Source organism: Aedes albopictus, chromosome 3 (genome assembly GCF_035046485.1).
Source record: "Aedes albopictus strain Foshan chromosome 3, AalbF5, whole genome shotgun sequence".
NCBI lineage: Eukaryota > Metazoa > Arthropoda > Insecta > Diptera > Culicidae > Aedes > Aedes albopictus.
Window position 1 is genome coordinate 25,925,108 of NC_085138.1, and position 72,089 is coordinate 25,997,196.

The 72,089-nt window shown below is 42.5% G+C and overlaps 1 protein-coding gene across 1 annotated transcript; it reads right to left on the reverse strand.

Moving 5' to 3' along the window:
* Window positions 1-1,662: 1,662 nt before the first annotated feature.
* On the reverse strand, window positions 1,663-16,271 carry LOC109418408 (putative ATP-dependent RNA helicase DHX57). Its single transcript, XM_019692594.3, has 4 exons — window positions 16,073-16,271; window positions 13,955-15,999; window positions 13,104-13,886; window positions 1,663-2,747 (listed from the first exon to the last, which is right to left on the reverse strand). Exons 1-4 carry the CDS (start codon window positions 16,138-16,140, stop codon window positions 1,801-1,803), a joined length of 3,843 nt encoding a protein of 1,280 aa, XP_019548139.3. The 5' UTR covers window positions 16,141-16,271; the 3' UTR covers window positions 1,663-1,800.
* Window positions 16,272-72,089: the final 55,818 nt, after the last annotated feature.

Consider the following 72,089-nt stretch of genomic DNA (forward strand, 5'->3'; position numbering starts at 1 on the left):
AGCCAAGGGCTGAAAGTCTCTTTAATAAAGACAAATCAAGGTGATGGACTTTCCTGCCTACTACATATTCAACATCGCCCTGGAAGGTGTTATGCGACGAGCCGGGCTCAACAGCCGGGGTACGATCTTCACGAAATCCGGCCAATTTGTCTGTTTTGCGGATGACATAGGTATTATTGCTACAGCATTTGGAACGGTGGCAGAACTGTTCACTCGCCTGAAACGTGAAGCAGCAAAGGTCGGACTGGTGGTGAATGCGGCTAAGACAAAGTACATGCTGGTAGGTGGGACTGAGCGAGACAGGACAAGCCTTGGCAGCAATGTTACGATAGACGGGGATACTTTCGAGGTGGCAGAAGAATTCGTCTACCTCGGTTCCTTGCTAACGGCTGACAATAACGTGTTGACTATTTTCGACTGTCGAATTTTTACTCTCGGAGGATGGCTTGCCAGTCTTTTTTGTCAAGACTGGCAAGCCATCTTCCGAGTGACAATATTTAACGTGAGCCGTGAAATTCGGAGGCGCATCATCAGCGGAAGTCGTACCTACTACGGGCTCCAGGAGAAACTGCGGTCAAAAAAGATTCACCCCCGCACCAAATGTACCATGTACAAGACGTTAATAAGACCGGTGGTTCTCTACGGACACGAGACATGGGCGATGCTCGAGGAGGACCTGCAAAGCACTCGGAGTTTTCGAGCGACGCGTGCTAAGGACGATCTTCGGCGGCGTGCAGGAGAACGGTGTGTGGCGGAGAAGGATGAACCACGAGCTCGCTGCACTCTACGGTGAACCCAACATCCTGAAATTGGCTAAAGCTGGACGGATACGGTGGGCAGGGCATGTTGCAAGAATGGCGGATAACAACCCTGCCATGTTGGTGTTTGCTAACCATTCGGTTGGTACAAGAAGGCGTGGAGCGCAGAGAGCACGATGGGCGGACCAGGTGGAGCGTGATCTGGCGAGCGTTGGGCGTGACCGACGTTGCAGAGCTGCAGCTGCAAATCGAGTATTATGGCGGAAAATTGTTGATTCAGTGTTTTCATGAATTTGATGTTGAACTAAATAAATCAAAAATGGTGGTGGCAGTGAACAACCAACTGGAAATCGCGGTCAGCGTATCGATCCTTGGCCGATCAGTGAGCAATTCGTCGCAGAAGAGTTGAATGTATGCGAAACGAATCCTTTAGGTATCTTAAGCTCACCCAGAATCACGAGCTTGTTCTGGGGCCAGGACTGGCGAGCACAGAGGTCTATGTCGACGTCGACTGAGCCGGTGATGTAAAACCCCGGAAGAATTCCGGATTCGTGATGACGTTTGGTGGTGGGCCAATCCACCGGACATCCCGGAAGCAAACATGGGTTGCGTTGAGCAGCATCGAAGTGGAATTCGGATCGTTTGCTGAGCGATTCCGACGTAAAGGTAGCGTAGCTGTTTCGTTTGTATCGTTTATGAAGCAGCTGGAATCCGGTAAGGCGCTATCTATAAACTACGCAGACTATTTTTTTTGTTCACCGACCCCACCCCCCACGTATAGTTTTATCCATACAAAATGCTCAAAATTTGTATAAAGCGTAAACCCTCATTCTACGAAGAAATAAGGATAGGAGATTCTGAGAAGTGGGAAGAAGTAAATGAATGATAAAACGGAAATGCTTTGATATAATAATAAATATAATTCAATATACATTTACAGCTTATGTTTCATTAGCACAACAATTTGTATACAAAGTACAAGTAACTGGGATACAATAATTACACTAACAGTACGTTATAGTCACATATCCAAAAATCAACCCTACTCCTTCGTTATCAACTGCACAATCGTCCCGATCACTTTGCGTCCTTGTTCGTGATTCGCCAAATTCAGCAACGGGTCGCTAATCTTCAACTCCAGCATTTTGGCCAACTCGAGCCGCAGGAACTTCATCATCTCCGCCACCTGGTGCGTTTCGGCCTGCAACGCAATCCAACCATCTTCCAGCAAAATGACGAAATCTCCTCCGTGCAGTTCTATCCGTAGGTCACTGCCGGAAAAGAGGACCAAGGGAAGCAGGGGGACCATCGTCGTTTCCCGGATGTAGATCCGCGAGGTTTTGACCTTTTCCTGGTAGACTAGGAAGGGAGAGTTGAAGTGGCCGAATTTGGAGTTGATGGATGAGGGGTGTAGGAATACGTATCCATCCTGTTGGGTTTTGAACCGCAGGTCGGACGGTTGCGGAAGTCGAGGGACGGCACCGCCGGCTCCGCTGATGAAGGACTTTTCCGGGGTGAGGACCTTGATCACATTGGGGTAGAGGGCGGCGCAGAGGATAGCGGCCAGCAGGCGGTTGTTTTCTCCGTTGGAGTTGATGTCGGATCCGGTGAGCTCCAGGAGTTCGTCTTTGACGAACTTCCCCCGGCGACCGCTGAGATCGATCGGGACGAAGCCGATGGAGACCAGGAGTTCCAAGAATTGATACTTCATTTCACCTATCGTTTGGAGGGTTTTCGTGGACAAGTAGTTCTCCTCGGCGTAGCAATGGGCGGCGTATCGACTTCGCTTGGTAGTTTCCTTCCACTTCCGGTAGGCGTTGAGCATCGTCAAATGGTCACTGTTGGCGATGCCGAATTGGCGTTTCCGGCTGTCCGCTTCGTCTCTTTTCGTGAACGGGGACACGAAGGGGCTCTTGTAGCTGAGGCAAGCGGCGATGGTTAGGACGCTGTCTAGGCACTGGAAGATGGCTCCGAAAAGCATGAGTTTACCTGTAAAGAGAAATGAAATGGTATTCCATATACTGCCGTGAATCGCAAGTCAGTCCCATCTGCATTTTGGACAAAAATGAGTTAATGACTGTTTTCGATCTTTCTTGAGATGATCTTTCAGCTGCGTGAATAAAAATATATAGTTTGTTCAGTAAAATTAAAAAACAACACCAAGTCAGATTGTCCCATAATGAAATGTAATCGCAAGTCAGTCCCATTACGAACTTGTGTACCTTCCAGTACAAAACTGAACACTATTTTAGCCAGTTTTATATTTTTCACTGTTACGTTTTCACGTTTGAAATAATGTGTGAAAGTTTCATGATAATCGCTGAAGTTTTCAATTCATGGCGATTTTTTAAAGTTTCACATAGAAATCGAATTTGAAAACTTCAGAGTCCATTTTCTCAATGCCTGCTTTTTACAGATGGGACTGACTTGCGATTCACGGCAGTATATGTATATTAAATTACTACGTGGGCTTCGTGGTCGTAAGGTTAACAATCCAATGAACAATGCTTAACATGTTTTGATTGTTATTGTTTCGAAACAAATTATTGAATTGATAATCTCATGCTCAAAACAACTTATCATTAAGCTACATTGCAAGTTTCAAGAGAAGTTTTAAAAGTATGGGAAATGTCATGTAAATGTTATTTGCTAATAAACTCCAGACGGATTTTCCGGAGGAATCCCGCAAAGAAGTCTTGAAGCAATCCCGAAAGTAGTTTCTGAAAGAATCTCGGACAAGGATGGAAGAAAATCACTTCTAGGGATAAATAATACAGGATACGAGCAATCCAAGATTGCCTTTGCTCTTGCAGTAGCATGATGCCGGAACCCACGCCCCGTGCTTGTATCATGGGATCACAGGCAATCAAAGCATCTGATGCACTCTTTATCATGGGATCACAGGTTACACAGCGTAACAAAAATTAACTTTTTGTCTGTCTCAAGAGCAAATCTATGTGTCTCCGAAGGATTTTGGGCCGCTGAATCCGAATCTGGGCTCAGATTTGCTCTAACACGTCACAATTTTGAGCTATACCTCAATTTATAGGGCAAAATATGCGATTTTAGGCTTTTTTGACTGCAAGCCATTAAGCAAGGAAATATTTTTTTAAGCAATCAAAAGGTTAATTGGTCAATGAACATCTAAATTAACGACTCATGCAAAATATTTCGTTTTACCAAATCGAATTTGATAGTTTTAAGGTGAAACGGGACGCCGTGTTATTTTTCCTATCTTGCCTCTCTTTCTAACAATTTGCCTCGCGATTTTGAAGATGGTAATCTCGAGTTCTATCGCACTGAAGATGTTGAAAACCAATCAGCATATGCACTGCAAGTGAGCATACACAATGATAGGTTTTTGTTGCAAAATATGAAGTAGAATCTGAGATTACCATCTTAGTAGCCACAGAGCAATGGCGGATATTTCCTCGACCGTCCCGTCCGCCCTTAAGCGATTTATGTTACACTCTGAAAAATTTTCACGTCCGATTTACGTGAAAAGATAGGTAGTTTTCGTCCACAATATTTTTCACGTAACCTTCGCCGGAATGTCAGGTAGCTAGACAAATTTCAGCTTTGCTAATCGACGTGATGAATCAGGTAAATCTGACAGGCATTTTACGTATCGTTTACGTGAAATGTGGATGAGTGATACTGATATTTCAGGTAACTTTTACGTGAAAACTTTATATGTTCTACATGAATTTCACTTAATTTGTTCATGATTTTTGAATGAAAATAAAGCAGCCGCACCAGCTTCTAACGTATTTGAAGAGGCGAGAGATTTTAAATCCTTCCAAAATGTAATGAAGAAGCATTAAAAGCTTACCTTCAAATAAATATTTAATTTCGTTGCATTTGTATAGGGATTTAAAAACTCTTTCCTTTTCAAATACGCTATAAGCTGGCACCAATATGTAACAAAGAAAAATCTTATCAGTTTGTTTTATTATTGAATAAATCTACACCTTCGTCCAAAGCCCATCTACATAAGTTTATGATCCTTTGAGATGGGATAATACAAAACAAATCTCGGGGTTTTGACGGAAAATCTTCGAAGCCCAGCCCAAGGTCCAGGAGCAAACACTCGTTGAACTAAACTTCCGTCAGATACTTATTTCAGCTCCTAAAATTATTGAAAATACAACTGCTTATAATTAATAACAATAAATTGCCCTAAACAATTAATTTACCTCAATATTTGCAGCAACTTGCACAGAAACTCTTAATCAGCATGCAGTTCTTGCGTCAATCTACTTCTCGACGCCATATTGAATTGTTTTTGCACACCTGAAATTCACGTAACTTTCGTTTCGCGGAAACTTCCAAGTAGGAAGTACACCAACACAAACGCATTGAAATCATTTACGTGAAAATAAGGTGGGTTTAACTCAACATGGCGGTACATACGACGTGGTTTTCGAGTGACAGTTACTGACATCACGTAACTTTTGAGGTTTTGAGAATAAGGATGAGCTACGTGATATTTCACGTAAATCGGACGTGAAAATTCTTTAGAGTGTAGGTACGATATTTCCCATACAAGTCACCCTCCAAAAGTTGTATGCAAGTTTTCATACTAACATAAAATGCTTGAATCTATCAAATTTGATTAGGTAAAACGAAATATTTTGCATGAGTCGTGTTATTTAGATGTTAATTGACCAATTAACCTTTTGATTGCTTAAAAAAATATTTCCTTGCTTAATGGCTTGCAATCAAAAAAGTCCAAAATCGCATATTTTGCCCTATAAATTGAGGTATAGCTCAAAAATGTGACGTGTTGGAGCAAATCTGAGTCCAGATTCGGATTCAGCGGCCCAAAATCCTTCGGAGACACATAAGTTTGCTCTTGAGACAAAAAAATGTTGCGCTGTGTTATCGGATCATGTTACAAGTCGCGATAAATTTTATTCATTACGATTCAAACCATTTATGGACCAATAAACGGAATTCATGATGGAAAACAATACATTCTTCATTGGCATATCTTGATATTGGAGCACCAAGAATGCACAAAAAGTGTATGATTTTCGACATTTATCATTTCGATTTCATGATAACGATCACATCATGGCCGCACATGCCTCGCGATTCAATTTTCGCGGAGCGTGGTTTGTTATAATACTTGACGACAAGGTTCTATCGTTGTTGCTATGATCGCGCGATGCGCTTCAACCGCGACACATTCAGGATCTTATCATGATCACTAGATTTCCATCCTTGATCTCGGATGAAGTTTACGGAGGAATACTGGAATGAGTTTAAAAGAATTCCGGAAAAAGTTCTTGTAAGAATTTCAGAAGACATTCCCGGAAGAATTCCGAAAATAGTTCCTGAAAGAATCGTTGAAGGAATTCCTGGAGGAATCCCGGAAGATGTTCCTGAAGGGATTTCATAAGTGAAACTCAGAATTCCTAAACAAATTTCTGAAGAAATCTTAGAATGAGCTCCTGGATGTATCTCTCATGGAATTTCTGGAGTAATCTTGAAAGAATCCCTGCATGAATTTTGTAAGCAGTTCCTGAAAAATTCCTCCTTGAGAAATCCCAGAACAAATCTCTGAAGGAACAAATGGAGGAAGACTTTCTCGAGAATCCCCAGATGGAACCTACAAAGGAAACTCAGAAGAAATTCTCTGGAGTGTCCCAGAGGGATCTTCTGATAGTAGATAGTATCCCAGAAGAAACTTCCGGAACAGTCTTGGAAAAAGTGTATGGAGAATCCGCGGAAGGAATTCCGGTGCAATTTCAAAAGGGGTGCCACCAGCAAGTTATAAATCAGCACACTTTTTCCACGCACGTGAGCCCCACATTTTGAACTCAATCAAACTCTACATGGAAAGCTGACGAAGTCAGGGCACGAATTGTTAAAGACTTAGGGCCGATTTCTTCATCTCGGCTTAACCGGTAAGCCACACTGAAATAAATTTTGTTGTCGTTCCCACCGAATCCATGGTAGAATTAAGAACTGTACCAACAATTTTCAACCGAATGCAAAATTCTGTTAATTGTACTGAAACATTGTCAATATTACCATGCGTGTATTACTGTTGACTAAAAACACACTTGGTTCTACTATTTGGGCATTGTAATTTCGACCATGTAGACTTGAATGTTGCGCGTCTTAGATAAACATAGTCAAAAATACAATGTCAAAATAGTAACATCAAGAATGTTTTTAGTCAATGGTACTTCACGCATGGTAATATTGACAATGTTTCAGTACAATTAACAGAATTTTGCATTCGGTTGAAAATTGTTGGTACAGTTCTTAATTTTACCATGGATTCGGTGGAAACAACAACAAAATTTATTTCAGTGCAGGCTTACCCATACAGGTAAACCTTGCATAACGCTTAATTGGCTCACTAGGTGGAGAAACGTTTGTTTTCCTTGATATCTTCATCATGGTTTAAAATTTGAAATTGGTGTCTTCGGCGAAGTTGTTCATACGGATGTGTGAATCTTCTAATCAAATGATCCTTATTTAGATTTTTTCTCTTTAGATGGTAGTATAATTGGTTTGGGTAATATCTTGAATTATTGATAATATCTCAACCCTACAAAAAGATACAAATTTGGTGTTTACTGTAAATATGTTTATCTGGACAAACTTAACCCGGTAATGTAATTATATGTAAGAAATCCTTCGAACAGGTGGCACTGAGGTGGAAAACATTATAATGATGGGATCTTGAGCAAAACCGTTCAAATGTATAAGAGCCATAGGCCGAAAAAATTTCCAGTTAAAAATTAACGCACTTGATGTAATTTATATCACAGATAGGTATCTACATAGGTCTATATACAGGATCTCCCGCACAAATTTAGCTATGAAAATACATATTTAGCAATTCCCGAAAATTCTCCATGGGTTTCACCTAGGATTCTAGGTTTCATCTTGTAATTCCTTTAAAGAATCCTGTAGGGATTCCTTCCAATAGTTCTCCTGATATTCCTTCTGAGATTCTTTCACGAGTTTCTACAGAATACTATCAGGGATTTCTCCAAAGATTCCTTCAAATCTTTGTCCGGGATTCTCCCGGGGATTCCGCCCTGGCTTTCATTGATTTCTCACGGTATTCGTGGGGTGTGAGCAACGATAGTGTCATTCCCCTTGCCTGCCCTTCCCCTACCTAGCATCAGTGACAGCAATTGCTTAAGCATCATGCCGACGTTGTCAGTCAGTGCTATACCGCCTCATTGAGGAAAGGAGCTTTGGCGGAGTAAGTCGCCTTGATCGTGAGTCCTGTATAATGCCAAGTGATTCTACTGTAGGCTGGGAACGGATTGTTCCGGTGAGTTTCGCAATATTTATAGTATTCCTTTAAAAAGGTCTCTTGAGTCTTCATCAGAGATTCCTCCCGAGGTATTTCAGGGTTTTTTTTCAGCATTTTTCCCGGGATACTTTTAACGATTTCCCCGAGATAACTTCCGGGATTGGTTCATTGATCGTTCCCGGGTTTAATGTGATTCTTTTCAGGGGTTCCTCCAAGATTTTGCCAAGTTTTTCTCCAGTTTTTTTTTTTATGAAGTTCCGTTTGGAACTTTTCTCTTTCATTGATTCCTCCTAGGATTCTTTCAGAGATTCTTCCTCCCGGGATTCTTTCGATGATTTCCCTCAGGATATCTTCCGGGATCTAAGATTAGTCCTGAAACTGCATAAAAGACTTCTCCAGGACTCTTCGTGGGTATTCTTTCGGCATTCCTTTAGATATTTCTCCCGCGATTTCCACAGCTATTTCTTCTGTGGTCACAATTAGAGATTCATACCAAGAATTATTCAAGGATCATTCCGAGATTCCTTTGAGAATTTCCTTTAAAGTTCTTTTACAGATTATTCCTGAGATTTCAACAGGAATTCTTCCTGAGTTTTCTTCCGGATTTCCTCCAGGAATTTCTTCTGGCCTCCTTTTATGAATTCCTCCGTTCATATCTCCTGCGATTTTGTCATTCATTTTTATCGGATTTCTACCGAGATTTACTTAGGGATTAATTTGGAGATTTGTTATGCGACTACTTCTAGCATTTTTAAAATATTCCTTCCGAGATTCTCTGATTCCTTCACTGATTTCTCATAGGGTTATCTGAGGATTTTTCCTGGGTTTTCGTTAGAAATTTCTTCTGAGTTTGTATCAAGGATTTCCCCCCAGGATTTCTTCAATGAATTCTCTTGCGATTCTTTTGCCATTTTTCCTGGGATTCATTCATTAATTGCCGGGGTTTTCTTTATCGGTTATTCCAAATTTCTGTCAAAAGATCTTTCTGAAATTCTTTTTGGATTTCCGTTAGCAATTCCTTCCGGAATTTCTTCATTGATTACTCTCCCTCCCCTCCCCGTATTCCCTTCATCATAAAATCCTGCCGGTATTACATACTTCACGGATCATGATTTATTTGATTTATCTTTATCATAGAGACTTTCAGCCCTTGGCTTTTCACGGATCATTCTCGATTTCTTCTACTTATTTTTCAGGTATTATTCTCTAAATTTATTTAAATTCCTATAAAGAATTCTCCTGAATCTTTTCATGGATTGCTTCCAAAATTTCTATCGTGATTCCTTCTTTGATGCTCCCGGGTTTTCTTTCACCCTGGTCGTACATTGGGGTCATTATGACCCCTAAACTTGCACTACGTCAGCGGGGTGAGCGTCAGCTAATGCACGAAGAAGGTTAAGGTTAAGGTTAAGGAGATAGTCCAAGTATTCCTTCGAAGCTCCTCTTCAGAATCTTTCAATTATGCCATCACGAATGTAGTGTATAGGCTTAGCCCATTGTAGATGAACTAATCTTGAAATCAAACATCTATTGTACAAGTATCTTGAAATTGTATTATGATGTAGAGATGAACACCATTCATTGTAATAGAATGAACTTCCGGTTGTAAATATATATAAGCACGGTGCGCACTAGAGAAGCTCTCTTTTGCGTCCCGACCATCTATCAATAAAGTAGACTTAACAATAGTCCTACAGTGTCTTAAGTAAGTATCGATCCGAACATATCAACGAATTCTTTCAGGATTTTTCCTGGGATTCCTTCAGATAATTCTCCAGGGGGTTTCTCTACGATTCTTACGATTTTTTAAAGATTCCTCTGTGGATTCCTTCAATGATTTCAGAAATCTTGCAGAGATTTTTCTAGGATATTCAAAAGGATTCCTTTTGCACTTTTTTCAAGGATTGCTTCCGAATTTTATAGGGATTCCTTCGGGGAATTCTGCCAGGCTTCCAGGATTGCTTCATTAAGTCCTTTCGGGATTCTTCTCAAGCTTATTTTTTCAGGGAGTCTTTTAAGGATTCTTCCCGAGATTCCTCTATGGATTTTTCACAGGACTCCTTCTAGCATTCTTTCAGGTATTCATCCCGATATTTGTAGGGATTTCTTTACAGATTTTTCTGTGAAGTTTTTAAGTTCTTACTTGCTAGACATGTGTGTAGCTAGAGACTTCACTCAGAATTCTTTTAGATTTTTTCCGCGAGATTCTTTCAGGAAGTGCTTCTAGGATTGTTTTAATGATTTCTTCGGGAATTCTTCCGGGATTTCCATCAAAGATTAATTTCTCAGAGACTCCTTTTAAGTTGTTTTTTTTTTCAGGGATTTCTTCAAGTTTCATAGATTGCTACCAGCATTCCTCCCGATAATTGTACTCCGATTCATCCTGGATTCTTTCAGGAGAATCTTTCAGAAAACCATCCATGGATTCCAGACATTCTAACAGCATTTTATTTTTAGAAAATGAAGAGTCCAGAATTCTTCCATAAATTTTTCAAAGGACTCCTTAAAAAAATAGAATGTTCCTTGAGAAATACTTTTTAGAGATGCCTTAAGTTCCTCCATAAATTTTCCAATGAATTTCTATGGAGAACATCCTGAAATGGTTCGATTGGTTTATTAGAAATTCCATAAATTAAATCACGCAAAAAATGCCCATTTTCAAACCCCGTTCCCCCTATGGCATACTTTTTGTATAGGACCTCCTCTGGAATAATCACACTTTTCGGAATCCCTCCCTTCTCGAAACGTGGCGTAACTTATGGACATTTCCTCTTCAGAAATAACTCCAGGAATTATATTTACATAGTAATCCCAGGGTTCTTTCAGGAATTCCTCCGAAAATTCTTTCTTCTTCTATAAATTTGTACATGGAGTGTCGTCAGGAAACTTTTCAGAACTTCCATGATTCTGCTTAGTGATTCCAGTAGATATTATTTCAGTGGTTTCTGCAAAAATTCATATAGATATTCCTTTATTAGTTTCTCCGTGTATTCCTCCATGTATTTTACCAGAAATTCTTCCTGAAATTCTTCCAAGCATACTATTAGCAATTTTCACGCGGATTCCTTGAGAATTTTAGGAATAACTCCAGTAACAATTTCTAGAAAGTTTTACAAATATTCCCTTTGAGATTTCTAGAAACCTTTACAGATGTTAAAGTATTTTTGCAGACATTATTTCAGGGATTCCTTAAAAAAATTTCATTAATTCCCCTGGGAAATCTTTCAGAACATCCTTAATAAATTTTGATACGAGATTTCTCTTGGAATTTTTCTAAATATTTATCAATAAATCATTGTAGAAATTTCACCAAGGGTTTCTGAGGGAGAGTTTCCAGAAATTTCTTTAGCAACTCTTTCTAGAATAATTCCAGAAAATTCCCTGGGATTTTTTCAAATAATTCTGCAGGGATTCGTTCAAGAATATCTAAGGAATTCCTTCAAGATTCTTCCAGAAATTCCTTTATAGATTCCATCTAAAATTTACTAAGAAATTCCTTCTGAAATATCACTTCAATATTTTAAGATTTTTCCTTTAATGTCAGTAAGAGATTACCTTAAACTCCATGGATTTTTTTTGGTTTTCATAATTTTCAGGAAATCGTTTAGAAAATTTCGTCAGGGATTGCCGGAGAAATGACATTTCCTTTGCTAACCGAAAAAATCCGCATTTATCCGTTGCTAACCATCATTATTCGCGTCTAACTGCTGCTCGGTTAGCAGGAACGGATAAATGCGGATTTCCCGAATAGAAAAAGAAATGTCAATCCCCCTGGGAATTACCGAAAAAAATGCCAACAAACTTCCTTTTTGGAATTCCTTCTACGATTCTTTCAGAAATATTTTCTGGGATTCCTTTAGAGATTCCTCCGGCAATTTTTTGAAATATTCCTCCACAGATATTCACAGAAGTGTTTTATGAAATTACATAAAACATGTTGTAGTTATTCTTTGAGAATTTCTGAAGGAATTTCTATGCAAATGTTTAAAAATTTCCTGATGAGATTTAATTTTATTGAAAGAATTTCAGAAACAATCGTTGGAAGAGCTCCTGGAGAAGTCCTTGGGAAATACCTGGAAGGACTCCTGAGATTCGCCACAAAGGTTCAGTTAATTGGACGCTGTAGCTTAATTTCCCCAACAGAGGGGTAGAAAAAAAAAACTCCTGAGATGGCTTTGGAGAAATTCTAGAAGAATTTTTTTGGCAATGTCAAGTACTAAATCCTGCAGTGATTTTTAAAGGAACTCTTGAAAGAATCTCTGAAGGGCTTTTTTACGGGTCATCAGGAAAAAATCAAGAATCCCCGAAGGAAAGTTTTTATAAATACCTAGAGAAGTTTACGATCCCACCCGTGGAGGAATATCTGAGAATCTTCTGGGAAGCCCTTGGAGGAATTTTCAGAAGAATCTATTTAAGAATTTTCTGGAGGAATTCCTGAAGAAACGCCTGAAAGAATCCCTGGAAAAGTTCTTGAAAAGAATCCTAACAAACCTGCAGCAATTTTTTTAGATTTCACCATGACAGCACTGATCTAAAAGGAGTTTTAGAAAAGAATATACTTAGAAGACACGAGCGACGTTGTAAATTTCTATCTTGAGGAATCCTTTATAAATTTTCTGGTAAATGTCCTTAAGGATTCTCTCTGAAATGTATACATAACGCTTATGAGGATAGTTTTTATTGAAACCTCTGCTGCTCCCACTCGCATAATACTCCCATCTTTGCTGGGTTTCCTGTTCATATAAGACTGGAAACAAATTACTCAGTATTGACGTTTTTAATGACTGGAAGTAGCACTTCACTAAAAACAAAAATAAGGTCACGCAAAATTCAACAAAATATTGTTGAAAGCAGTCTGGTCTGGTCTAGTCTAGAGATTCCTGAAATTTTACCAGAAACTTTGTTTGATGCTTCTTTTTAGAAATTGCTCCCAAATAATGCCAAAGGAACTATTATAGAAGCTATAGAGCGTCATATGTGTATGAAAAAGATATACATGACCAGTAAGCGAATACCCAAAAGAGGAACACATTGCATATGAAACGGAAATGTTACATTACCTATCCGAACGTCCACCGGAAGCGTGGCCAAATGATGCCCCAGCGAAGTCAGGTTCTCGCCCAAATCGAAAGCTCCCACGTCGATCAACCGTTTCTTGGCCGCCTCGATGTTCTCCTCCGAAGGTGGCTCGATCGTTCCCATCAGAACATCCTTCAGCGAACTGCCCTGCAAAGTTTCCAGCGTTTTGATCCGCAACAGCAGCGGTTCCAGAGGTATCCGGTGGATTTCCGGTACGGGCTGTCCGAGAATATGATTCGTGAAGCGAGGTCTCGTGAACAGATGGATGCAGACTCCGGGCATGACACGTCCGGCACGACCCTTCCGCTGGAGGGCATTCGCTCGGGAGACCCACACAACGTCCAGCGATTCCATGTTTCGGTTCGAGTCGAAGCGTTTTTCCTTCATCTGGCCACAGTCGATCACAAACACACAATCGTCGATGGTGACCGACGTTTCGGCAATGTTGGTGCTGAGGACGATTTTCCGCTTGCCCTTGGGGGCTTTTCGGAAAACTAGGGCCTGTTCTTCGTTGGTTAGGGTGGAGTGTAGCGGAACCAGGATGAATTTGTTTTCGCGAGGACCGAACAGTTTGCTGTCGCTGAGGGCTTCGTGGATGGTTTGGATTTCTGCCAGACCCGGGAGGAAAATGACGATGGAACCCTCCTGGGGCCAACCATGATCGGTGCCTTCGACGATGTACCGCAGAACGTGTTCGATCAGTTCCGGGTTGATGCGGAGCGGGTCCATCAGATAGAGGGTTTTGCACGTTGCTTTGGAGTAATCTGAAAATGGGAGGGGGATTTGATTATTGAAACTGTTGAAAATCAACTTATTAACAGTGCAAACTTACCGGAGTACCTCGCAAACATGTCGGCCATCTTGAGGTTCTCGTCCTTGATTGTTTTGGCCGGAGCGGCATTCGCAGCTTTTACGTCCGCGTATTCCAACTCCTGCAGTAGCTGTTCCTCCTCGCCTTTCCGCAGCTTGCGACAAAACTGCGAATCGGCTTCCAGTACAAAGCCGCTTTTCTCGAGGATATCCTCCAGGAAGAGTTGCTCTACGGGGAAGGTCCGACCGGGAATGTCCAGTACGGGGACGTCACCGAAGTACGACGAGAACAGATTCGAGTTGAGAGTGGCCGACATGAGGATCACTTTAAGGTCGGAACGCTTTTCTAGGAGTTGCTTAAGGATCAGGAGCAGGAAGTCGGATTCCTCGGACCGTTCGTGGACTTCGTCCACCAGGATGTGGGTGACGTTGGACAGCATGGGCTCGGATTGAAGCCGCCGCAGGAGAATTCCGGTGGTGCAGAAGGTGAGACGGGTGGAAGAGGAGATTTTGTTTTCCAGTCGGATTTGGTAACCGACGGTGTTTCCGACCTTCTCGACCCGTTCCTCCGCCACTCGTTCCGCGACTCCGATGGCGGAGATTCGCCTTGGTTGGGTGCAGATGATTTCCACGTGGGGGACTTTTCCGTCCAGCTTGGACGACTGGAAGAGCCAATTGTCCAGGATAAACTGAGGCACTTGGGTGGACTTACCGCAACCGGTTTCTCCGCTGATCACCAGGACCGAGTGGGACTCCATGGCCTCAATGATGTCGCTCATTTTGCTCCACGCCGGAAGTTGTTTCCGGTGTCGTAGCATGTCTTTGTAAGCACCATTATTCTGTTTGTCCATGAATTTCCGGATGATGTTCAAATCCTCCTTCCGAAGCTGTTCTGGATTTGTCTTGGGACCGGATGTTCGGCTTGTGATGCCCATCTGATTGTGACTGGGAAGGTCTTCGATCTTGAGATTGTTCATTTCGTCCACTTCCGGTTGGTAGAATAAGGACCGGCGAGGATCCGGAAACTGGTACCGATCCAGCTCGATAAACCGATCAATTTCCTCGTCGTTCTGAAGCAGTTCCGCTATGGAATACACACAAGGCATGCCATCCTGGGTGATGGACAGCGATTCTTGAACCAATCTCCTACAAATTCTCAACATCAACTGCTGAGGAATGTCCGCGCAGGTCGTTTTCAGGAACACCAACGGCGCTTCATAAGGATACTTGCTCTGCTTTGGAAACCGAATCTCCAAAAAGAACCAATTTGGGTCCTCTTCCGGTTTGTCCTTCTTCTCCTTGGACGAAGACTCCTCTCCCTCGGAATCGGAACCATGCGAAAAGTAGCACTTATTCCCATACCTGCACTTCCCTTTGGCAAAGTTCCAGCAGGGCTCCTTCTTCGGTTTCTTCTTCCTCCCGGCCAACTGCCGCTTCCGTTCCTCCTCCTCCGCTTCCTTCTTCCGCTGCTGTTCCATCTTCCTCACCTCCGACGGACTGTGCGCCATCAAGTGGTCAATCTTGAACTTCAGCTGCCACACCCGCTTCCGCTCCTTCTCCACAAACAACCGATCGTAGATCGATTCCAGAGCTTCCTTCTCATCCGCTCGCATCTGCTCCAACTCTTCCTCCCCAAAGTCACACTCCCGCTCCAACAAATCCACCGGCGGCGGAAAATACTTCTCGAACAGCAACGCCAACGCATCGTCCACATCACCCTTGCAGTGATCCAGCGCTTCCTCGCAGTGTCCCTTCGCAAATCCATAGCTCCCCAGCTTGATCAGCGCGTACATCCGGAACTTATCCTCGCTCGAGTTCCCCGTCTTCTTCACGTCCGAAAAGTCACAACCCCCCTGGATCACCAGGTTCCCTCGATCCTTCCAGTACGCTTTCTTCATCCGTCCGCCCTGGTCCTCGTACAACGATATATCCCCCAGCTGAAACGAGTCGCCGTGGATCGCCCGCAGCGTATCCATCACCATCTCCTGTGAGTCGTGCTTCAGCCGAAGCACCTGCAGTTCCACCTTGACCGGGGCCTTCGTCGGCGGAGGTTCGATCGGGGCATTCCTATAGAGACGACACGAGAAATGTTAATTTCACAACATTGCGTGACTTCGTCGGAATAAGCGAAAATACTCACGTCGACCGGGCGTCCACGATGGTCCGCAGGAAGCAGTCGCCGATTAATTGTTTGCTGGTGCCGTCCATTGCGGTTTTCCGGAGGAATATCAACTAAATTTATTGCAATCGTTTACACTTTTCTGGCGAAACAGAACTGAAACGTTCGTCACCAACCGAACACGCAAAAGAATGCGAAAAAAGAACGCAACGCGCGACGTGGAGAACCGTCAAAGTCAGCTGTTTTCCTTTTGATGGTGTGCGGGCGCCAGGTTAACTTCTGTGAATCTAACAACCAGTTTTCATCAACCAGTTTTATTTTTCCGTGTTTTTACTGGTTGGTGGGAATCTAACAACCAGTTTTTGTACCGTACTTGAACAAAGGGGTGACTTTGTACAGTAGACGTTCGATAACTGCAACATGTTTACGTTTCACTTAGCGAACGAAAATCCGATAACTGCAACGCCTGACAGTGTCAATACACCATCAACTGACGTAAAATGAACGCGAACTTCATCCGACTGTTCATTTGGGCTAACATGGCGCATCATTTTGACAGATGGCGGTGCGATAACTGCAAAATTGTTGCACTTACCGGACTTGCAGTTAAAAAGCATTGCAGTTAAACCGTTTGCACCGACCGAACGTCTACTGTACCGATAAAAGATTAATCCTGTTAAACATGTGTCCGATCCATCGCAACAACTGAAAATGTTGCGCAACGTGAAAAAGTTGCATTCCTATGAAAAATATTGCATGCCATGGTTACATAGCAAAAAAAAAATGTTGCATGCTGCAAAACGTTACCTCCATAAGAATACCTATGTAGGCGTCATGCGATGTAGTGTCATGCGATATTAAAAATATTGCACGATATAAAACACGTTGCATGACATTGAGAATGTTGCATCTCATGAAAAATGTTGCATGCCTCCAAAATGTCACCTTCATGAGAGTACTAGTATTGGTTGTATGTCACTTATAACAATAATGTTGCATGATACAAAAGGTGTATGCCATTAAAGTTGTTGCATGACATGAAAAATGTAGCATCACAAGAAAAATGTAGCATGTCCGCAAAAGATCACCTCTGATAGAATACTAATGTGGGTAGGATGTCAAACAATAGAAAGAATGTAGCTGACATGTTGCAGATATGAAAATTGTAGCATCGCATGGAAAATGTTGCATGCTTGTAATGTCACCTTCATGAGAGTACTAGTATTGGTTGTATGTCACTTATAACAATAATGTTGCATCATGATACAAAAAGTGCATGCCATGAAAGTTGTTGCATGACATGAAAAATGTAGCATCACAAGAAAAATGTAGCATTTCCGCAAAAGATCACCTCTGATAGAATACTAATGTGGGTAGGATGTCAAACAATAGAAAGAATGTAGCTGACATGTTGCAGATATGAAAATTGTAGCATCGCATGGAAAATGTTGCATGCCTGTAATGTCACCTTCATGAGAGTACATGTATTGGTTGTATGTCACTTATAACAATAATGTTGCATGATACAAAAAGTGCATGCCATGAAAGTTGTTGCATGACATGAAAAATGTAGCATCACAAGAAAAATGTAGCATATCCGCAAAAGATCACCTCTGATAGAATACTAATGTGATTTGGGGCCAGTTCACTGATTTCATGTAGGAAAAATGTTTGACTTTTAACAACCACTTTCCTTGTATATGGGTAACCCACCCTAAATCGTCATTTGGCAAAAACTGCCCGATAGAAAGTGAACGTCTCCCTCCTAAACCCTAAGTTTAGACCCCAAGTCATCTTCTAAGGGCAAAGACTTGAGGTCAGTTCACTGATTTCATGTAGGAAAAATGTTTGACTTTAAACAACCACTTTTCCTTGTATATGGGTAACCCACCCTAAATCGTCATTTGGAAAAAACTGCCCGATAGAAAGTGAACGTCTCCCTCCCAAACCTTAAGTTTAGACCCCAAGTCATCTACTAAGGGCAAAGACTTGAGGCCAGTTCACTGAATTTGTGTGGTAGAACTGTTTGACTTTTAACAACCACTTTTCCTTGTATATGGGTAACCCACCCTAAATCGTCATTTGGCAAAAACTGCCCGATAGAAAGTGAATGTTTCCCTCCTAAACCTTAAGTTTAGATCCCAAGTCATCTTCTAAGGGCAAAGACTTGAGGCCAGTTTACTGAATTTGTGTGGTAGAACTGTTTGACTTTTAACAACCACTTTTCCTTGTATATGGGTAACCCACCCTAAATCGTCATTTGGCAAAAACTGCCCGATAGAAAGTGAACGTCTCCCTCCTAAACCTTAAGTTTAGACCCCAAGTCATCTACTAAGGGCAAAGACTTGAGGCCAGTTCACTGAATTTGTGTGGTAGAACTGTTTGACTTTTAACAACCACTTTCCTTGTATATGGGTAACCCACCCTAAATCGTCATTTGGCAAAAACTGCCCGATAGAAAGTGAACGTCTCCCTCCTAAACCTTAAGTTTAGACCCCAAGTCATCTTCTAAGGGCAAAGACTTGAGGCCAGTTCACTGAATTTGTGTGGTAGAACTGTTTGACTTTTAACAACCACTTTTCCTTGTATATGGGTAACCCACCCTAAATCGTCATTTGGCAAAAACTGCCCGATAGAAAGTGAACGTCTCCCTCCCAAACCTTAAGTTTAGACCCCAAGGCATCTACTAAGGGCAAAGACTTGAGGCCAGTTCGCTGATTTCATGTAGGAAAAATGTTTGACTTTTAACAACCACTTTCCTTGTATATGGGTACTCACCCTAAATCGTCATTTGGCAAAAACTGCCCGATAGAAAGTGAACGTCTCCCTCCTAAACCTTAAGTTTAGACCCCAAGGCATCTACTAAGGGCAAAGACTTGAGGCCAGTTCGCTGATTTCATGTAGGAAAAATGTTTGACTTTTAACAACCACTTTCCTTGTATATGGGTACTCACCCTAAATCGTCATTTGGCAAAAACTGCCCGATAGAAAGTGAACGTCTCCCTCCTAAACCTTAAGTTTAGACCCCAAGTCATCTTCTCAGGGCAAAAACTTGAGGCCAGTTCGCTGATTTCATGTAGGAAAAATGTTTGACTTTTAACAACCACTTTCCTTGTATATGGGTAACCCACCCTAAATCGTCATTTGGCAAAAACTGCCCGATAGAAAGTGAACGTCTCCCTCCTAAACCTTAAGTTTAGACCCCAAGTCATCTTCTAAGGGCAAAGACTTGAGGCCAGTTCACTGAATTTGTGTGGTAGAACTGTTCGACTTTTAACAACCACTTTTCCTTGTATATGGGTAACCCACCCTAAATCGTCATTTGGCATAAACTGCCCGATAGAAAGTGAACGTCTCCCTCCTAAACCTTAAGTTTAGACCCCAAGTCATCTTCTAAGGGCAAAGACTTGAGGCCAGTTCGCTGATTTCATGTAGGAAAAATGTTTGACTTTTAACAACCACTTTCCTTGTATATGGGTAATCCACCCTAAATCGTCATTTGGCAAAAACTGCCCGATAGAAAGTGAACGTCTCCCTCCCAAACCTTAAGTTTAGACCCCAAGTCATCTTCTTAGGGCAAAGACTTGAGGCCAGTTCGCTGATTTCATGTAGGAAAAATGTTTGACTTTTAACAACCACTTTCCTTGTATATGGGTAACCCACCCTAAATCGTCATTTGGCAAAAACTGCCCGATAGAAAGTGAACGTCTGCCTCCTTAACCTTAAGTTTAGACCCCAAGGCATCTACTAAGGGCAAAGACTTGAGGCCAGTTCACTGGTTTCATGTAGGAAAAATGTTTGACTTTTAACAACCACTTTCCTTGTATATGGGTAACCCACCCTAAATCGTCATTTGGCAAAAACTGCCCGATAGAAAGTGAACGTCTCCCTCCTAAACCTTAAGTTTAGACCCCAAGTCATCTACTAAGGGCAAAGACTTGAGGCCAGTTCACTGAATTTGTGTGGTAGAACTGTTTGACTTTTAACAACCACTTTCCTTGTATATGGGTAACCCACCCTAAATCGTCATTTGGCAAAAACTGCCCGATAGAAAGTGAACGTCTCCCTCCTAAACCTTAAGTTTAGACCCCAAGTCATCTTCTAAGGGCAAAGACTTGAGGCCAGTTCACTGAATTTGTGTGGTAGAACTGTTCGACTTTTAACAACCACTTTTCCTTGTATATGGGTAACCCACCCTAAATCGTCATTTAACAAAAACTGCCCGATAGAAAGTGAACGTCTCCCTCCTAAACCTTAAGTTTAGACCCCAAGGCATCTTCTAAGGGCAAAGACTTGAGGCCCGTTCGCTGATTTCTTGTAGGTGGGTTACCCATATACAAGAAAAGTGGTTGTTAAAAGTCAAACATTTTTCCTACATGAAATCAGCGAACTGGCCTCAAGTCTTTGCCCTTGGTAGATGCCTTGGGGTCTAAACTTAAGGTTAAGGAAGGAGACGTTCACTTTCTATCGGGCAGTTTTTGCCAAATGACGATTTAGGGTGGGTTACCCATATACAAGGAAAAGTGGTTGTTAAAAGTCAAACAGTTCTACCACACAAATTCAGTGAACTGGCCTCAAGTCTTTGCCCTTAGTAGATGACTTGGGGTCTAAACTTAAGGTTTAGGAGGGAGACGTTCACTTTCTATCGGGCAGTTTTTGCCAAATGACGATTTAGGGTGGGTTACCCATATACAAGGAAAGTGGTTGTTAAAAGTCAAACATTTTTCCTACATGAAACCAGTGAACTGGCCTCAAGTCTTTGCCCTTAGTAGATGCCTTGGGGTCTAAACTTAAGGTTAAGGAGGCAGACGTTCACTTTCTATCGGGCAGTTTTTGCCAAATGACGATTTAGGGTGGGTTACCCATATACAAGGAAAGTGGTTGTTAAAAGTCAAACATTTTTCCTACATGAAATCAGCGAACTGGCCTCAAGTCTTTGCCCTAAGAAGATGACTTGGGGTCTAAACTTAAGGTTTGGGAGGGAGACGTTCACTTTCTATCGGGCAGTTTTTGCCAAATGACGATTTAGGGTGGGTTACCCATATACAAGGAAAGTGGTTGTTAAAAGTCAAACATTTTTCCTACATGAAATCAGCGAACTGGCCTCAAGTCTTTGCCCTTAGAAGATGACTTGGGGTCTAAACTTAAGGTTTAGGAGGGAGACGTTCACTTTCTATCGGGCAGTTTATGCCAAATGACGATTTAGGGTGGGTTACCCATATACAAGGAAAGTGGTTGTTAAAAGTCAAACAGTTCTACCACACAAATTCAGTGAACTGGCCTCAAGTCTTTGCCCTTAGTAGATGACTTGGGGTCTAAACTTAAGGTTTAGGAGGGAGACGTTCACTTTCTATCGGGCAGTTTTTGCCAAATGACGATTTAGGGTGGGTTACCCATATACAAGGAAAGTGGTTGTTAAAAGTCAAACATTTTTCCTACATGAAATCAGCGAACTGGCCTCAAGTCTTTGCCCTAAGAAGATGACTTGGGGTCTAAACTTAAGGTTTGGGAGGGAGACGTTCACTTTCTATCGGGCAGTTTTTGCCAAATGACGATTTAGGGTGGATTACCCATATACAAGGAAAAGTGGTTGTTAAAAGTCAAACAGTTCTACCACACAAATTCAGTGAACTGGCCTCAAGTCTTTGCCCTTAGAAGATGACTTGGGGTCTAAACTTAAGGTTTAGGAGGCAGACGTTCACTTTCTATCGGCAGTTTTTGCCAAATGACGATTTAGGGTGGGTTACCCATATACAAGGAAAAGTAGTTGTTAAAAGTCAAACATTTTTCCTACATGAAATCAGTGAACTGGCCTCAAGTCTTTGCCCTTAGAAGATGACTTGGGATCTAAACTTAAGGTTTGGGAGGGAGACGTTCACTTTCTATCGGGCAGTTTTTGCCAAATGACGATTTAGGGTGGGTTACCCATATACAAGGAAAGTGGTTGTTAAAAGTCAAACAGTTCTACCACACAAATTCAGTGAACTGGCCTCAAGTCTTTGCCCTTAGTAGATGACTTGGGGTCTAAACTTAAGGTTTAGGAGGGAGACGTTCACTTTCTATCGGGCAGTTTTTGCCAAATGACGATTTAGGGTGGGTTACCCATATACAAGGAAAGTGGTTGTTAAAAGTCAAACAGTTCTACCACACAAATTCAGTGAACTGGCCTCAAGTCTTTGCCCTTAGTAGATGACTTGGGGTCTAAACTTAAGGTTTAGGAGGGAGACGTTCACTTTCTATCGGGCAGTTTTTGCCAAATGACGATTTAGGGTGGGTTACCCATATACAAGGAAAGTGGTTGTTAAAAGTCAAACATTTTTCCTACATGAAATCAGCGAACTGGCCTCAAGTCTTTGCCCTAAGAAGATGACTTGGGGTCTAAACTTAAGGTTTGGGAGGGAGACGTTCACTTTCTATCGGGCAGTTTTTGCCAAATGACGATTTAGGGTGGGTTACCCATATACAAGGAAAGTGGTTGTTAAATGTTAATTAGTTCTACCTTACAGAATCAGTGAACTGGCCTCAAGTCTTTGCCCTTAGAAGATGACTTGGGGTCTAAACTTAAGGTTTAGGAGGGAGACGTTCACTTTCTATCGGGCAGTTTTTGCCAAATGACGATTTAGGGTGGGTTACCCATATACAAGGAAAGTGGTTGTTAAAAGTCAAACATTTTTCCTACATGAAATCAGCGAACTGGCCTCAAGTCTTTGCCCTTAGAAGATGACTTGGGGTCTAAACTTAAGGTTTAGGAGGGAGACGTTCACTTTCTATCGGGCAGTTTTTGCCAAATGACGATTTAGGGTGGGTTACCCATATACAAGGAAAGTGGTTATTAAAAGTCAAACAGTTCTACCACACAAATTCAGTGAACTGGCCTCAAGTCTTTGCCCTTAGAAGATGACTTGAGGTCTAAACTTAAGGTTAAGGAGGCAGACGTTCACTTTCTATCGGCAGTTTTTGCCAAATGACGATTTAGGGTGGGTTACCCATATACAAGGAAAAGTAGTTGTTAAAAGTCAAACATTTTTCCTACATGAAATCAGTGAACTGGCCTCAAGTCTTTGCCCTTAGAAGATGACTTGGGGTCTAAACTTAAGGTTAAGGAGGGAGACGTTCACTTTCTATCGGGCAGTTTTTGCCAAATGACGATTTAGGGTGGGTTACCCATATACAAGGAAAGTGGTTGTTAAAAGTCAAACAGTTCTACCACACAAATTCAGTGAACTGGCCTCAAGTCTTTGCCCTTAGTAGATGACTTGGGGTCTAAACTTAAGGTTTAGGAGGGAGATGTTCACTTTCTATCGGGCAGTTTTTGCCAAATGACGATTTAGGGTGGGTTACCCATATACAAGGAAAGTGGTTGTTAAAAGTCAAACATTTTTCCTACATGAAATCAGCGAACTGGCCTCAAGTCTTTGCCCTTAGTAGATGCCTTGGGGTCTAAACTTAAGGTTTAGGAGGGAGACGTTCACTTTCTATCGGGCAGTTTTTGCCAAATGACGATTTAGGGTGGGTTACCCATATACAAGGAAAAGTGGTTGTTAAAAGTCAAACAGTTCTACCACACAAATTCAGTGAACTGGCCTCAAGTCTTTGCCCTTAGAAGATGACTTGGGCTCTAAACTTAAGGTTTAGGAGGGAGACGTTCACTTTCTATCGGGCAGTTTTTGCCAAATGACGATTTAGGGTGGGTTACCCATATACAAGGAAAGTGGTTGTTAAAAGTCAAACATTTTTCCTACATGAAACCAGTGAACTGGCCTCAAGTCTTTGCCCTTAGTAGATGCCTTGGGGTCTAAACTTAAGGTTTGGGAGGGAGACGTTCACTTTCTATCGGGCAGTTTTTGCCAAATGATGATTTAGGGTGGGTTACCCATATACAAGGAAAAGTGGTTGTTAAAAGTCAAACAATTCTACCACACAAATTCAGTGAACTGGCCTCAAGTCTTTGCCCTTAGAAGATGACTTGGGGTCTAAACTTAAGGTTTAGGAGGGAGACGTTCACTTTCTATCGGGCAGTTATTGCCAAATGACGATTTAGGGTGGGTTACCCATATACAAGGAAAGTGGTTGTTAAAAGTCAAACATTTTTCCTACATGAAATCAGTGAACTGGCCTCAAGTCTTTGCCCTTAGAAGATGACTTGGGGTCTAAACTTAAGGTTTAGGAGGGAGACGTTCACTTTCTATCGGGCAGTTTTTGCCAAATGACGATTTAGGGTGGGTTACCCATATACAAGGAAAGTGGTTGTTAAAAGTCAAACAGTTCTACCACACAAATTCAGTGAACTGGCCTCAAGTCTTTGCCCTTAGAAGATGACTTGGGGTCTAAACTTAAGGTTTAGGAGGGAGACGTTCACTTTCTATCGGGCAGTTTTTGCCAAATGACGATTTAGGGTGGGTTACCCATATACAAGGAAAGTGGTTGGTAAAAGTCAAACAGTTCTACCACACAAATTCAGTGAACTGGCCTCAAGTCTTTGCCCTTAGAAGATGCCTTGGGGTCTAAACTTAAGGTTTGGGAGGGAGACGTTCACTTTCTATCGGGCAGTTTTTGCCAAATGATGATTTAGGGTGGGTTACCCATATACAAGGAAAGTGGTTGGTAAAAGTCAAACAGTTCTACCACACAAATTCAGTGAACTGGCCTCAAGTCTTTGCCCTTAGAAGATGACTTGAGGTCTAAGCTTAAGGTTAAGGAGGCAGACGTTCACTTTCTATCGGCAGTTTTTGCCAAATGACGATTTAGGGTGGGTTACCCATATACAAGGAAAGTGGTTGTTAAAAGTCAAACATTTTTCCTACATGAAATCAGCGAACTGGCCTCAAGTCTTTGCCCTTAGTAGATGCCTTGGGGTCTAAACTTAAGGTTTAGGAGGGAGACGTTCACTTTCTATCGGGCAGTTTTTGCCAAATGACGATTTAGGGTGGGTTACCCATATACAAGGAAAGTGGTTGTTAAAAGTCAAACATTTTTCCTACATGAAATCAGCGAACTGGCCTCAAGTCTTTGCCCTTAGAAGATGACTTGGGGTCTAAACTTAAGGTTTAGGAGGGAGACGTTCACTTTCTATCGGGCAGTTTTTGCCAAATGACGATTTAGAGTGGGTTACCCATATACAAGGAAAAGTGGTTGTTAAAAGTCAAACAGTTCTACCACACAAATTCAGTGAACTGGCCTCAAGTCTTTGCCCTTAGAAGATGACTTGGGGTCTAAACTTAAGGTTTAGGAGGGAGATGTTCACTTTCTATCGGGCAGTTTTTGTCAAATGACGATTTAGGGTGGGTTACCCATATACAAGGAAAGTGGTTGTTAAAAGTCAAACATTTTTCCTACATGAAATCAGTGAACTGGCCTCAAGTCTTTGCCCTTAGAAGATGACTTGGGGTCTAAACTTAAGGTTTAGGAGGGAGACGTTCACTTTCTATCGGGCAGTTTTTGCCAAATGACGATTTAGGGTGGGTTACCCATATACAAGGAAAGTGGTTGTTAAAAGTCAAACAGTTCTACCACACAAATTCAGTGAACTGGCCTCAAGTCTTTGCCCTTAGAAGATGCCTTGGGATCTAAACTTAAGGTTTAGGAGGGAGACGTTCACTTTCTATCGGGCAGTTTTTGCCAAATGACGATTTAGGGTGGGTTACCCATATACAAGGAAAAGTGGTTGTTAAAAGTCAAACATTTTTCCTACATGAAATCAGTGAACTGGCCTCAAGTCTTTGCCCTTAGAAGATGACTTGGGGTCTAAACTTAAGGTTTAGGAGGGAGATGTTCACTTTCTATCGGGCAGTTTTTGCCAAATGACGATTTAGGGTGGGTTACCCATATACAAGGAAAAGTGGTTGTTAAAAGTCAAACAGTTCTACCACACAAATTCAGTGAACTGGCCACAAGTCTTTGCCCTAAGAAGATGACTTGGGGTCTAAACTTAAGGTTTGGGAGGGAGACGTTCACTTTCTATCGGGCAGTTTTTGCCAAATGATGATTTAGGGTGGGTTACCCATATACAAGGAAAGTGGTTGTTAAAAGTCAAATATTTTTCCTACATGAAATCAGCGAACTGGCCTCAAGTCTTTGCCCTTAGAAGATGACTTGGGGTCTAAACTTAAGGTTTGGGAGGGAGACGTTCACTTTCTATCGGGCAGTTTTTGCCAAATGACGATTTAGGGTGGGTTACCCATATACAAGGAAAGTGGTTGTTAAAAGTCAAACATTTTTCCTACATGAAATCAGCGAACTGGCCTCAAGTCTTTGCCCTTAGAAGATGACTTGGGGTCTAAACTTAAGGTTTAGGAGGGAGACGTTCACTTTCTATCGGGCAGTTTTTGCCAAATGACGATTTAGAGTGGGTTACCCATATACAAGGAAAAGTGGTTGTTAAAAGTCAAACAGTTCTACCACACAAATTCAGTGAACTGGCCTCAAGTCTTTGCCCTTAGTAGATGACTTGGGGTCTAAACTTAAGGTTTAGGAGGGAGACGTTCACTTTCTATCGGGCAGTTTTTGCCAAATGACGATTTAGGGTGGGTTACCCATATACAAGGAAAAGTGGTTGTTAAAAGTCAAACAGTTCTACCACACAAATTCAGTAAACTGGCCTCAAGTCTTTGCCCTTAGAAGATGACTTGGGATCTAAACTTAAGGTTTAGGAGGGAGACATTCACTTTCTATCGGGCAGTTTTTGCCAAATGACGATTTAGGGTGAGTTTCCTGTATACTAGGAAAAGTGGTTGTTAAATGTCAAACAGTTCTACCACACAGAATCAGTGAACTGGCCTCAAGTCTTTGCCCTTAGAAGATGACTTGGGGTCTAAACTTAAGGTTTAGGAGGGAGATGTTCACTTTCTATCGGGCAGTTTTTGCCAAATGACGATTTAGGGTGGGTTACCCATATACAAGGAAAGTGGTTGTTAAAAGTCAAACATTTTTCCTACATGAAATCAGCGAACTGGCCTCAAGTCTTTGCCCTTAGTAGATGCCTTGGGGTCTTAACTTAAGGTTTAGGAGGGAGACGTTCACTTTCTATCGGGCAGTTTTTGCCAAATGACGATTTAGGGTGGGTTACCCATATACAAGGAAAGTGGTTGTTAAAAGTCGAACAGTTCTACCACACAAATTCAGTGAACTGGCCTCAAGTCTTTGCCCTTAGTAGATGACTTGGGGTCTAAACTTAAGGTTTAGGAGGGAGATGTTCACTTTCTATCGGGCAGTTTTTGCCAAATGACGATTTAGGGTGGGTTACCCATATACAAGGAAAGTGGTTGTTAAAAGTCAAACATTTTTCCTACATGAAATCAGCGAACTGGCCTCAAGTCTTTGCCCTTAGTAGATGCCTTGGGGTCTTAACTTAAGGTTTAGGAGGGAGACGTTCACTTTCTATCGGGCAGTTTTTGCCAAATGATGATTTAGGGTGGGTTACCCATATACAAGGAAAAGTGGTTGTTAAAAGTCAAACAGTTCTACCACACAAATTCAGTGAACTGGCCTCAAGTCTTTGCCCTTAGAAGATGACTTGGGGTCTAAACTTAAGGTTTAGGAGGGAGACGTTCACTTTCTATCGGGCAGTTTTTGCCAAATGACGATTTAGGGTGGGTTACCCATATACAAGGAAAGTGGTTGTTAAAAGTCAAACATTTTTCCTACATGAAACCAGTGAACTGGCCTCAAGTCTTTGCCCTTAGTAGATGCCTTGGGGTCTAAACTTAAGGTTTGGGAGGGAGACGTTCACTTTCTATCGGGCAGTTTTTGCCAAATGACGATTTAGGGTGGGTTACCCATATACAAGGAAAAGTGGTTGTTAAAAGTCAAACAGTTCTACCACACAAATTCAGTGAACTGGCCTCAAGTCTTTGCCCTTAGAAGATGACTTGGGGTCTAAACTTAAGGTTTAGGAGGGAGACGTTCACTTTCTATCGGGCAGTTTTTGCCAAATGACGATTTAGGGTGGGTTACCCATATACAAGGAAAGTGGTTGTTAAAAGTCAAACAGTTCTACCACACAAATTCAGTGAACTGGCCTCAAGTCTTTGCCCTTAGTAGATGACTTGGGGTCTAAACTTAAGGTTTAGGAGGGAGATGTTCACTTTCTATCGGGCAGTTTTTGCCAAATGACGATTTAGGGTGGGTTACCCATATACAAGGAAAGTGGTTGTTAAAAGTCAAACATTTTTCCTACATGAAATCAGCGAACTGGCCTCAAGTCTTTGCCCTTAGTAGATGCCTTGGGGTCTAAACTTAAGGTTTAGGAGGGAGGCGTTCACTTTCTATCGGGCAGTTTTTGCCAAATGACGATTTAGGGTGGGTTACCCATATACAAGGAAAAGTGGTTGTTAAAAGTCAAACAGTTCTACCACACAAATTCAGTGAACTGGCCTCAAGTCTTTGCCCTTAGAAGATGACTTGGGGTCTAAACTTAAGGTTTAGGAGGGAGACGTTCACTTTCTATCGGGCAGTTTTTGCCAAATGACGATTTAGGGTGGGTTACCCATATACAAGGAAAGTGGTTGTTAAAAGTCAAACAGTTCTACCACACAAATTCAGTGAACTGGCCTCAAGTCTTTGCCCTTAGTAGATGACTTGGGGTCTAAACTTAAGGTTTAGGAGGGAGATGTTCACTTTCTATCGGGCAGTTTTTGCCAAATGACGATTTAGGGTGGGTTACCCATATACAAGGAAAGTGGTTGTTAAAAGTCAAACAGTTCTACCACACAAATTCAGTGAACTGGCCTCAAGTCTTTGCCCTTAGTAGATGACTTGGGGTCTAAACTTAAGGTTTAGGAGGGAGATGTTCACTTTCTATCGGGCAGTTTTTGCCAAATGACGATTTAGGGTGGGTTACCCATATACAAGGAAAGTGGTTGTTAAAAGTCAAACATTTTTCCTACATGAAATCAGCGAACTGGCCTCAAGTCTTTGCCCTTAGTAGATGCCTTGGGGTCTAAACTTAAGGTTTAGGAGGGAGGCGTTCACTTTCTATCGGGCAGTTTTTGCCAAATGACGATTTAGGGTGGGTTACCCATATACAAGGAAAGTGGTTGTTAAAAGTCAAACATTTTTCCTACATGAAATCAGCGAACTGGCCTCAAGTCTTTGCCCTTAGTAGATGCCTTGGGGTCTAAACTTAAGGTTTAGGAGGGAGACGTTCACTTTCTATCGGGCAGTTTTTGCCAAATGACGATTTAGGGTGGGTTACCCATATACAAGGAAAGTGGTTGTTAAAAGTCAAACAGTTCTACCACACAAATTCAGTGAACTGGCCTCAAGTCTTTGCCCTTAGTAGATGACTTGGGGTCTAAACTTAAGGTTTGGGAGGAAGACGTTCACTTTCTATCGGGCACTTTTTGCCAAATGACGATTTAGGGTGGGTTACCCATATACAAGGAAAAGTGGTTGTTAAAAGTCAAACAGTTCTACCACACAAATTCAGTGAACTGGCCTCAAGTCTTTGCCCTTAGTAGATGACTTGGGGTCTAAACTTAAGGTTTAGGAGGGAGACGTTCACTTTCTATCGGGCAGTTTTTGCCAAATGACGATTTAGGGTGGGTTACCCATATACAAGGAAAGTGGTTGTTAAAAGTCAAACAGTTCTACCACACAAATTCAGTGAACTGGCCTCAAGTCTTTGCCCTTAGTAAATGACTTGGGGTCTAAACTTAAGGTTTAGGAGGGAGATGTTCACTTTCTATCGGGCAGTTTTTGCCAAATGACGATTTAGGGTGGGTTACCCATATACAAGGAAAGTGGTTGTTGAAAGTCAAACATTTTTCCTACATGAAATCAACGAACTGGCCTCAAGTCTTTGCCCTTAGTAGATGCCTTGGGGTCTAAACTTAAGGTTTAGGAGGGAGACGTTCACTTTCTATCGGGCAGTTTTTGCCAAATGACGATTTAGGGTGGGTTACCCATATACAAGGAAAGTGGTTGTTAAAAGTCAAACATTTTTCCTACATGAAACCCGTGAACTGGCCTCAAGTCTTTGCCCTTAGAAGATGACTTGGGGTCTAAACTTAAAGTTTAGGAGGGAGACGTTCTTTTTCTATCGGGCAGTTTTTGCCAAATGACGATTTAGGGTGGGTTACCCATATACAAGGAAAGTGGTTGGTAAAAGTCAAACAGTTCTACCACACAAATTCAGTGAACTGGCCTCAAGTTTTTGCCCTTAGAAGATGACTTGAGGTCTAAACTTAAGGTTAAGGAGGCAGACGTTCACTTTCTATCGGCAGTTTTTGCCAAATGACGATTTAGGGTGGGTTACCCATATACAAGGAAAGTGGTTGTTAAAAGTCAAACATTTTTCCTACATGAAATCAGCGAACTGGCCTCAAGTCTTTGCCCTTAGTAGATGCCTTGGGGTCTAAACTTAAGGTTTAGGAGGGAGACGTTCACTTTCTATCGGGCAGTTTTTGCCAAATGACGATTTAGGGTGGGTTACCCATATACAAGGAAAGTGGTTGTTAAAAGTCAAACATTTTTCCTACATGAAATCAGCGAACTGGCCTCAAGTCTTTGCCCTTAGAAGATGACTTGGGGTCTAAACTTAAGGTTTAGGAGGGAGACGTTCACTTTCTATCGGGCAGTTTTTGCCAAATGACGATTTAGAGTGGGTTACCCATATACAAGGAAAAGTGGTTGTTAAAAGTCAAACAGTTCTACCACACAAATTCAGTGAACTGGCCTCAAGTCTTTGCCCTTAGTAGATGACTTGGGGTCTAAACTTAAGGTTTAGGAGGGAGACGTTCACTTTCTATCGGGCAGTTTTTGCCAAATGACGATTTAGGGTGGGTTACCCATATACAAGGAAAAGTGGTTGTTAAAAGTCAAACAGTTCTACCACACAGAATCAGTGAACTGGCCTCAAGTCTTTGCCCTTAGAAGATGACTTGGGGTCTAAACTTAAGGTTAAGGAGGGAGACGTTCACTTTCTATCGGGCAGTTTTTGCCAAATGACGATTTAGGGTGGGTTACCCATATACAAGGAAAGTGGTTGTTAAAAGTCGAACAGTTCTACCACACAAATTCAGTGAACTGGCCTCAAGTCTTTGCCCTTAGTAGATGACTTGGGGTCTAAACTTAAGGTTTAGGAGGGAGATGTTCACTTTCTATCGGGCAGTTTTTGCCAAATGACGATTTAGGGTGGGTTACCCATATACAAGGAAAGTGGTTGTTAAAAGTCAAACATTTTTCCTACATGAAATCAGCGAACTGGCCTCAAGTCTTTGCCCTTAGTAGATGCCTTGGGGTCTTAACTTAAGGTTTAGGAGGGAGACGTTCACTTTCTATCGGGCAGTTTTTGCCAAATGATGATTTAGGGTGGGTTACCCATATACAAGGAAAAGTGGTTGTTAAAAGTCAAACAGTTCTACCACACAAATTCAGTGAACTGGCCTCAAGTCTTTGCCCTTAGAAGATGACTTGGGGTCTAAACTTAAGGTTTAGGAGGGAGACGTTCACTTTCTATCGGGCAGTTTTTGCCAAATGACGATTTAGGGTGGGTTACCCATATACAAGGAAAGTGGTTGTTAAAAGTCAAACATTTTTCCTACATGAAACCAGTGAACTGGCCTCAAGTCTTTGCCCTTAGTAGATGCCTTGGGGTCTAAACTTAAGGTTTGGGAGGGAGACGTTCACTTTCTATCGGGCAGTTTTTGCCAAATGACGATTTAGGGTGGGTTACCCATATACAAGGAAAAGTGGTTGTTAAAAGTCAAACAGTTCTACCACACAAATTCAGTGAACTGGCCTCAAGTCTTTGCCCTTAGAAGATGACTTGGGGTCTAAACTTAAGGTTTAGGAGGGAGACGTTCACTTTCTATCGGGCAGTTTTTGCCAAATGACGATTTAGGGTGGGTTACCCATATACAAGGAAAGTGGTTGTTAAAAGTCAAACAGTTCTACCACACAAATTCAGTGAACTGGCCTCAAGTCTTTGCCCTTAGTAGATGACTTGGGGTCTAAACTTAAGGTTTAGGAGGGAGATGTTCACTTTCTATCGGGCAGTTTTTGCCAAATGACGATTTAGGGTGGGTTACCCATATACAAGGAAAGTGGTTGTTAAAAGTCAAACATTTTTCCTACATGAAATCAGCGAACTGGCCTCAAGTCTTTGCCCTTAGTAGATGCCTTGGGGTCTAAACTTAAGGTTTAGGAGGGAGGCGTTCACTTTCTATCGGGCAGTTTTTGCCAAATGACGATTTAGGGTGGGTTACCCATATACAAGGAAAAGTGGTTGTTAAAAGTCAAACAGTTCTACCACACAAATTCAGTGAACTGGCCTCAAGTCTTTGCCCTTAGAAGATGACTTGGGGTCTAAACTTAAGGTTTAGGAGGGAGACGTTCACTTTCTATCGGGCAGTTTTTGCCAAATGACGATTTAGGGTGGGTTACCCATATACAAGGAAAGTGGTTGTTAAAAGTCAAACAGTTCTACCACACAAATTCAGTGAACTGGCCTCAAGTCTTTGCCCTTAGTAGATGACTTGGGGTCTAAACTTAAGGTTTAGGAGGGAGACGTTCACTTTCTATCGGGCAGTTTTTGCCAAATGACGATTTAGGGTGGGTTACCCATATACAAGGAAAGTGGTTGTTAAAAGTCAAACAGTTCTACCACACAAATTCAGTGAACTGGCCTCAAGTCTTTGCCCTTAGTAGATGACTTGGGGTCTAAACTTAAGGTTTAGGAGGGAGATGTTCACTTTCTATCGGGCAGTTTTTGCCAAATGACGATTTAGGGTGGGTTACCCATATACAAGGAAAGTGGTTGTTAAAAGTCAAACATTTTTCCTACATGAAATCAGCGAACTGGCCTCAAGTCTTTGCCCTTAGTAGATGCCTTGGGGTCTAAACTTAAGGTTTAGGAGGGAGGCGTTCACTTTCTATCGGGCAGTTTTTGCCAAATGACGATTTAGGGTGGGTTACCCATATACAAGGAAAGTGGTTGTTAAAAGTCAAACAGTTCTACCACACAAATTCAGTGAACTGGCCTCAAGTCTTTGCCCTTAGTAGATGACTTGGGGTCTAAACTTAAGGTTTAGGAGGGAGATGTTCACTTTCTATCGGGCAGTTTTTGCCAAATGACGATTTAGGGTGGGTTACCCATATACAAGGAAAGTGGTTGTTAAAAGTCAAACATTTTTCCTACATGAAATCAGCGAACTGGCCTCAAGTCTTTGCCCTTAGTAGATGCCTTGGGGTCTAAACTTAAGGTTTAGGAGGGAGACGTTCACTTTCTATCGGGCAGTTTTTGCCAAATGACGATTTAGGGTGGGTTACCCATATACAAGGAAAGTGGTTGTTAAAAGTCAAACAGTTCTACCACACAAATTCAGTGAACTGGCCTCAAGTCTTTGCCCTTAGTAAATGACTTGGGGTCTAAACTTAAGGTTTAGGAGGGAGATGTTCACTTTCTATCGGGCAGTTTTTGCCAAATGACGATTTAGGGTGGGTTACCCATATACAAGGAAAGTGGTTGTTGAAAGTCAAACATTTTTCCTACATGAAATCAACGAACTGGCCTCAAGTCTTTGCCCTTAGTAGATGCCTTGGGGTCTAAACTTAAGGTTTAGGAGGGAGACGTTCACTTTCTATCGGGCAGTTTTTGCCAAATGACGATTTAGGGTGGGTTACCCATATACAAGGAAAGTGGTTGTTAAAAGTCAAACATTTTTCCTACATGAAACCCGTGAACTGGCCTCAAGTCTTTGCCCTTAGAAGATGACTTGGGGTCTAAACTTAAAGTTTAGGAGGGAGACGTTCTTTTTCTATCGGGCAGTTTTTGCCAAATGACGATTTAGGGTGGGTTACCCATATACAAGGAAAGTGGTTGGTAAAAGTCAAACAGTTCTACCACACAAATTCAGTGAACTGGCCTCAAGTTTTTGCCCTTAGAAGATGACTTGAGGTCTAAACTTAAGGTTAAGGAGGCAGACGTTCACTTTCTATCGGCAGTTTTTGCCAAATGACGATTTAGGGTGGGTTACCCATATACAAGGAAAGTGGTTGTTAAAAGTCAAACATTTTTCCTACATGAAACCCGTGAACTGGCCTCAAGTCTTTGCCCTTAGAAGATGACTTGGGGTCTAAACTTAAAGTTTAGGAGGGAGACGTTCCTTTTCTATCGGGCAGTTTTTGCCAAATGACGATTTAGGGTGGGTTACCCATATACAAGGAAAGTGGTTGGTAAAAGTCAAACAGTTCTACCACACAAATTCAGTGAACTGGCCTCAAGTTTTTGCCCTTAGAAGATGACTTGAGGTCTAAACTTAAGGTTAAGGAGGCAGACGTTCACTTTCTATCGGCAGTTTTTGCCAAATGACGATTTAGGGTGGGTTACCCATATACAAGGAAAAGTAGTTGTTAAAAGTCAAACATTTTTCCTACATGAAATCAGTGAACTGGCCTCAAGTCTTTGCCCTTAGAAGATGACTTGGGGTCTAAACTTAAGGTTTAGGAGGGAGACGTTCACTTTCTATCGGGCAGTTTTTGCCAAATGACGATTTAGGGTGGGTTACCCATATACAAGGAAAAGTAGTTGTTAAAAGTCAAACATTTTTCCTACATGAAATCAGTGAACTGGCCTCAAGTCTTTGCCCTTAGTAGATGACTTGGGGTCTAAACTTAAGGTTAAGGAGGGAGACGTTCACTTTCTATCGGGCAGTTTTTGCCAAATGACGATTTAGGGTGGGTTACCCATATACAAGGAAAGTGGTTGTTAAAAGTCAAACAGTTCTACCACACAAATTCAGTGAACTGGCCTCAAGTCTTTGCCCTTAGTAGATGACTTGGGGTCTAAACTTAAGGTTTAGGAGGGAGACGTTCATTTTCTATCGGGCAGTTTTTGCCAAATGACGATTTAGGGTGGGTTACCCATATACAAGGAAAGTGGTTGTTAAAAGTCAAACATTTTTCCTACATGAAACCAGTGAACTGGCCTCAAGTCTTTGCCCTTAGTAGATGCCTTGGGGTCTAAACTTAAGGTTTAGGAGGGAGACGTTCACTTTCTATCGGGCAGTTTTTGCCAAATGATGATTTAGGGTGGGTTACCCATATACAAGGAAAAGTGGTTGTTAAAAGTCAAACAGTTCTACCACACAAATTCAGTGAACTGGCCTCAAGTCTTTGCCCTTAGAAGATGACTTGGGGTCTAAACTTAAGGTTTAGGAGGGAGACGTTCACTTTCTATCGGGCAGTTTTTGCCAAATGATGATTTAGGGTGGGTTACCCATATACAAGGAAAGTGGTTGTTAAAAGTCAAACATTTTTCCTACATGAAACCAGTGAACTGGCCTCAAGTCTTTTCCCTTAGTAGATGCCTTGGGGTCTAAACTTAAGGTTTAGGAGGGAGACGTTCACTTTCTATCGGGCAGTTTTTGCCAAATGACGATTTAGGGTGGGTTACCCATATACAAGGAAAAGTGGTTGTTAAAAGTCAAACATTTTTCCTACATGAAATCAGTGAACTGGCCTCAAGTCTTTCCCCTTAGTAGATGCCTTGGGGTCTAAACCTAAGGTTTAGGAGGGAGACGTTCACTTTCTATCGGGCAGTTTTTGCCAAATGACGATTTAGGGTGGGTTACCCATATACAAGGAAAAGTGGTTGTTAAAAGTCAAACAGTTCTACCACACAAATTCAGTGAACTGGCCTCAAGTCTTTGCCCTTAGAAGATGACTTGGGCTCTAAACTTAAGGTTTAGGAGGGAGACGTTCACTTTCTATCGGGCAGTTTTTGCCAAATGACGATTTAGGGTGGGTTACCCATATACAAGGAAAGTGGTTGTTAAAAGTCAAACAGTTCTACCACACAAATTCAGTGAACTGGCCTCAAGTCTTTGCCCTTAGTAGATGACTTGGGGTCTAAACTTAAGGTTTAGGACGGAGACGTTCACTTTCTATCGGGCAGTTTTTGCCAAATGACGATTTAGGGTGGGTTACCCATATACAAGGAAAGTGGTTGTTAAAAGTCAAACATTTTTCCTACATGAAATCAGTGAACTGGCCTCAAGTCTTTGCCCTTAGTAGATGCCTTGGGGTCTAAACTTAAGGTTTAGGAGGGAGACGTTCACTTTCTATCGGGCAGTTTTTGCCAAATGACGATTTAGGGTGGGTTACCCATATACAAGGAAAGTGGTTGTTAAAAGTCAAACAGTTCTACCACACAAATTCAGTGAACTGGCCTCAAGTCTTTGCCCTTAGTAGATGACTTGGGGTCTAAACTTAAGGTTTAGGACGGAGACGTTCACTTTCTATCGGGCAGTTTTTGCCAAATGACGATTTAGGGTGGGTTACCCATATACAAGGAAAGTGGTTGTTAAAAGTCAAACATTTTTCCTACATGAAATCAGTGAACTGGCCTCAAGTCTTTGCCCTTAGTAGATGCCTTGGGGTCTAAACTTAAGGTTTAGGAGGGAGACGTTCACTTTCTATCGGGCAGTTTTTGCCAAATGACGATTTAGGGTGGGTTACCCATATACAAGGAAAAGTAGTTGTTAAAAGTCAAACATTTTTCCTACATGAAATCAGTGAACTGGCCTCAAGTCTTTGCCCTTAGTAGATGCCTTGGGGTCTAAACTTAAGGTTTAGGAGGGAGACGTTCACTTTCTATCGGGCAGTTTTTGCCAAATGACGATTTAGGGTGGGTTACCCATATACAAGGAAAAGTGGTTGTTAAATGTCAAACAGTTCTACCACACAAATTCAGTGAACTGGCCTCAAGTCTTTGCCCTTAGAAGATGCCTTGGGGTCCAAACTTAAGGTTTGGGAGGGAGACGTTCACTTTCTATCGGGCAGTTTTTGCCAAATGTCGATTTAGGGTGGGTTACCCATATACAAGGAAAGTGGTTGTTAAAAGTCAAACAGTTCTACCACACAAATTCAGTGAACTGGCCTCAAGTCTTTGCCCTTAGTAGATGACTTGGGGTCTAAAATTAAGGTTTGGGAGGGAGACGTTCACTTTCTATCGGGCAGTTTTTGCCAAATGACGATTTAGGGTGGGTTACCCATATACAAGGAAAGTGGTTGTTAAAAGTCAAACATTTTTCCTACATGAAATCAGCGAACTGGCCTCAAGTCTTTGCCCTTAGAAGATGACTTGGGGTCTAAACTTAAGGTTTGGGAGGGAGACGTTCACTTTCTATCGGGCAGTTTTTGCCAAATGACGATTTAGGGTGGGTTACCCATATACAAGGGAAGTGGTTGTTAAAAGTCAAACATTTTTCCTACATGAAATCAGCGAACTGGCCTCAAGTCTTTGCCCTTAGAAGATGACTTGGGGTCTAAACTTAAGGTTTAGGAGGGAGACGTTCACTTTCTATCGGGCAGTTTTTGCCAAATGACGATTTAGGGTGGGTTACCCATATACAAGGAAAGTGGTTGTTAAAAGTCAAACAGTTCTACCACACAAATTCAGTGAACTGGCCTCAAGTCTTTGCCCTTAGTAGATGACTTGGGGTCTAAACTTAAGGTTTAGGAGGGAGACGTTCACTTTCTATCGGGCAGTTTTTGCCAAATGACGATTTAGGGTGGGTTACCCATATACAAGGAAAGTGGTTGTTCACTTTCTATCGGGCAATTTTTGCCAAATGACGATTTAGGGTGGGTTACCCATATACAAGGAAAAGTAGTTGTTTAAAGTCAAACATTTTTCCTACATGAAATCAGCGAACTGGCCTCAAGTCTTTGCCCTAAGAAGATGACTTGGGGTCTAAACTTAAGGTTTAGGACGGAGACGTGCACTTTCTATCGGGCAGTTTTTGCCAAATGACGATTTAGGGTGGGTTACCCATATACAAGGAAAGTGGTTGTTAAAAGTCAAACATTTTTCCTACATGAAATCAGTGAACTGGCCTCAAGTCTTTGCCCTTAGTAGATGCCTTGGGGTCTAAACTTAAGGTTTAGGAGGGAGACGTTCACTTTCTATCGGGCAGTTTTTGCCAAATGACGATTTAGGGTGGGTTACCCATATACAAGGAAAGTGGTTGTTAAAAGTCAAACATTTTTCCTACATGAAATCAGCGAACTGGCCTCAAGTCTTTGCCCATAGAAGATGCCTTGGGGTCTAAACTTAAGGTTTAGGAGGGAGACGTTCACTTTCTATCGGGCAGTTTTTGCCAAATGACGATTTAGGGTGGGTTACCCATATACAAGGAAAAGTGGTTGTTAAAAGTCAAACAGTTCTACCACACAAATTCAGTGAACTGGCCTCAAGTCTTTGCCCTTAGAAGATGACTTGGGGTCTAAACTTAAGGTTTAGGAGGCAGACGTTCACTTTCTATCGGGCAGTTTTTGCCAAATGACGATTTAGGGTGGGTTACCCATATACAAGGAAAGTGGTTGTTAAATGTTAAACAGTTCTACCACACAGAATCAGTGAACTGGCCTCAAGTCTTTGCCCTTAGAAGATGACTTGGGGTCTAAACTTAAGGTTTAGGAGGGAGACGTTCACTTTCTATCGGGCAGTTTTTGCCAAATGACGATTTAGGGTGGGTTACCCATATACAAGGAAAAGTAGTTGTTAAAAGTCAAACATTTTTCCTACATGAAATCAGCGAACTGGCCTCAAGTCTTTGCCCTTAGAAGATGACTTGGGGTCTAAACTTAAGGTTTAGGAGGGAGACGTTCACTTTCTATCGGGCAGTTTTTGCCAAATGACGATTTAGGGTGGGTTACCCATATACAAGGAAAGTGGTTGGTAAAAGTCAAACAGTTCTACCACACAAATTCAGTGAACTGGCCTCAAGTCTTTGCCCTTAGAAGATGACTTGAGGTCTAAACTTAAGGTTAAGGAGGCAGACGTTCACTTTCTATCGGCAGTTTTTGCCAAATGACGATTTAGGGTGGGTTACCCATATACAAGGAAAAGTAGTTGTTAAAAGTCAAACATTTTTCCTACATGAAATCAGTGAACTGGCCTCAAGTCTTTGCCCTTAGAAGATGACTTGGGGTCTAAACTTAAGGTTAAGGAGGGAGACGTTCACTTTCTATCGGGCAGTTTTTGCCAATTGACGATTTAGTAGTTGTTAAAAGTCAAACATTTTTCCTACATGAAATCAGCGAACTGGCCTCAAGTCTTTGCCCTTAGAAGATGACTTGGGGTCTAAACTTAAGGTTTAGCAGGGAGACGTTCACTTTCTATCGGGCAGTTTTTGCCAAATGACGATTTAGGGTACGTTACCCATATACAAGGAAAGTGGTTGTTAAAAGTCAAACATTTTTCCTACATGAAATCAGCGAACTGGCCTCAAGTCTTTGCCCTTAGTAGATGCCTTGGGGTCTAAACTTAAGGTTTGGGAGGGAGACGTTCACTTTCTATCGGGCAGTTTTTGCCAAATGATGATTTAGGGTGGGTTACCCATATACAAGGAAAGTGGTTGTTAAAAGTCAAACAGTTCCTCCTCTCCTCTTCTTGGCGTAAGTCAAACAGTTCTACCACACAAATTCAGTGAACTGGCCTCAAGTCTTTGCCCTTAGAAGATGACTTGGGGTCTAAACTTAAGGTTTAGGAGGGAGACGTTCACTTTCTATCGGGCAGTTTTTGCCAAATGACGATTTAGGGTGGGTTACCCATATACAAGGAAAGTGGTTGTTAAAAGTCAAACAGTTCTACCACACAAATTCAGTGAACTGGCCTCAAGTCTTTGCCCTTAGTAGATGACTTGGGGTCTAAACTTAAGGTTTAGGAGGGAGACGTTCACTTTCTATCGGGCAGTTTTTGCCAAATGACGATTTAGGGTGGGTTACCCATATACAAGGAAAAGTGGTTGTTAAAAGTCAAACAGTTCTACCACACAAATTCAGTGAACTGGCCTCAAGTCTTTGCCCTTAGAAGATGACTTGGGGTCTAAACTTAAGGTTTAGGAGGGAGACGTTCACTTTCTATCGGGCAGTTTTTGCCAAATGACGATTTAGGGTGGGTTACCCATATACAAGGAAAGTGGTTGTTAAAAGTCAAACAGTTCTACCACACAAATTCAGTGAACTGGCCTCAAGTCTTTGCCCTTAGTAGATGACTTGGGGTCTAAACTTAAGGTTTAGAAGGGAGACGTTCACTTTCTATCGGGCAGTTTTTGCCAAATGACGATTTAGGGTGGGTTACCCATATACAAGGAAAAGTGGTTGTTAAAAGTCAAACAGTTCTACCACACAAATTCAGTAAACTGGCCTCAAGTCTTTGCCCTTAGAAGATGACTTGGGATCTAAACTTAAGGTTTAGGAGGGAAACATTCACTTTCTATCGGGCAGTTTTTGCCAAATGACGATTTAGGGTGGGTTACCCATATACAAGGAAAAGTGGTTGTTAAAAGTCAAACAGTTCTACCACACAAATTCAGTGAACTGGCCTCAAGTCTTTGCCCTTAGTAGATGACTTGGGGTCTAAACTTAAGGTTTGGGAGGGAGACGTTCACTTTCTATCGGGCAGTTTTTGCCAAATGATGATTTAGGGTGGGTTACCCATATACAAGGAAAGTGGTTGTTAAAAGTCAAACATTTTTCCTACATGAAACCAGTGAACTGGCCTCAAGTCTTTGCCCTTAGAAGATGACTTGGGGTCTAAACTTAAGGTTTGGGAGGGAGACGTTCACTTTCTATCGGGCAGTTTTTGCCAAATGACGATTTAGGGTGGGTTACCCATATACAAGGAAAAGTGGTTGTTAAAAGTCAAACAGTTCTACCACACAAATTCAGTGAACTGGCCTCAAGTCTTTGCCCTTAGAAGATGACTTGGGGTCTAAACTTAAGGTTTAGGAGGGAGACGTTCACTTTCTATCGGGCAGTTTTTGCCAAATGACGATTTAGGGTGGGTTACCCATATACAAGGAAAGTGGTTGTTAAAAGTCAAACAGTTCCTCCTCTCCTCTTCTTGGCGTAAGTCAGTTTTTGCCAAATGACGATTTAGGGTGGGTTACCCATATACAAGGAAAGTGGTTGTTAAAAGTCAAACATTTTTCCTACATGAAACCAGTGAACTGGCCTCAAGTCTTTGCCCTTAGAAGATGACTTGGGATCTAAACTTAAGGTTTAGGAGGGAAACATTCACTTTCTATCGGGCAGTTTTTGCCAAATGACGATTTAGGGTGGGTTACCCATATACAAGGAAAAGTGGTTGTTAAAAGTCAAACAGTTCTACCACACAAATTCAGTGAACTGGCCTCAAGTCTTTGCCCTTAGTAGATGACTTGGGGTCTAAACTTAAGGTTTGGGAGGGAGACGTTCACTTTCTATCGGGCAGTTTTTGCCAAATGACGATTTAGGGTGGGTTACCCATATACAAGGAAAGTGGTTGTTAAAAGTCAAACATTTTTCCTACATGAAACCAGTGAACTGGCCTCAAGTCTTTGCCCTTAGAAGATGACTTGGGATCTAAACTTAAGGTTTAGGAGGGAAACATTCACTTTCTATCGGGCAGTTTTTGCCAAATGACGATTTAGGGTGGGTTACCCATATACAAGGAAAGTGGTTGTTAAAAGTCAAACATTTTTCCTACATGAAACCAGTAAACTGGCCTCAAGTCTTTGCCCTTAGAAGATGACTTGGGATCTAAACTTAAGGTTTAGGAGGGAAACATTCACTTTCTATCGGGCAGTTTTTGCCAAATGACGATTTAGGGTGGGTTACCCATATACAAGGAAAAGTGGTTGTTAAAAGTCAAACAGTTCTACCACACAAATTCAGTGAACTGGCCTCAAGTCTTTGCCCTTAGTAGATGACTTGGGGTCTAAACTTAAGGTTTGGGAGGGAGACGTTCACTTTCTATCGGGCAGTTTTTGCCAAATGACGATTTAGGGTGGGTTACCCATATACAAGGAAAGTGGTTGTTAAAAGTCAAACAGTTCTACCACACAAATTCAGTGAACTGGCCTCAAGTCTTTGCCCTTAGAAGATGACTTGGGGTCTAAACTTAGGGTTTAGGAGGGAGACGTTCACTTTCTATCGGGCAGTTTTTGCCAAATGACGATTTAGGGTGGGTTACCCATATACAAGGAAAGTGGTTGTTAAAAGTCAAACATTTTTCCTACATGAAATCAGTGAACTGGCCCCAAATCACATTAGTATTCTATCAGAGGTGATCTTTTGCGGATATGCTACATTTTTCTTGTGATGCTACATTTTTCATGTCATGCAACAACTTTCATGGCATGCACTTTTTGTATCATGCAACATTATTGTTATAAGTGACATACAACCAATACATGTACTCTCATGAAGGTGACATTACAGGCATGCAACATTTTCCATGCGATGCTACAATTTTCATATCTGCAACATGTCAGCTACATTCTTTCTATTGTTTGACATCCTACCCACATTAGTATTCTATCAGAGGTGATCTTTTGCGGAAATGCTACATTTTTCTTGTGATGCTACATTTTTCATGTCATGCAACAACTTTCATGGCATGCACTTTTTGTATCATGATGCAACATTATTGTTATAAGTGACATACAACCAATACTAGTACTCTCATGAAGGTGACATTACAAGCATGCAACATTTTCCATGCGATGCTACAATTTTCATATCTGCAACATGTCAGCTACATTCTTTCTATTGTTTGACATCCTACCCACATTAGTATTCTATCAGAGGTGATCTTTTGCGGACATGCTACATTTTTCTTGTGATGCTACATTTTTCATGTCATGCAACAACTTTAATGGCATACACCTTTTGTATCATGCAACATTATTGTTATAAGTGACATACAACCAATACTAGTACTCTCATGAAGGTGACATTTTGGAGGCATGCAACATTTTTCATGAGATGCAACATTCTCAATGTCATGCAACGTGTTTTATATCGTGCAATATTTTTAATATCGCATGACACTACATCGCATGACGCCTACATAGGTATTATCGTCGCACCACCAAATCGAAGTCGTCGCTAGAAGCACATGCGAAGTTGCAGCTGCGAAGTAAATTTGAATCTATTTTTTCTGTTGCGCATCATTAAGCTAATTAAGAGCAACAATATGCACTAATCCAAATTGAGTTGCGACATTTCTAAGTAGGTTAAAAATCAATTTTCGCACGTTCGGTCACTTCGTATTTCGACCAAAAGCATAATATTTTTATGGAGGTAACGTTTTGCAGCATGCAACATTTTTTTTGCTATGTAACCATACCATGCAATATTTTTCATAGGAATGCAACTTTTTCACGTTGCGCAACATTTTCAGTTGTTGCGATGGATCGGACACATGTTTTACAGGATTAATCTTTTATCGGTACAAAGTCACCACTTTGTTCAAGTACGGTACAAAAACTGGTTGTTAGATTCCCACCAACCAGTAAAAACACGGAAAAATAAAACTGGTTGATGAAAACTGGTTGTTAGATTCACAGAAGTGCCAGGTTAGCCCTTTTCGGAATTTCTTATTGGATCTTATAAGACATTGTGGGGCAGGAGGGTGGTTGGGTGGAAAACGCGAGGAAAATGTGTAAACAGTGCACGGAGAGACGAAACTACCCAAAAGTGAGTTCTTTCCACCCAACTTCGGGGTTGCGTGCGTCAAGCCAATTTTGAGTTGATGGAATCGATGTTTTTGTTGGGTTGTTCCCGCTTGCTTCCATGTGAAAAAAATACCTAATTTTAAGTTTTTTCCACTCAACCGAAATTTTGACTAGGTTGTATTCACTCAAATTTGAGTACTGTGCTAGAAACTCAGTTTTGGCTTGACGCACGGAACTGCAAAAGTTGGGCTGTTTCTCTCTTCACTCTCTGACAACAATAGAAAGAGCGCATGAAAAGGGAGATGAAAAAGAACTCAAAATTGAGTTTAAAAGTACCTAATTTTGAGTTTTTCAGTTTCTCCGTGTGGGTGGTGCTTAACGACCGGCAGAAGTTGGTGGCACGGAAAGAAAAAAAACTGCTTGAAACGTTTATGTTTGAAACACAAAATTGCTAAAACATAAGATAAAATATTTATGAGAGCGGAAGTTAGGAAATGTAATATAATCAGGGTTCGTAATTTTCGTTTCAGCGGTACGAAATAAACTGTTTTCACGGCAGCGGGAGAGCTGATTTTACCATATGTATTTTGCTACACAGGCAAATAAACCGAAGATTATCATAACGTCAAACTTATGAAATGGCCTTTAAACAATTCATAACGACTAGAATGAATTTTATAAGGTCGTTATATGACGCAGAATCGACTCACGGTTTGGCTTTTATACACATTTAGCATTTATTTTTGAATAAAACAATATTTTAGGTATAAAACAGCTTTGTTTATTTTTTGAAATATATTTAAAATAAATTCAGTATTTGTAAGTTGATCTGTAGTTATTACAGGTTGTTACTAAAGGCGGCGGAGAGATTTTTTAAACTTTCTGAAGCATATTCATTCAATCAACGACGGCAGCTTCTGGGGAACAAAAAAAGTTTTGTTAATAAAATAAATCTTATGAAAGAACAGTAAATGCTTACCAGGCAATGAGAGTATATTACAGGTGGGGAAGAAGAAGAGATGGCTATGTATTAGTAAGGAAAAATAAATGTAAACACAAATAGTGACGTCACTATTTGACACGCGTTCTTATGGGAGCTCGCTTTGATTGTAGTAGTGACATGTTTTGCACCAGACACGGATCTCACGCACACGAACTATCTTCTTCCCCACCTGTAATATACTCTCATTGCTTACCAGGTCTTTCCTCCACCCTTTTTTTACCCTTCTTACACCCATAAGAAGGGTATAAATATCGCTCGAAAAACCGACTTTCGATCCGAGGCCCGGAGCGCCGAGTCTCATATACCAATGAACTCAGCTCGATGAACTGAGCAAATGTCTGTATGTGTGTATGTGTGTATGTGTGTGTGTGTATGTGTGTATGTGTGTGTGTGTGTGTGTGTGTGTGTGTGTGTGTCAGGGTGGCCACTCAACTCGGTAAAATAAATTCCCGGTTATTTCCCGGTTTTTCCCGGTACCTAAATTTTTTCCCGGTTTTCTAGAAATTGATTTATATGGTTAAATCGGAACACTGATATTGCTATTTTCTATTTTCTCACTTTTCTGATTTTATAAACAGTTAGGTTATACTGGAAGCGCACCATTGTCAAAGGTCTAATAATGTAAAAAAATATCATTCATTATAAACAGCCCAAGTGAAGTAGACTTTTGGCTCAATTGATCGCGTTCTAGGAGGTTGACAATTTATGGCGGCTTCAATAAATTTTACATTTATATATTTTTTGAATTCCCCAACAACATAACACCATAACTGTTCAATTTTATGCTTTAAGCTTGAACTGTTTAACGCTCAAAATGACATAAAAATACTTGAATGCGATTTTTTGTACAAGAAGTTCTTTTGTTATGTGCAAGTTATCAACATTCAAAATTCAGAAAACGTTAGTAAAATCTCGAACAAAGCGAAAACTAAATCATGCCTAACAATTAGAAGCGAATGAGCCCTGCTATTAGAGCATCTTTGGTGGAAAAACAAAATCCAATATAGGCCACATTTAGTAAGAAGCCCATATTTTCTCTAGTCTTAAAAACTTAAAATATTTCTCAAGAAAGTATTTTCGGTATTTTATACATATTAGATATGCTCTATTCAAAGTTAGGGTAGAGATTTCTAATAGAAATGCCAAATGAAATTTTTGAAAAAAAAAAAAAAACTCAAATCAATTTCTCGAGAATCTACTGGAGAAATCCCTGGGAGATTATTCGAAAAATCTCTTGAAGAAACTTGTAAAGGTAATCTGTGGGTGAATTCCGACGCACAATTTCTTCGAAGAGAAGAAAATTTTCTTGCTGGTGGGCAATGGAAGAAATTTTTTTCTCTTCGAAGAGATTGTGCGCCGGAATTCGCCCACTGGAATGTTAAAACTGTTTGTGGAATCTCTGGAATAATTATTAAAGGATTCCTTGATAATGTTCACTGTTGAGATGCTTGACAGTATACTAATGAAAGAGGGACTCCTGAAGAAATCCATGGGAGGATTCAAATACAGTCATACCTCGATAGTACGTACACCACCGCTTCGTTTGGTGTACGTACTATCGAAACGTACGTACTATCGAATCACAATTTTTTATTTCAAATTTTATTTTTAAATCAAAGAATGTTATTTCTAGAACGTCAGGATTGCCAAAAAATTACATGTGGCCTAAGGGTTCGTTTATTAATTACGTAATTTTGCTTGTTTAGGATGCTATCTTTATTGGAAAAATCTTCTTGTGCTCTGGGGATGCTTCGTAGAGGCATCTCGTCTCTGGGAACCTATATTGATTTTATTTGAGTTATCTTTTAGAACCATCTAAACTGGTCTAGATATAATTGAATGATCTAGATCATATCTTGTTAAAAAAACATTCTAGATGTATTTTCTTCTGCAACATTTATTGCAGTGATATTTTCAAAATCTTCTGAACGTTGCTCCTTCTAGGACTCCTCAGGAGTTTAATTTTTTTACGAGAAGGTATTGCTAGAGGTATCCCGGAGCTCTTGGAGGAATCCCGGAACTGTTGGAGGAATTCAAGGAAAAATTACTTGATGAATCTTAGTAAGAATTCCTGTAGGAATCTCGGAATGAATTTCTGGAGGAATCTTAGAATGAATTCATGGAAAAATCCCGGAACGAAATTCCTGGAGGTATTCTGGAAGAAATTCCTGAAGAAACCCTGAAAGTCCCGAAAGAATTACAGAAGAAACTCTTGGTGAAGTTTCGGAAGGAATCTCTTAAGAAATTTCAAAAAGAGACCCTGGAATCTCATTAGGAATCGCAGGAGAAACTCCTGCGAAATCCCAGAAAGAATTCCTGGAGAAATCTCGGAACCAACAACTAGAGGAATTTCGGAACTTAAAGAAACTTGAAGAAATCTTTAGGGAGCGAGAAAGCGAAACAATTGAATTGGTACAGCCTATACGGCAATGCAAGCCGCGGTTGCTAAAGATTTTTTTTAAAGTTTTTGACGTTTTGTCACCTTCTTGTTCACGTTTCGGACTTTCTTCCAGAATTCCAGATTTCTTCCAGAATTTCTCAAGGAGTCCCTGGAATCCTCCAGGAATTTCATCCGGGATTCCCGAATAGTTTATTTTAGGATGTCTCTGGATTTTTTGGGCTTCCAGATGGTATTCCTGGAAATTCTAGCAACTTCACCCAGAATTTCTCTAGGAGTTCTTTCGGAAATGGTATCAGAAATTCTTACCGAGATTTCTTCGAAAACTCCTTGCAACAATCAGTAAAGATTTATTCCTGGTATTTCATACGAGATTCTTCCCAAAGTATCTTCTGGGAATTCTTTAGGAATTCTTTCTGAAACCCTTCCAGAAATCCTACAAGATCCCTCTGACAAGAACTTCATTCAGTATTCCTCTAAATGCTTCTCCAAGACCCCTCCAGGAACTTCTTCCGTTTTTTTTCGGGAGCTTCTTCTGATTCAAGTATTCCTTCTGAGATTCCTACAATAATTTCACCAGGTAATCTTTCTGGGATTTTTTCAGGATTCTTTCGAAAATTCCTTCCGGGATTCCTGTAGGATTTCCTTGAATAAACACAGGAAAAAGCAACTTAGTTATATGTATTGGTAAAACTGCTTGATATGGTTGAATTGTTTTGGAAAAGTTACTTGTAAGACGTTTCAAGAAATCCCTTGGAAAATATCTTGTTAAATCTCTTAATGAATGTTTGGAGAAATCTCTAGGAGAATCTGCGAAGAAAACCTTGGTTTATCATCAAGAGAAATGTTAGGCAACCTGGAAGAATCGATTGTATACTATCTAAAGAACATGTCCAACATGGAATACTGGAAAAAATGTTATGAAATTCTTGAAGACGATCGATTTAACAGAATTTCTAAAATCATACACATTTGTAATTGTAAAGGAACACTGCGGTAAATTAAGGTATTTTTTTTAATATGGCAATATTTTTTTCTGTAATGATACAATACACTGCCTGTCCTACCCAAGACACATTATTTAAAGTTTTCCATTTATACCTTAGCTTTTTCAAAAACAATTGTAATTCTCTACAACAGTTCTATTAAAAAAAAGTCCAAGATTTAAAATCAAAATTTAAGAAACATCTAAAATAAATCTTATGATTAAGTTTTGAACTCTGCATCAAGTATCTGCGATATAGTATCTTTAGATTACAAAAATATGGATCATGTTTAAGAAAAAATAATGATTCTCATGTAGATGCAATAGAAATTATTACCCTGGACCTTCAATTTTAAGGGTGGTTTATGTTCTAAGCAAATTCCCGGTTTTTTCCCGGTTTTTCCCGGTTGTTTGAGATTCCCGGGTAATTCCCGGTTTTCCCGGAATTCCCGGTTGAGTGGCCACCCTGGTGTGTGTGTGTTTTTTTTTTCCTCCCTACCTCCCTCAGCAGAGAAAACCGAATGGAAAAACTCTGCTACTTGCCTCGATCCCCCTGGTACCACTGATGCGACTGCTTCAGGGGGGGCAATGCGCTCATACGCTCTTCTTTTTCTGTGCTCATGCACATTTTGTCGCTTCAAAATTTATTATTCTAATCATTCTAGTGTTGGTATCTAACCTATCGCCATTCAGCGACACAGTTAGTACAAACATACACCAAATTTGTTATTCTATTGCCGTCCGTGTGCCATTTAGCACTCCGGCTTTTCGTGCACGACTCGGATAATCCTCGACGGTGGATCTACCCTATCCGACGAAGAGTTCCTCGACACTGAAACTTCTTCCGTTACCGATACTTCCCAGGCTGGTGCCAATGTCGGTCCTGCGATTCCGGTTGGAGACTGGCTTCCGGTTCACAGCATTGGCGTAACTAGAGGGGGGGCCAGGGGGGCCAGGCCCCCCCCAGAATCCGCCAGGCCCCCCCCCCAGAAATTTTTCATGACTTTTTATATGGAAATTAGAAAAAACCTGAAAACCACTGTCGTGGTGACAAACATAGATCTATATTCTCAATTTAGTTGAAAATCGGAGTTTTCGACTAGCGAAGTTGGTTTTTTCTCCAAATCCGTGCGTCGAACCTAACTTTAGAAGTGATGCGCTGTATAGCAAACAGCTATACAGCGCACCACTTCCGAAGTTAGGTCCGACGCACGGATTTGGAGAAAAATCCAACCTCGCTAGTCGAAAATTCCGGGTTTCAACTGCACGTACAGTAATAGAAATTTATTTGGCATAATATGTGTTTAAATTGACAGTTATTGGAGACAATTCTCAACTTGTCACTCTTTACAAGATCATTGTCCAAAATGGTCTATGTAATTAGTTAGTTTTGTTTGGAAATATTATATAATCAGAATTATATAAAAAGCAATACGTTGTACATCTTCTTTTTTAAATTGCTGAGAAATTAAATCTAAATGATTATTTCCAGGAATTCCTGGATGGGTATTTCTATGAATCTTTGAATTTTCTAGCAGCATTACTGCAAAATATGGTTCAGTGCTTCTTTATGGAAATCAAGTATCATGTGGGAAAAAACTCTGGTTGAATTTGCAATGGAATTCCAGCAAAAGTTTGTGAATTCCTAGTGAGAATAAATGTATGTACGTAGCTGAAGCGTAAACGCGAGTGTATTCATTAACCCTCTAATACCCAAATTTTTGATTTTGATCTAAATATCATTTTTCGTCATCTAAAATCGATTTAAGCATGTTTTTGGAAGGTGATTCATTTCTCGATTTCGTGAATTTCAGTTTTTGATTTTTCTAATTTTTATTTTTGAACATTCCCACACTTTTATATTTTTCCTGGAAGCCAATTTGGGAAACGGATTTTTTGAGATGAAAACATTTTGAGATTTTGTAATTATTGTTGAAATATTATTATTTTAAATTTTTTTCACAGAAAATTTTATTTTCGTGTAATTTTAAGTAAAACTAGCTGTCCCCGGCAAACTTTGTTTTGCCTACTGCGTTTTTTGACGTTTCAAGTCCCTAGCCAAGCCCAAGTCCCCGTTCAAAATGTATAAAAACCCGATTTTCAAAAACTCTCAATTTTCCCATGTTTTTTGCCTCATAAACCTTCCTTGGGTGAAAACTAATAGAACAAAACTTAGACGACCCAAATCGGACCATCCGTTCGCAAGTTATGCGCGGTCCCACGTATGCCACTGCATTTATATATATATAGATAAAGATAATTTTAGAGTGTATTCGATTCCCTTAAACTATTGAACAAGGATAGAATGATTTGGAAAAAATTTTAAAATATGTTTATTGTAGCGATTCAATACAAAATAAACAATGACTTCTTAAAGGTGACTGAACGAGCCGGGACTCGTAATTTGCCGGGACTGAAGGGATTGCTTCCCGTTCGTGCAACGAACGGCGCACAGGAACCACTACTGAGCACAGATTGGCACAAATCACGGTCACTTAAGGTGAATATATGACGAAGCCACAACTCGAATCTTCAAGAGCACAAATCTGAAGAACCGAATGTCGGTTTGCGCTTAAAAGTTGATCGATTGGTCACCACCAGCGGGTAACCAATCGATCAACTTTTCAGCTCAAACGGACATTCGGTTCTTCAGATTTGTGCTCTCGAAAATTCGAGGTGTGGCTTCGTTGTATATTCACCTTAATCTTCTCCTTCTTCACCGAAGGCAGAACGATCTCGCTGCTGATCACTTAACACGCCTTTCACTGTGATCAATTCATACACAGCTGTGAGTTTCACGCACGCACTACCGACCGATGGATGTGGTTTTATTGCTTATAACCGATTGCTCCCTACCGGGTATACCACACGTTTTCGGATGTTATCGAAATCTGATCTTGTTCTGCGTTGCCACCACTTTATTGCAACACACCGAGTGATTGGAATGACCATACAATAGACGACCAACCGCACTGTTGTCTCTATGGGGATTTATTTCATACTCCTTACTACAAATTCTTGTGCTGTGCACAGTGGTCAGCTGAGTCATTGTGGATGATGTTGTCTCTCAAGAGAGTGTTGTTGAGAGAGTACTTATACATTAGGCTAATTCATATTCTTGTAAAGTTAGTTCAATTACGTTAATTCTATAGACTTAATTAAGCATTATTTACATTATGTACAAAACTAGTTCAGGTAGCAATAGTTCATTTACGATGATACCGAGCAGTGACTAAAACATCAATTTTTCAATGATTAAAAAAAATGTAAATACGCTTTAAAATACACCAAAAACCATTTTGAGATATACGGAACAGTCCTAAATATCAGCCAAAAATATAAAAAAAAAGATTTTCCACGAAACAGAAATTACAAAAATGCTCAAACTATACCCCGTCTAAAGGCGGGATTGGGTATTAGAGGGTTAAAACCATGCTGGAGGTGATTTCTAGTCGGTCACTATTAATTTCTTTTATTTCGTTGGGCAGGTGTATTTTTGCGTCTATCAAACAACGCACAAACTCAAATGGTCATTGAGGAAGTTTTAATGTATTTAAAAGCTGGTGCTGCAAGATGTAATCGTAAGTTTTAAGGTATTCATGATTGGACTTGTAAAATACTTGGTATTCATGAGATAATTGTGAAAGAATTCCTGGATGACTTCTTGGATAATTTCTTGGCTTCTATGTCCCTCTAAAATTATCTAAAAGAAATTCAATACAAATCGCTGGAGGAATTCCTCTAGAAATCCTTCAAATTATTCAAAAAATCTACAAGTTTTCCTAAAAAAAACCCTGGGGTGAACCCCTGTGGTGAAAAATTCCATGCGGAATCTCTGGAAAAGTTCCTGGACTAATGCCTGGAGCATTATTGGATTTTTATTATAGTACAAATTGGTATGAAGTTTCTGAAGCTTAATGAAATTAGGTAGGGATCATACATATTTGAAAAACTAAATTGAAAAAAATTAGGGTCGCCTAATTTTCCGGAAAACTCCAGTGAAAATCAAACATTTTCCACAGACACCACCTACTTTGAAAAATCATAGAACGAAGCATCATAGGCACATTTTTTTGAAATCATAAGCAAATTTTCTCAGCAATTCCAAGATGGATTTCTTAAGGAAATCCTAGAAAATTTTTTGGACACATTCCTGGCGGATTCCTTGGAAAAGTTAGTTGAAATTCATGGATTAATTCCAAGAGGAAACCTGAAAGAATTTCCGGAGGAATCCCTTGGAAAAAATTCTATAGAATTTCCTGAAGAATCTCCTGAAAGAATATCGGAAGCAATCTCTAAAGGATTTCCTGCAGAAATTCCTGGAGGAATGCTGTAGGAATTTCCGAAGAAATACCTACGGTAAATCTTGGTGGAATTTCTGCGGTAGTAATTTCTGAGGAATTACCAGAGGAATTCCTGAAGGAATTCCTATATGAATTCCTGAAGGACTTTCTGAAGGAATTCCTGGGGTATTTTTAAAGAAACCTCATAAGGAATTCCCGCAAAATTTCGTAGAGAAATTTCTACAAAAATTCTTGAAAGAATCCCTGGAGATATTCTTGGAAATAACTCTGGAGAAATTCCTGAAACAAATTTCTGTAGGAACCTTAGGAGGGATTCCTGGAGGAACTTCCGGACAAGTTCCAGGTGGAATTCCAGGAGGAATTTCTGGACAAATCTTTATAGAAAATCTTGGGGAAATTCCATGGAACTATTCATGGATGAATTCCAGGAGGAATCCTTCAATGAATTCCTGGAAGAATCTCTAGAGGAATTCTGGAAGGAATCAATGGAGAAATTTCTGAATATATTCATAGAGAAATTCCTAAAGAAATTCCTGGAGAAATTCCTAGAGGAATTCTGGGAGGAATTTCTAATGGAGTTCCAGGAGATATTTCCAGAGGAATTTCTGGAGGACTTACAGGAGCAATTTCAGAAGGAATTTCTGGAAGAATTACTGAAGAAATCATCGGAGGAATTTCTGGAGGAATCCATGTAATAATTCCTGGCGGAATGTGTAGAGGAAACCGCGGAGAAGAAATTCCTGGATTAATTCTTGGGGGAAACCCTGGAAGGATTTCTGGAGGAATTCCTGGAACATTTCCTGAAGGAATTGCTGTACGAATTTCCGAAGAAATTCCTGGAGGAATTCCTGGATCCATTCCTGAATAAATTACCGAAAGTATTCCTGAAGAAATACCTGGGGTAATTTTTGGTGAAATTCGTGGTAGAACTCCTAGAGGAGTCCCTGGAGAAATCCTGGAAGAATGCCAGGAGGAATACCTGGAATAATTCTTGAATAAATTCCAGAAACAATTTGTGGGGAAATTTTTTAAAAGAATCCCTTGAGGATTTCCTGGAGGATTCCTGAAAAAATATTTGAAGGAATTCCTAAAGATATCTCAGGAGGAAATCATTCAGGAATCCCAGGAAGAATTATTGAAATATTTCTTGGATAAACTCCGGGAGGAATTCTTGGGGTAATTTCTAAATTAATCCCTGGAGGATTTTCTACATAAATTCTTGGAGAAATCGCGGTAGTAATTTCTGAAGGAATCCTGGATTAATGCCTGGAGGAATCGCTATAGAAATCTGGAGGAACTTCTGGAGGAATGCCTGGAGTAACCCCTGCATAAATTCTTAGAGACATGCCTATATCAATTCCTGGAGGAATCTCTCAAGAAATTCTTTAAGAAATCCCTGGAGGAAAACCCTGGGAATTTCCTTGAAAAATCCCTGGAGAAATTCTTGGACTTATGCCTGGAGTAATCTCTGGATACATTTCTAGATGAAGTGGAGTTTTCAGAAGAATTCTGGGAGCAATCTAGTGGAGTTTGGAGTTTTTAGAAGAACTCCCGAAGCAATCTCTAGATGATTTGCTGGAGAAATCCCGGGATGAGTCCATGGAGAAACTCCCAGGAGAAATTTCTAAAGAAACCTCTTGAAAAATTCCTAGAGGAATCCTTAGAGAAATTTCTAGAGAAATTCTTGGAAGAATCCCTGGGAAAATGCTTAGAAAAAACCCTGGAGGAATCCCTGAAGCAATTTCTGGAGAAACCTCAGGAGGAATGCCTGGAAAGTTCTGGACAAATTCCTGCAGGAAGTTCTGGATAAATTCCTTGTGGAATCCCAGGAAGAATTCCTGGATTAATCTGTAAGGGATTTTTTGTAGAAATTCCTTGGAACTATTCCTGGAAGAATTCTGGAATGAATTCCTGGAGGAATCTCGAGAAAAATTCTGGAAGCAGTTAATGGAGTAGTTTCTGAAGAAATTCCAAAAGAAATTTCTGAAGAAATTCCAAGAGAAATTTCTGAAAAAACTCCAAGAGAAATTTCTGTAGAACATACAAGAGAAATTTCTAGAGGAATTCCCAGAGGAATTTTTGGAGGAATTCCAGGAGGAATTCCTTAAGGAATTGCGGTAGTAATTTCTGAAGGAATTCTTATGGGAGTTCCTGGATCAATTCCTGGAGGACTTTCTGAAGGGATTCTTGGGGTAATACTTAAGTAACCTCTTGAGGAATTCCTGGAGGCATCCTTAGAGGAATTTCTAGAGAATTACTTGGAAGAATCCCGGAGGGAATTCTTGCAAAAAAAGCCTGGAGGAATCCCTGAAACAATTTCTAGGAGAACCTCAGGAGGAATTCCTGGACAAATCTCTATAGGAAATCTTGGGGAAAATCCGTGGAACTATTCATGGAAGAACTGTAGGAGGAATCCCTAAATGAATATCTTGAGAATCTCTGAATGAATTCCTGGAAGAATCTCTAGAGGAATTCTGAAAGGAATCCATGGGGAAATACCTGAAGGAATTCCTGGAGAAATTTTAAAAGGAATTCAGTAAGGAATTTCTGGTGTGGAACTCCACCAGGAGGATTTTCTGGAGGAATTACTGCAGGAATCATCGGTGGAATTCCTGGAGGGATCCATGAAATAAATCCTGGAGGAATGTGCAGAGGAAACCCTAGAGAAGAAATTCCTGGAAGAATTTTTGAAGGAATTCATGGAAGAATTCATGGATCCAAACTTGAATAAATTCCTGGAATAATTCCTGAGGAAATACCTGGGGTAATACCTGGAGAAATTCTTGGTAGAACTCTTGCAGAAGTCTCTGGAGAAATGCCTGAATGAAATCCTAGAGGCATGCCAGAAGGAATACCTGGAATAATTCTTGAAAAAAAAATCCGGGAGGAATTTCCGAAGGAGTTCCTGGAGGAATCTCAAGATTCATTCCTGATGAAATACAAAGTTCGATTTCTGAGGGGATTCCAGGAGGATTTTCTGAAGAATTCTCAGGGGAAATACTGAAGAAACCGCTGAAATTCCTGAGGAAATCCTTAAATCCTGGATTAATTCCTGCGGGAGTTTCTGAAGGAATCCCAATAAGAGTTCTTCTAGAAATGTTTAAAATAATCTCGGAATTCAATTTTGTAAGAATAACAGAAGAAATTTCCGGTGAATCCCTGGAGGAACTCTTGAAGCAATTTCTGAAGAAACCCGATGAGGAATCCCGGAAGCAAGCTCCATTATGGAATCTCAGGAGAGCTTTCTTAGCGAATATCTGGAAGAATTTTTGTAGGAATATTCCTAGATAAAAAATGAAGAAATCAATGTCTGCAGTAATTGTTGAAGGAATACTAGGATCTCTAGTGGAGCGGACCTGGTGGGATGGTTAGAACACTTGACTATCACGCCGAGGACCTGGGATCGTTTCCCACTACCAACAAACTCGCAAAATGTGAGTTCTTCCTTCGGAAGGGAAATAAAGCGTGGGTCCCGAGATGAACTAGCCTAGGGCTTAAAATCTCGTTAATACAGATAAAAAAAAAACTAGGATACCTAAAGGTTTTTTGTACAAATTTTTCAAGCAATTCTTGGAGTGTTTTTTAAGAATCTCTAAGTAAAATTTTCTAAAAGAATTTCTGGAATACATTCCTGCAGAAATACTTCGAATCATTCCAGATGTAATTATTGGAGCAATCTCAAGTGGAATTTTCGAAGGCATATATGGAGATATCCCTGTAGAAATCTCTGAATACCTGCAGAAATACCTTAAAGAATCTCTGGAGAAATTCCTGAAGGAAACTTCGAAAAAAGCACTGGAACAATTACTGGAGGAACCTCTTAAGATATCCCAGGACAAATCCCCGAAAAAATGTCTAGTGGAATCCCTAGATGAATTCTTGATTGAATTTCTGGAAGAAGCCAAGATGAAATCACTGAATTAAGCTATGGAAAAAAATCTTGGAGGAATTGTTCGTACTCATATAGTTTACAAAACTATGAACAAATCTGAAGCAGTCATTTTGATTACTCAAAACTACAATACTGATTTACATATTCACATATCGGGCGCCCATCCCGCTTAAAATTCATCTCAGGTCAGGCCCCCCCTGGGCCCCCTCCAGGAAAAAATCCTAGTTACGCCAATGATTCACAGGCGCCCTGACGACCAAGCACCGGTGCTTTTCGCGGTCTACTCGGTCTAGTCCCCGGCGGTGGACGGACCTAGCCTACTCCGACAGAGAAAGACCCCGACGGTGGAAGTTCTCTCGACACCGATGTTTTCATCCCGACCAGTAAGGTGCCGAAGTCGGCCCGGCGATTCCGGTTGGTGGTAGACTTCCGGTTCACCGGCGCCCCGACGACCTATAACCGGTACTACGCAACGGACGACTCGGTCAAGTCCCCGGCGGTGGATCAAGCCTACTCCGATCGCGGCCCAATACTCTTTGGTCTTCTCGCCACTTCCTCTGCAGCGAGGACAGCATCCCCGTTACTGCTCTGTCGACAGCGTTCCACGTGTCTTCGTGGCGACACATCTCCTCGACAATGTTGTCGACCGTCAGGCCGCGCATAACCCTGCGCATCTCCGAGAACCTAGGGCATTCGAAGACGACGTGCGCCGGTGTTTCCTCCACGTTCACACACTCCGGACACAGAGGGGAAGACGCGTGACCGAATCGAAACAGGTACTTCCGGAAACAGCCATGCCCGGACAGAAACTGCGTCAGATGGAAGTTCACCTCCCCATGCTTCCTGTTCACCCACGCCGACACATTTGGAATCAGTCGGTGGGTCCACCTTCCGTTCGCCGCATTGTCCCACACATGTTGCCACTTCACCAGCGAGTCCATTCTAGCAGCTGCTCTCGTGTTCCTTGCGTTACTCCGCCGATAGCACTCGACGTCTTCCTCTAGGGTAATGCAGATGGGCATCATCCCAGCGATAACGCATACAGCCTCCGAAGAGATTGTTCTGTACGCACTCGCGACTCTCATAGCCATGAGCCGGAACACACTGTCCAGCTTTCCACGGTTTCTCTTTGTTTTTAGCGCCGGAGCCCAGGCTGGCACTCCATACCTAAGTATTGAGGTTGCAACATTTGCCAAGAGGCGCCTCTTACTGCTTCTTGGACCGCCCGCGTTTGGCATAATCCTCGCTACTGTGTTAACCGCCTTCGCCGCCTTTTCGCAGGCGTAGTCAACGTGCGCGTTAAAGTTTAAGCGGTCGTCGACCATCACGCCCAGGTGCTTCAAAGCGCGCTGCGATGAAATTCTCTCCTCTCCGATCGTGATCTCCAACCTTTGCACTGCTTTGCGGTTACTGACTACGAGCACTTCTGTCTTGTGATGGGCTATCTGCAGCTTCACTCCATTCATCCATCTTTCGACTGTGTCGATTGCCTCCGATACCAGCACTTCGACTTCATCGATTGATTCGCCAGATACCGCTAATACAACGTCATCCGCGAACCCAACGATAATGACACCTGCCGGAAGCTTCAGTGTTAACACACCGTTGTACATTGCGTTCCAGAGCGTAGGGCCAAGTATTGACCCTTGTGGAACACCTGCTGTCACTCTAAACGACCTCTGTCCTACGTTGGTTTCGTACACAAGGACTCTGTTCTGGAAGTAGTTCCTAAGAATCCTACACAGATACTCGGGGACCCGCATATTATGCAGGGCTACGGCGATAGCTTCCCAACTGGCGCTGTTAAACGCGTTTTTAACGTCTATCGTTACCACGGCGCAGTAGCGATCTCCTCTCCGCTTTTGTAAGGATGCCCTTTCCGCCATCTCAGCGACGGTCCGAATTGCGTCAACCGTCGATTTTCCCTTGCGGAAGCCGAACTGCATCGTGGACAGCCCTCTCACAATTTCGGTATACTCGGTCAGCCTGTTAAGGATAATCCTCTCCAGAAGTTTTCCGAGCGTATCCAACAGACAGATCGGCCTGTACGATGCTGGATCTCCCGGCTGCTTTCCTGGTTTTGGCAGCAGCACTAGTTTTTGGACCTTCCATATATCCGGAAAGATGCGTTCCTCCAGGCATTTCTGCAACACTGACCTGAACATATCGGGATACTCCAGGATCGCTGCTTCCAACGCCACGTTGGGGGTTTCATCCGGACCGGGAGCCTTCTTCACCTTCAATGCTTTCGCCACGGCAACGAGCTCGTCGTTGGAGACCAGTCGGTTTACGACAAATTCCGCATCGCCCTCGCTGTACGGCGTAGGTGGCCACGTTGTTGTATCGTGTTTTGGAAACAAACCCTCCACGATACCCTTCAGTTTATCTGGGCACATTTCGACTGGCGTCATTGGGCCCTTCAGCTTTGCCATTATGATGCGGTAGGCATTTCCCCAGGGGTTAGCGTCGGCTTCCTGGCATAGCTCCTTGTAACAGTTCGCCTTGCTCTGCTTGATAGCTCGTTTGAAGGCAGCTCTAGCTTCACGGAACGCAACCTTGCGCTCTTCTCTATCGGCACCAGTTCTTGCCCTCTGAACTCGTCTCCTAGCTCGGAGGCAAGTCGCACGAAGGGTGCTGAGCGTCGTATTCCACCAGTACGCTGGGCGTCTAGCGTTCCTAGGTTCAATCTTCCTCGGCATTGCTGCATCACATGCCGTTGCTAGCACTTCCGTCAACCACCCTGGGTCGAGGTTTGCCGCATCGCTATTTGGCCGAAGTGCCTCGATAAAAGTCTCCTTGTCGAAGTCCTTCGTCTTCCACTTCCGCTCATAAGTCCTAGTTCTCTGTATGGACGTAGGAGCTCTCTGGCCTATCTTGTAGAGGATCGCCTGGTGGTCGCTGTGGGAGTATTCCTCACTCACCCTCCAGTCCATGTTTTCCATCAACGATGGACTACAGAATGTAATGTCGATGATGGATTCACGACCGTCTTTGCGGAATGTGCTGGCTGTTCCTACATTGCACAGCTTTACGTCCAGCTTCGCCAGAGCTTCAAGTAGACTATATCCTCTTGCATTGTGTGGTACCTTGTGGTATGCACATAATAAATTATTGTATTACTCTATTACGTTTAGCGTGTATGTTTACATTGAGTATCTGTCAGTGGAGATGTTGTTATTGTTGTCTGGAGTGTGAATCAATGTATGTAATATTGAAGTATCGGTAATAAAGTGTATACAAATAATGAATACAGTTGTTGAATAATCATTACAGAGAAAGATTCTCACATTGGCGACGAGAACGGTGAACAGTGCATGTGAAATCAGTTTAATTTCGGTACGGGAAGTGTTGTCTTTGGGAAAAGAAAGAGATGAATGGTGTTTGTGGTTCATGCAGAGTGGTGATGACCTTCAGGTGACGACTTGTGATTGAATTTCAACATTGGAATCAAAAAGGTAAATATTGTGTACTAACTGTTCAATATGAATCAAACAATCTATTTGTACCTTCGACTAATGACAATGATCAACCTGTGAGAGATTATGATGGTGATCGGTATTGTTTAGTTCAAATCGATGACAATCACTATTGTCAGATAAAGAAATAAAGAACTGTGAAGAAAATCTAATATTGATACTCGTTGAATGGGGTTGTTGTCCTAAATCTAGACTTAAATGCTGAATGATGAATGAAGTATTGATTTGTTAACCGGATGGCCGAGGAAGGCGTAGAGGCGAAACAATATTTTGAAATCAAATTTTGCCGTTGCTGTTAAAAGCCAGTGAAGGCGATGAAAGCCAATGAAGGCGATAAAAGCTAATGAAGGCGACATTCTTGAAATAGCCGTAAAAGGCGGAAAGGATTACAGATAGAAAAGCCGTTGAAGGCGGAAAGCAGGAAAGCAGGCAGTAGAGCCAACTAAGGCGAAAAACTGTCGATGGCGGAAAGATCCGTCGGAGAGTGAAAAGCTGTTGAAGGCGGAAAAAGCCGTTGAAGGCGATAAGACCTGCAAGGCAGATATAGTCGATTCTTTGTAGAGCCGTATAAGGCGAATTGTGTTATTAAAAATTAAAGTACTAAAAACGCAACAGTGTCGTAAATTTCGTAAGAAACAGATTACCAGCCAACGCTGATTTAAGGGCTGTTTGCAGATCAGAAGGAATTTCTCGGCCTATCTTGATGCATGGGAAATTCCTTGGCTGAATCGCTTAAGAAACCGTTTTTTCTTCGATTGCAGTACGCAGTTGCGAAGAAATGACAGTTCAAATGGCAGTCACCGTAGAAAGTTTCTGCAAGGAATCGTTCTAGAAGTTTCTTGAACGATTTCTCTTGAACTCCAATCTGGGCTTTATAGTTAAATTGAACCATTAAAAATAAAATTTCACACCAATTAAGTGGCAGCTGGGAAGGCGAAAGACAAAACTAAACTTTAGGCTGAGCGTGACTAGAAAAACAGGAACGAATAGTATTTGAATATGTTCCAAATGGTAATATAACTGAGCAGATACTGAGATTGTTGTTGACCCACCTCAGGTGATATATATTGAAGTTATAATTGCTCAGTAAAGTATAATAAGTCTACGAGACGTCAAAAGGGTTGGCTCTTGAAACCAAGTTAACATGAAGACATGATTTAACTAATGCTTTGCGCTCTGAGAATAATTAAACTGTCTTGGTAGTTTGCAAGATAGAAAGTCAAAATGACAGTTAAAGCATTCGTTGAAGCTAGATGATATATTCAGAGCAGTTGCTAACCATTAAGCTGTTAAGTATCATGCTAGTCAAATAGCTAGTTGAATTGGATATTTAAAAAAAAAACGAACAATAAAACATGAAACTTTTCGGCTTAACTAGAAGTCTCAGGAATTCGAGTAAAAGCGCTTTATACCCTATTGAATGCCACTATATGTTTATGCGATTCAAGTCAGTTCTTGAGTAATCACTTCTGAAGTCTTTGAATATAAAATGTATCGGGTGTGGTCAGAAGGGGCATTTTGACTTATGATTGCCTAACACTGGATATAGTGCCATTCTTGCTAAAGAGTGGGCCATCTTGCCAAGAACTGTGGAACAAGTTAGAGAACAAGGTACAGTAGTACCATAGACTAATTTAGGTAGTACGCTCAACAATAAATTCTGCACAATAATTTCCTTACAGGAAGAGACAAATTTTGATAAGTTAAAGAAGTATTGAAACGATTATTGAGGAGAATAACGTACAGTATATCAAAAGCACAAGATATTGGAATAATAAAAGATAATCATTTCTGTAACTACAGGAATAGATATATCTAATGAAAGCTGGATTATGAGGTTTGTTTTTCAGTCAAGCTTATTTATTAATGCAAACAGGTACCATTTACTAACATGTTACCTTGTTTGAATTTTTAGATTTCATACACTGCAAAAACTGCAAATATTGTATGCATGTGTCGCACACATAGATTTTTGCAATTTTTCGTGTGTAGATACACATAGTTTATATAAGGTCCATCGATTTTATGTGTGATCCAGCGTGGAAAACGAGTATGTGTGTACAAATAAAATTTACATCCATGGATTTTTACCAATAAAAATGTGTGTACATGTATAAGTGATATTTATGTGTTAATAAATTCATTGAAAATTTGAATAAAAAAAACCTGCTTTAAATTGTTTCAGTACATAGAAATGAATCATAGAGGCAAGCGTAAGGGCCATAATGACACAGACAATCATGGTCAGTGTGCACTAAATACGTCAGACTTGTAAGCGTTAACAAAATAAAATGAGGATGTATTTCATCGAAAAGATGTGAAATAAGTGATATGATAGACAGATGATTGGGCTTTGTAATAATGCAGAATATTCTAGTCCGATCCAACGAGCTGAGAATATTATCAATATGATGAGCATATGTAGAAAATCAGAGTTACTTAAAGATAAAAAGTTCTAAATTTTGACGGTACATTGAATGCGAATAATTTGGAAAAGGCTTGCTGAAATAGCTTCATTAGGTATCTAGAGTGAGAACATACTATGTTGAAGGGCTTTTGCAATATTTTGGAGGTACACCATTAAAATAAGTCCTACAGTTCAGAACCCAAAAGAGTGACATCAATGGAACAAATTTTTGGTTTTGTAATGTTAAAATAGGTTTGATTGAGCTCGAACCACCAGTTAATGCGGGAAAATATGCATCGTAGAATGTAAACCTATTGAACGATCAAACCGTAAAAATAAACTCATTCAGTTTGAAAGGTAAATGGTAAATCATGGGAATTCCGAAATTATCGGAATCATGATTCCTAAAAACGTTGTATAGGTGAACCGATATAGATGATCGATTTATTTTGTTATCTGGAGAAACTTGCTTTGTATATAATAATTGGTTACTATCATTACGTTTCCGGTTGGAAGCCGAAGTGACTGGCGGTGCGAAAATTAAATACCAGCAACCGGTTCAAATTTACGTCACAAACTTTGCATGTGCTTAAATGCGTGACTTCGATTTGGTGTATGTATTAAGAATTTGAGATAATTTTAAGATTACTACATGAAAAACAAAACAAAGAATGAATATTAATATTCTACTATATTTTAAAACAGCTAGTGCGCGTGCGAGTTTTGTGAACAATATGTATTAAATATAATTCAAAAACTGGATGTTTTCAAGTTTTCAAATTACTATTTAGCTGAAACTAGTATTACAAATATTGCTTTGGACAAGTGACGTTTTTCGAAATCGTGATTTGATTTAAAAAAAGTATCAATCCCTTCGATATTTAGAAAACAAAATCTGTAAAGCCAAACTTCTGAATATATTCTGAACAAGAAACGAGTTTCAGCGAAGTTCGCTAAAAACACATAAAATGAAATAGTATTTGTATGACACTTGGACACTTTGAATCGAAAACGAGTTAATGGATATTGATAATTTTTCCACTGTAACATTCGTGCAGTGTTCCGACATGAGTTTCTTCTATGAAGGGACATGTCAAAAAAAAAAAAATCAGTGGGCAGTATACAATGTTTGCATGCTAGCTGTCATTGACAACATTGGAGAAGAAGAAAGCAATTCAATTAATTCATCAGCAAAGGTAATATTCAGCTTGACACTCAGTATTAAAAATATTTTGGGATTTGGGAAAATATTTGGGTCAAAATAATATTTCTTTTTAGGTACAACCATAAGTAACGGCCAAGTAATTTACCAAAATGCCGAGCAGAGATGGATGACCAAATGGATGACTGTACTACTAATTCTGATGTGAGACTGAAGCGAGACGTTCATAAACTGAGGAGACTATAAGCGAAAACAACGTGGAGTGACCTTGCTGCGAATCTGGAGAAAAAACGAGATGTGGTACCTTGTGGTATGCACATAATAAATTATTGTATTACTCTATTACGTTTAGCGTGTATGTTTACATTGAGTATCTGTCAGTGGAGATGTTGTTATTGTTGTCTGGAGTGTGAATCAATGTATGTAATATTGAAGTATCGGTAATAAAGTGTATACAAATAATGAATACAGTTGTTGAATAATCATTACAGAGAAAGATTCTCACACATTGGTTTGCCGGCTGCCCCACTCAACGGCCCAGGCGTTGAAATCGCCGCCGATGACTACTGGCCTACGTCCTACCAGCGTGTCAGTGAGTGCATCCAACATCCGGTTGTATTGCTCCTCGGTCCATCTTGGAGGCGCATAGCAGCTACATACGAAGACACCGTTAACTTTGGCGATCACGAAACCTTCGTAAGAGTTTTCCACCACTTCCTCTATAGGGAATCTGCCCATAACTTGTATAGCTGCCAATCCTGCTATATCCGCTACCCAATTGCCGTTCTCAGGAACCCGATACGGCTCTGCTATGATCGCAACATCACACTTCGTCTCTGTTGTCGACTGCCACAACAGTTGCTGTGCGATGTCGCAATGATTCAGATTAATTTGTGTTATCTGCATCATTGTTGGCCTGCCTTCGCCTTTTTGTAGGCCGGGCATTTATAGCCTCCCGTCCGGTGGCCATTTCCTTCCTCCGACTTGCACAGCATGCACTTGGGTTGCTTCGTGCAGTCTCGAGCAACGTGTCCGTTTTCGCCGCAGTTCCAGCACCGTTTGGACCTATCTGGACCCTTGCAGTGTCTTGACTGGTGACCAAATTACATGCACCTGAAACACCTCTCCATTTTCTTGGTGACTCGGGGAGCCAGTCGCAGCGGGCACACCGCCCATCCGACCTTGATCTTGCCGACTATCACAATCTTGTTGGCCGCATCTACTGGTAGTCGAATTGCCGCCGTCTGAGTACCTGCAAACGATCTCCTGATTCGGATTGTCACCGGTACTTCCAAGTTGCACTGCTCGGTCAATGCGGCTCTCAGCTCTTCCTCAGTCGTGACCTCGTCCAAATCCTTGACCTCGAGCACTGCCTCCTGTGAAAGTGTTCTCACGGTGGCCTCGCTGCCTAAGGATTTCGCAATGAGCTCCCGGTACTCTGAGCTCTTAAACGCCGGATCCTTCTTGAGCTCGAACAGCATCTCTCCTTTCTGGGTGCGCCTGGTCTTTACCACGTTTTCACCCAACTCTTTTAGCTCAGGGTCCTCCCTCACTTTCCTAAGGAGCGCAGCGTACGTCGTCTTGTCCTTCGCCTCGACGACCAGTGCATCACCCTTCTTCCTCTGCCTAGGGGGCCGGCAATTTTCTTTCTTCTCCTGTTCCTTCCTCTTTTCTTCCTTTTTCTGTTCTTCCTTCTCCTTTCGCTTCTTCTTCTTCGCCTGCTGGCTCTCTACAGTGCGCCATCCATCATCTCTCCGATTGCTGGCGCGCTCCCGTTCACTTCTTTGTTTCTTCGGGACTTCCTCTTCTCCTGGCGTATCTCTGCCTCTTTTTTCCGAGCGAGTATTCCGATGGTTCTTCGGCGTCTCCATATTTTCGACCGTGGGTCGTTGCTGCTGCCGCTGCGTAGCTGCTGCAAGATCGTGTTTAGTCGCTGCTAATGCGCTCTCTGCCTCATCCGCTCTCTGCATCACGCTGTGCCATTCTTTCACGGCAGCTCCGAGAGCCCTCCTAATCTTCAACACCAAGTCCTTGATGTCCTTGTGCACGTTGTGCTTTTTGTCGACGAACTCGTGTAGGTCATCCGTCAAGTTCTTCGCCGCAACTACCTTCGGCTGTTGTTGAGGCACGCTCCATCCACTATTCGTCGGCAGCTGCTCCGAGTGTACCGCACTTTGTTGTGAAGCCGCTTCTTGCCGCGGTTCTGCACCTTCTGTTTGCTGAGGCGGAGACCTCAGCAATCCCCCTCTGGCGAATGGATTCGCCACCTTTCCGCTGTTACTTCCGTTTTCTCCTTCCATGTTATTGGGTCCCCCCTCCGGGCCGCTATCTCCACCCGCTGTACGTAGTCGCTTTCGTGATCTCTTGGTTGTCTATGAAACAGGGAGGCCAAGCGAGGGTTGAACACGAACCTTCATGGGGTTCGTGTCCAGAGCCAGATCAGCGCAAGTCGGGAGTGTTACATCCGAGCCTAGTACCCATCAAAAATGATGGACAGATGAAGAACGTATCCGGAGGCCTGCCAAGGTTTTACCGGGACGGAGGCAGACGCACCATTAGCCCGCTCGCCGTTTCAAGTAGGTGTCACCCTTCCTTACTCAGGAAGCAGAATGGCACGAATGTCAGCCCATCGTCGTCATCCGATCCGTAGTCCGTAGTCCATTGTCGTTTGCGTTGACCAGTATACCATGATCAGGATGTTACTGGCATCAATCCTGATGTGCCGGTTGGCACTCCGGGTGTTTGGGCTAAGGCACTTTGAAAGCGGTACCAGGTCGCTTGTACGGAGTTGCTTGCAGATGTGTGGCTTTTTATGAGGATCCAACAGAGCCCACTGTTGAAACCCCGCCACATCCTAGGCATCCTCCGCTTGAGCTGTCTGGAAGCCAGAAGCTCGGTCACTCCCCGAAGGAAGAGCCAAAGGTGGTAATCCACACGGGTGTGTGAACGGTTTTCGCTTAGGAAAAACTCCCAAGCTTCCACCCGACTCGCAGAAGGGGGGGTTCGTCAGGCCCCTGGACTCCTGTCCCTGCTGCCCCTGTGTGTGTGTGTGTGTGTGTGTGTTTGTGTGTGTGTGTGTGTGTGTGTTTTTTTTTTTTTTTTTCCTTCTAAACCATAGGGGGATAAATCTGCTCATCAGACACCCTAACAGGAAGGTTAGGGTAGTGTGGGGATGAGGCCGTCTTCTACAATGCCGGTAGAAGCCAGGACTACTCTCTCCTCGACCCACTAAAACACATTCCTATGGTCGCCAAACCCTGCGTCTCTCCGGAACCACCAAGAAGGTATTGCTTCAGAGAGGGGCTAGTGCATATCGCACCCTCAAGGTTAGCTGCCGTAGCCTAGCAGCAACGAACATCGATGACTCGCACTGGAGAGTCCATCACGATAGCATGCTGGCGCTTAGCCAGTTTCCCGAGTGGTCCTCGCCACTCCCTTTGTCCACGGAAGGCGGGCAGGGTCAACCCCGCCCGCGCCCTACTGCTGAGCGGACATCAAGAACTGATGCCCACATGCAACCCGATCTGACCTGCTGAAGGCAAGGGTATCACTACCCTTCAGGCCTTATCAGCTGCATCCGTAGGTTGCAGACAGCAGGGTCTCACCTACCCCGACCCTTGCCGGGGACCCCTTTCCAACCGCGGGCTCAGATCCAACCCAGTAGACCGACGCCACGACAGCACCGCTACCGGGACTTCCTCTCCGCGGCCACTTAATCGCTGTAAGGGTCGATCTCGACCGCAGGGCACCGGTATGACCTACGAAGCCGACTTCGAACCCCTGGACCACCTCTTGTACTGCATCTGGACTAGCCATTCTCCGAGTCCACGCGCCACCTCCTTTGTAGCTCCCAGACGATATGGGTGATAGCCGTTGAAACGGCATTCCAGCTAATCTCATCCCTACACATTCTCTGGACCAAGTTGTCCGGAGTTGTGTCCTCCCCGCATGTGGCAAGCATGCGGTCACGCATTGTGCGAAAACGCGGGCACACGAACAAAACGTGTTCCGCCGTTTCCTCTAAACCATTGCACACTGGGCATTCGGGAGAATCCGCATGCCCGAAACGGTGTAGATACTGTCGGAAGCAACCATGACCTGTAAGGACCTGTGTCAGGTGGAATGAGACTTCCCCATGGCGCCTATTAATCCAACTATCTACCCTCGGTATCAACCTATGGGTCCACCTTCCTTTGGTGGAACTGTCCCACGCGCGCTGCCATTTGACCATAGAGGCCATCCTGACAGTCTTGCGTATGCCTCTTGTGCCGCGCATTTCGAAGCACTCCATATCCTCACTGATAAGAATGCTGATGGGCACCATACCAGTAATGACACAGAGAGCGTCGTGTGACACGGTACGGTACGCGCTTGCAACCCTCAGACACATAAGCCTGTAAGTACTTTCCAGCTTCCGTCGGTAGCATTCAGTACTTAGCGCGGTACCCCACGCCGGGCCGCCATACCTAAGTATGGACGTAGCAACACTAGCCAGAAGCTTGCGCTTACTGGCGTACACCGCTGAGCTATTGGACATCATCCGGGACAGTGCCGCAATAGCTGTGGAGGCTCTTTTACAGGCATAATCGACGTGGCTACCGAAGGTAAGCTTGTCGTCGATCATCACGCCCAAGTGCTTGACAGAGCGCTTCGACAGGATAGTGCACTCTCCTACACTGATCTCCGTCTGCTGCGCCGACTGCATGTTGTTCACAACCGTCACCTCTGTCTTGTGGTGAGCCAGCTCCAGTTTTCTGGACCGCATCCACGCCTCCACAACCTTGATCGAGTGGTCGGTAGTCAACTTCACCTCCTCGATCGTTTCACCGTAGACTTCGAGCGTAATATCGTCAGCAAATCCGACAATCACCACTCCCACTGGGTACTCTAACCTCAACACCTCGTCGTACATGACATTCCATAACACCGGACCCAGGATGGAACCTTGCGGGACTCCTGAGGTTATGTGAAAGCACTTCCGACCCACCTCCGTGTCGTATACTAGTACGCGATTCTGGAAGTAACTTCCGAGAATCTTGTACAAGTACTCCGGTATCCCCAGACGCAAGAGCGCATCAGCAATAGCAGCCCAACTGGCGCTATTAAATGCATTCCTTACATCCAGAGTCACTACCCCGCAAAAGCGAATTCCCCTCCTCTTAGGCTCGAGTGCTTTCTCGGCGGTTTTTGTAACCGACAAGATAGCGTCTACGGTGGACCTCCCCTTCCGGAAGCCATACTGGTTGCTCGAGAGACCATTTACGCCCTCAGTGAACTTCAACATTCGATTGAGGATGATCTTTTCGAGCACCTTCCCCGCCGTGTCAATCAAGCATATTGGTCTATATGCCGACGGGTCTCCGGGTGGTTTCCCCGCCTTTGGCAATAGTACCAGGCTCTGCCTCTTCCAAGCTTCTGGGAAAACTCCCTCGTCCAGGCATTTCTGCATAGCAGACCTGAACATCTCGGGAGCTTCTGCAATAGCTACTTTTAAGGCCAGGTTCGGAACTCCGTCCGGACCTGGGGCCTTACCTACGCTAAGGGACTTAGCTATCCCCGCAAGTTCCACATCGGTGACCCTTTCCTCATCGCCAGCCCCAGTCCCCGGCTGTCCTACGAAAGGAGGCCAAGGACTAGGATCATGACGCGGAAAAAGTCCTCCAATGATCCCCTCCAACATCTCTGGAGATTGCTCTGTAGGAGCCATCACACCTCTCGTCTTGGCCATAACGATCCTGTAGGCATCACCCCACGGGGTCGTATTGGCACTCTGACAGAGACCCTCAAAGCAGGCCTTCTTGCTTGCTCTTATCTCGGTCTTGAGCGCGGCTTTTGCAGCGGCGAACACCACCCGCCGTTCGTTTCGCTCTTCCTCAGATCGTGCTCGCTGCATCCGCCGCCTAGCCCGTAGGCAGGCGCGGCGCAGGTCCGCAATCGCGTCGGTCCACCAGTAAGCCGGTGGCCTCCCATTTCTAGGGTGGACTCTCCTAGGCATGGTCGCATCACACGCACGTGAGAGCACCGCTACCAGCTCGTCGCCGTCTAAACCGAGTAAGTTTCGCTCACGGCGGAGCGCTTCCCTAAATACCTCTTCGTCGAAGTATGATGTCTTCCACCTACGAGGGCTTGGCCTTGGCCTAGCCGCCTCTTCTTCTATCCGCTGTCTGCTGTTGTTGTAGTCGATACTGTAGCGAACCGCCAGGTGGTCGCTGTGAGTGTAGCCATCATCTACTCTCCAGTTCGAACTACTTGTTAGGCCAGGACTACAAAAGGTCACGTCAATAATTGACTCCGCTCCATTTCGACTATAGGTACTCTTGGTACCGACGTTAGCCAAGTCGACATCTAAGATGGCCAGTGTTTCTAGCAGGATCTGACCCCGCTGGTTCGTGAAACGGCTTCCCCATTCCACAGCCCAGGCATTAAAGTCACCCGCTATTACCACCGGCCTTCGCCCTGTTAGTACGGTCGTTAAGCGGTCCAGCATTTGCGTGAACCGCTCGATCGGCCACCGCGGAGGCGCATAACAGCTACAGAAGAAGACCCCGTTTACTTTGGCGACCACGAAGCCTTCATAGGTAGTAGACACCAACTCCTGCACGGGGTATTTACCCGTCGTCCATATCGCCGCCATTTTCCTGGTCCCATCCGAGGCCCAGTTACCGTTGCCGGCGGGTACTCGGTATGGGTCCGAAATGATGGCGATATCCGTCTCCCACTCAGAAACCGCCTGACAAAGCAGTTGCTGAGCCGCATCACAGTGGTTCAGGTTCAGCTGCGTTACCTGCACTGTGATTTGTTGCTCACTGCGGCTTTCTTAAAGGCCGGGCACCCTGGACCACCCATCGCATGTCTGTTTTTCGAGGTTTTCCCGGTACAGATCATGCAGATGGGCGGACTCGTGCAGCTTTGGGCCTTATGACCTTCAGCGCCGCATCGCCTACACAGTTTGCGCCTGTCGGGGCCTTTGCAGTCCCACGACTTGTGTCCTGGTTCCAGACACCTGAAGCAAACCTCAGGTGGCTCGTGGAATGTCAGGTGACAAACACACCAGCCCACCTTAATACTCCCTACTTTAACGGATTTTTTAACATCCGCCACAGGTAGCTGAACCAGAGCTATCTGTGTCCCTGCTGGCCCCTTCCGCAGCCTGACGGCTGTGGTGGCCACCTGAACATCGCACTGTTGCCGCAGTGCCGTGACGAGCTCTTCCGCTTCGGTGATCTCGTCTAGGTCTTTGACCTTCAGAGTCGCCTCATGCGTAAGAGCCCTCACCTCCACTCCATCTCCAAGGACCTCTTCTGCCAGCCTCTTGTAGGCGGCGCCCTTGTGATCCTTCTGGCGCTTAAGCTCCAGGATCATTTCACCCGTACGAGTACGTCTGATACTGCGTACGTCGGCTCCAAGACCCTCGAGCTTGGCGTCGCACCTCATCGCCTTCAAGACGTCCGAGTATTTCGACTGTTCGGTCTTGATGACGATAGCGTCACCTTTTTCGCGCCTGGCACCTGCCTTCCTACGCCTTGGCTTGGCGTCCTTCACTTCTACCTGCGGATTCACCTTCTTCTTCTTCTTCCGCTCTACCTTTGTCCAAGGAGGGTCTTCTCCTTGGACCGCCCTGCTCTGTGGCTGCTGAGGGCCCACCATTGGTCGCAACCCCTTGTTCCCATCAATCCGGGACGGGCCGGCCTTTTCAGGCCCACCCTTCCCAGTTTTCCGGGAACCCTGGCTGGGGTCCGACTTTCCGGCATAACCACCGGCTTTCGGGGTTATTATGCGCCTGGCCTTGCGGGCACCGCCAGACAGCTCCTCACCTGACGGCTGCCTCGCCCGCTTCTGCGAATGCTTGTCACGTTTGTCACGAGCATTCGCTTCCACACTCTTCGGACTACCCGCGAAAGAGAAGGCCTCCGTTTGCGTAAACTTAGACGCTTTCTCCTTTGCGGGTTCCGCCGCTGCCACAGCCAGCACCGCGACCGCGTGCTCCTGCTTGGCCTCATCGACTGACGCTCTAAGCCGAAGCAAGGCCGTTTTCAGGTCCTTACTTATATTCGACTTAGTTGTCGCGAAGTCAATAATTTTGCCAAGCTGCTGCTCAGCTACCTCCAATGCGGGCCGTCCTTTTCCTGCTACTTGGCTGATGGCCCTCAGCAACCACGCTCCGTCCATAACCTCCGCCGGCTGGCTTGCCGTGGAGTGGACAGGAGCTCCCACGCTTGAGCTGCGTAAGCAGCTTCCAGCACCTGACTCCTCGCTTCTCCTTGTTGGAGACCGCATCAACCCGCTTCTTGCGAAGGGGTTGATCGCACCACTACTACCTGTTGCACTAGTTTTAGAATTTTGTTTACTCATATTTGATTCCCACGAGTCGCACGAGAAATAATGTCCACCACGCCAGAGCTCTGCATTAACGCGGTAAGGGACAGCTTACTGTGGGGGGTGCCCAGGTGCCCCACAGGCTCCGTTAAAGATCGAGCATCTTTTTCACCCCCTCGATCACTCATTCCTCGGCACGGGTCGCTTGACACCTTGAATTGGGGTTAGTAGTCCTATTCTTAGCCGGCAACTACGCGGCTGACTTGCAAGCGGGGGGGTGCGTCAGGCCCCAGGACATCCGTCCCTGCTGCCCCCCCCTGCTGTGTGTGTGTGTGTGTGTGTGTGTGTGTGTGTGTGTGTGTGTGTGTGTGTGTGTGTGTGTGTGTGTGTGTGTGTGTGTGTGTGTGTGTGTGTGTTTTTTTTTTTTTATTCTAGGAGTCCAAAAATCTTCTAAAGACGCTGTGTGGGATTCGAATGTGCGCCTACCCACTAAAAACACTCTCCTAGTTCACCTCCACCTTAAATTCCCCTCCGGTACCACCATGCAGTATTTCTTCGGAGGGGAGGCGTTATGTGCCTTGTGCACCATCACCAATTCGTTATTCTACTCTTCGTACTGAGCCGTTTGGCTCCCGTGTAATTTGTTATT

What these genes read in the sequence shown, in the direction of transcription:
- LOC109418408 (XM_019692594.3), bottom strand. Translation starts at nt 16,140, where the DNA reads ATGGACGGCACCAGCAAACAATTAATCGGCGACTGCTTCCTGCGGACC. An exon ending in CATGTTTGCGAGGTACTCCG is followed by an intron (nt 13,887 to 13,954) that starts GTAAGTTTGCAC and finishes TCCCATTTTCAG; the next exon opens with ATTACTCCAAAGCAACGTGC. An exon ending in TCCGGTGGACGTTCGGATAG is followed by an intron (nt 2,748 to 13,103) that starts GTAATGTAACAT and finishes TTCTCTTTACAG; the next exon opens with GTAAACTCATGCTTTTCGGA.